The sequence below is a fragment of the Hemitrygon akajei genome, chromosome 7 (assembly GCF_048418815.1).
Source record: "Hemitrygon akajei chromosome 7, sHemAka1.3, whole genome shotgun sequence".
Taxonomy (NCBI): Eukaryota; Metazoa; Chordata; class Chondrichthyes; order Myliobatiformes; family Dasyatidae; genus Hemitrygon; species Hemitrygon akajei.
In genome coordinates, this window is record NC_133130.1 from 140170678 (window position 1) to 140237988 (window position 67311).

Genomic DNA, 67311 nt, shown 5'->3' on the forward strand with positions numbered 1-67311 from the left:
TCCCAAACCTGGCGGTGTGGGACCCAAGACTCCTGCACCTCCTCCCTGTGAGGAGTAGCGAGAGGAGAGGGAAACCAGTCAAATGCAGGCAGGTGGCGCTGAGCACCTGTTCGTTTTCCACTCGCGGCCTCAGTGAGTTTAATCTTGCTCGATACTTCAACTGGTGCGGAGTAATGCAGCCAAACACGGGTTTGTCTTCCACCGTCAGGTCTCGATGCAATGCCAGCCTAGCAATGGCTGCACCTCTATACCTACACTCTTGAGAGTCTAGTTCAGCGAATCCCCCAGGAGACTGCAAAAGCACCAGATTATTTAGTTGGTGTGAAAGAACATCCTTAAAAGGAAATTACAGGCTGCAGACTGCTGGAGTACGTCTATTAGAATACCTAGTATACTGGCTTTGGAGACGGTGCAGGGGAGGTTCACCAGGTTGATTCCAGAGGAGAGATTGAGTCACCTGAGACTGTACTCACTGGAATTCAGAAGAATGAGAGGATATCTTATAGAAACATATAAAATCATGAAAGGGATAGATAAGGTAGGAAAGTTGTTTCCACTGGTATGTGAGACTAAAAATAGGGGACATAGCCTCAAGATTTGGGGTAAGTAGATTTAGGATGGAGATGAGGAGGAACTTCTTTTCCCAAAGAGTGGCGAACCTGTGGAATTCTCTGCCCAATGAAGCAGTGGAGGCTACCTCAGTAAATATAGTTAAGACAAGGTTGGATAGATTTTTGCATAGTAGGGGAATTAAGGGTTATGGGGAAAAGGCAGGTAACTGGAGATGAGTCCATGGCCAGATCAGCTGTGATCTTAACTGATGGCAGAGCAGGCTCAACAGGCCAGATGCCTACTCCAGCTCCTATTTCTAATGCTCTTATACAGAGTAATTTTGTAATCTGTCTGCAAAAAGTCACCATTGGACGCTGGTGCCAACAAAAGATAAAAAAAACTGAGCAAATAGAAAAAGAAAAACATAATAATGATAATAAATAAGCAATAAACATCAAGAACATGGCACAAAGGATCTTTGAAAGTGAGTCCATTGGTTGTGGGAACAGTTCACTCTGGTTTAAGAGCCTGATGGTTGAGGGATAATAATTGTTCCTGAACCTGGTGGTTCTGAGGCTCCTGCAGTTCTTCATGTAAGAAAATATGTAATTCTATAAATCTACCTGACCATATTACAAATGCTAAAGTTGGTGATTATCACAATTGAAGCTATAGCTTTGTTTTGTAGAAGTATTAAAAACGTCGAGGGTAAGATCCTCTTGCACAAGCTCTATGTTGGAGGTTTGCAGTGTGAATAAAGACTTCTATATTTTCCAGGACAGGAGGAGGAGTATAGGAAACTGATACAGGACTTTGTGATATGGTGCAACTCAAACTACCTGCGTCTCAATATCACCAAGACCAAGGAGATGGTGGTGGACTTTAGGAGATCTAGGCCTCATATGGAGCCAGTGATCATTAATGGAGAATGTGTGGAGCAGGTTAAGACCTACAAGTATCTGGGAGTACAGTTAGACGAGAAGCTAGACTGGACTGCCAACACAGATGCCTTGTGCAGGAAGGCACAGAGTCGACTGTACTTCCTTAGAAGGTTGGCGTCATTCAATGTCTGTAGTGAGATGCTGAAGATGTTCTATAGGTCAGTTGTGGAGAGCGCCCTCTTCTTTGTGGTGGCTTGTTGGGGAGGAAGCATTAAGAAGAGGGACGCCTCACGTCTTAATAAGCTGGTAAGGAAGGCGGGCTCTGTCATGGGCAAAGTACTGGAGAGTTTAACATCGGTAGCTGAGCGAAGGGCGCTGAGTAGGCTACGGTCAATTATGGAAAACTCTGAACATCCTCTACATAGCACCATCCAGAGACAGAGAAGCAGTTTCAGCGACAGGTTACTATCGATGCAATGCTCCTCAGACAGGATGAAGAGGTCAATACTCCCCAATGCCATTAGGCTTTACAATTCAACCGCCAGGACTTAAGAACTTTTTAAAAGCTATTATTAATGCTTTTTGAGATAGTGATTTAGATGCATATCATATTTTTTACTGAGTTAAGTATTGTATGTAATTAGTTTTGCTACAACAAGTGTATGGGACATTGGAAAAAAAGTTGAATTTCCCCATGGGGATGAATAAAGTATCTATCTATCTATCAATTACTGCTTCCACATGAGCCACGTGGATTTACCGACAAGTGAGTTTTCCGATTGAAAGTCGTGTTTTTACGAACATGTAGTCAGGTTTACCAGTCGATGATCTGGTTAACCGATGGATGGTTAGGTTCCTTTGCTCCTGCAGGTGTACCTGGCCATGAGTTTGTCGAATAAAGGTCAGAATTACCGACTGATGCCCACTTTACTGACCAGATGAGGGAAATTACCGATGAGTGGTCCGGTTTACTGACTGGGTTTAACGATGGGTGATCTAGTTTGTCAATTGTACGTCAGGTAGTTGGGTTTACCATCTACTGGTGGGTGGTCTGGTCTGTCATTTATATGCCAGGTCGTCAGGTTTAAGGTCCGGTTTACCGACATGATTCCCGGGCCCGTTTCACCCAGAGCTACAGGGAAGCGGGGCCTGCCCCCACCGACAGGGAGCGGCTACCCGAGCCCCACCCGGCTGCAGGGCCGACTGCAGAGCGCCGTCCCAGCGGCCGCGGGGAGAGCTCTGCCCGGGCAGAGCCGCGACCAACGCGCCGTCCGCGCCCCCGCGTCCGCGCTCTCGCCAGGTACTCGCGCCCATGGCCGTGCGGCCCGGCAACAGGCGGCCGGTGAGGACCGTGGCCCGGGGCTCGGGCAAGTGGGGATTGGCGGCGACAAAGGGCCCGTCGTCTCGGAACTGCGGAGGGTATCAGTGACTGGGTCATGTCCGGGTCTGGACACGGGGAAAGTGACGGGGTACGGGCTGGGAGTGTCGGGCCTGGGACCTGGGGGAAGGCGTTGAGGATCGAGGGGGTAGGGGTGATAGGGCCCGGGACTCCGTGTGGATACGGAGGGGTTACAGAGCTCCGGGGCCGGAATGCGGATTACAGAACCCCGGAGCCGGGGGCAGGGCGTGGAGTAACGGGAACCCGGAACTGGGGGAAGGTGGGGATTTAAAAGGACTTCAGAGCTGAGGGGAAGGGGGGTAACAGGGACGGAGTGAGTGAAGGGGGTGTAACGGCTCTTGAGCCGGTGGAGGGGGGGGTGGGTAACAAGGCCCCAGAGCTGGTGGAAAGGGGAACTGGGCAACATGACCCTGGAGTGTGTGTGTGTGTGTGTGTGGGGGGGGGGGGGGGGTGGAATGGAACAACAGGTCACTGGAACTGAAACTGGGGTAATAGAACGTTGATACGGGGAAATGGGGGACATGACTGAAGTAGAAGTGGGGTAACAGGATGCTGGTGTGGGGCAAGGGTTGGGCAACAGGACTCTAGAGCTGGAATGGGGTAACAGGACACTGGTGTGGGGAAAGAGGGGGCAAGAAGATTCTGGAGCTAGGGAAAGGGAGGGGTATAACAGAACCCTGAAGCCAAGGGAAGAGGGATGTTACAGGGCCCCGTTCCCTGCAGCTGGGGGGGGGGGGGGGTGTTGACTGTGCTCTAGGAGGGGTGGTAGTGACAAATCACTCAATCAAATGATGTGATACTGCTTAATTTAAAAAAAATAGAAATGTGCTTTGGTCTGGAATGTATTGGGTAATTCTGTCATAACTTCTAGCACCACAGACAAAATTCTGGGGGAACTCAGCAGGTTAGGCAGCAGCTATGGAAATTGATGGACTATTCCATCAATGGACTATAGACTGTTGATGTTTCAGGCTGAGGCCCTTTATCAAGTCTGAAAAGGAAGGGAGAAGATGTTGGATTAAAAAGGTAGGAGAGGAAAAGACAAGGTTTTAGGTGAAACCAGGTGGGTGGGGAGGGGGGGATGAAGTTAAAAGCTGGGAGGTGATAAGTGTAAAAGGCAAAGTGCTGCAGAAGAATGAATCTGATAGGAGAGGAGAGTAGATCATGAGAGAAAGGGAAGGAGGAGGGGCACCAGGGGAGGTGATGGTGCTGCATAGAAAGTGTGAACATTTGGTGAGAGGATTGGTGCTGTCTGTTGTAAAATAATTAAAAGCACTTTCTCCTTGCTCTGTAACATGTGTACTTGTAGTGGCCTTGTGAATTCTCCTCTCCATCAATTTTAACCACCACTCTGGACATTTCAGCACTCGAAGTTTGCAGTTCCTTTGTAGAGTTAATTCTTAAACCTTCTTTGTTGGGCTGCTTGCTTGTGTTTCGAAAATTAACCCATAGCAATATTGTCCAGGACCTGAAAATTGTTCAGAGGAAGTCCTGAGATGCTTCATGTTTATCTTTCACTTGTATGTAGTCTCTCTCCTTACCGATGAAACCATGCTGTTTATTATCTTGTTTTCAGTGTACATGAGCTCAGAATGATACGATGGAAAACGGGGTCTACCCCCTGCTGCCGGATACCATTCTCCTTGAAGTGTTCCAGAACCTGGAACACCAGAATGTCCTTGCTGCTGGCAGCACGTGCAGGCAATGGTACGGAGTGTCCCGTGATGACTTTCTGTGGAGGGATCTCTTTTATCGCTATTACAATGTGAATCGGTCAATCCCTCGACATCCAGGTTGGTCTCCAAATACCTTTCTGGTTTTGATCATTCTGCAGCATAATCTGCGCCGATCCCATCTGTTTGTATTGCACGTGCAGGCCCTTATCCCTCCTTCCTATCTATGTACCTGTCCAAACTCTGTCAAATATTACAATTAATATGCTATTTTTCCAATACTTTTATTTACAATGTGATAAATTTGTTTTTATATTCCTCTATTGAATTTTTAATGTGTTTTTAGAAATTATACATAAGTACCTAATTATCACATTTGCACTAAACAATTTGTCAAGAGCAGCTGTCAGGTTAGATGGTTCTTTGTGGTAGGACTCCTCAAGATCTCAGTGAGATCAACTGCAGAAGGATGGAAGTAAAGGTTCAGTTAACCAGAGCCTTAGTCAGGTCCATACTAATACTGAGTTAATGTTAGGCTCGCATGTCTCGCCGAAGAAGGTCTATGTAAATTTATTATCAAAATACATATATGTCACCATATACAACCCTAGGATTCATTTTCTTGTGGGCATTCACAGTAAATACAAGGAACAATGGAATCAATGAAAGACTGCTCCTGACAGAATGGACAAACAACCAATGTGCAAACGACTCCAAACTGAGAAAATACAAAAAGAAAGAACATAAAAGAAATAATAATAAGTAAGCGATAAATATTGAGAACATGAGGTGAAGAGTCTTTAAAAGTGAGATGTGGGAACAGTTCACTGATGGGGCAAATGAAGTGAAGTTATCCTCTGGTTCAAGAGCCTGATGGATGAGGGGTAATAACTGTTCCTAAACCTGGTGGTGTGGGTCCTGAGGCTCTTGCGTCACCTTCCTGATGGCAGGAGTGAGAAAAGAGCTTGACCTGGATGGTGCGGGTCCTTAATGATGCTGCTTTCCTGTGAGAGCGTTCAGTGGTGGGGAGAGCTTTACTTATGATGGCTGGGCTGTAACCACTACTTTTGGTAGGCTTTTCCATTCAAGGGCATTGGTGTTTCCATACCAGGCTCTGAGTTTGTCAAAGCTTTAGATGACATGCTGAATCTTTGCAAACTTCTAGGAAAGTAGAGGCATTGCCATGCTTTCTGCACAATAGCACTTACGTGCTGGACCCGGGACAGATCCTCTGAAATGATAACACTGAGAAATTTAAAGTTGCTGACTCTATCCACCTCTGATCCCCTGATGAGGACTGGCTCATGAACCTCTGGTTTCCTCCTCCTGAAGTTAATAAGCAGCTTCTTGGCCTTGCTGACATTGAGCGAGAGGTTGTTATTGTTGTGGCCCCACTCAACCACTCATAGGAATGAATATGAAAGGAATAAAGGGAAACAGGCGTAATGAGGACAAATTGGATTAACGTAGGTAGGCTTCATGGTTGGCATTGACAAGATAGGCTGAAGGATATGTTTCTGTGCTGAGGGAGTCTATCAGGGAAGGCAGTTGGGAAAAGTTGAGAGGTCTCTTGCTCCTATGTTATAATGTCGATTGTGGATTTGATGACTAGTGTTTGAGCTGTCTTGAGTTATTTGTTCATTGGCACAGATAGTCTGATGAGTCCAATGATCAGGTTTCAGTAGTGGTCTGTATACTTGATGCCAAGCATTGACACAATTATGTGATAGGGAGGTGGATGTATTGAAATCAGAGGATTAGGGAATGAGTTCCAGATGAACCCAAATGTGTCACCTATGCATGCTGTGTCTTTGGAAGCTTCATCTGCTGCAGAACTTCCTGAAGAATAGATGCTTGTACCTTTGGAAAGAGCTTGAACTTTATTGACATAAGCTAGAGCAGCCCTATTTAAAGAATTTGAAGGTTCCTTTTTGTCACTTGTACATCCAAACGTGTGGTTTGTATCAAATGGTGGCATTTGTACTTCAAATCAACTCAAAAACAAGCTGAGAGACCGTTTAGGTGAATGTTATTTGGATATGTTAATGAGAATCAAAAGCTATCCATTAGATGGAAGTTCTATTGGTCTAGATAGAGTTTACAAAGAATGGGTAAATGCCAAAGGCAGGAGAGAGAAAAATAATTGAGTGACTTAAATATGTTGTTGTTCTGTGCAGTTTTATGTCAAATATTTTGTAAACCTACATAAACTGTACCATGTGTGCATTCAGTGCATACATACTTTTGTCACAGGAAAAAATTTGCACAAAAGATTTTTGCGCACACTATTAAAAATTAGAGGGAACATTGCCTGCCACCCCTTAAAGTTGGCAAATAGGTTAGTGTGTGTGAGTGGTTTTTAGTCAGATTGCCGAGGACAACACAGCACAAGCACTGTTGGGTCAAATATTAAAGAGCTGGTCTTGAGTTAATTGAGCATCAACAAAGAAAATGATCACCTCTATGAAATGAGCTGAATGACGGGTATGATTGGATGAGATTAGTGCGGTATGTAAGGAGTTTGATGACGAGGAATAGATAGCAGTTTCCTAACTTTCTCCTCAGCCCTTAGTGATACACCTTGGCCAGCACCCAATCAGTTACTGTGTTTAGGCTTTCTAGAATAAATATTTATTACTTGCTATGGAAAGTGGACAGAACTGGTAGCAACATGATACAGGATAAAATCAAGAATCAATTGATAGTGTTGTTGCACAGGGATCTGTTCTGAGACCCCTGCTCTTCCTGATTTTTTTTTTATATATAAAGAAATTGGATGAGAAAGTGGAAAGGTGGGTTAGTAAGTCTGTAGATGACGTAAATGTTAGTGGAATTGTGGGTGGTATAGAAGATTGTTGAAGGATATAACAAGATATTGATAGGATGCAGAGCTGGACTGAGAAGCGGCAGATGGAGTTCAACCTAGAAAATTGTGAAGTGACTCATTTTGGAAAGTTGAATTTAAAGGCAGAATATCGGGTTAGTGGCAGGATTATTGGCAATGTGGAGGAACAGGGGGATCTTGGGGTTCACATCCTTCAAATTTACCGTGCAAGTTGATTGGGTTGTTAAGAAGGTGTATGATTTATTCACCTTCATTAGTCGGATGATTAAATTTAAGAGCCACAAGGTAATGTTGTAGCTCTGTAAAACAGTGGTTAGATCACACTTGGAATATTGTATTCAGTTATGGTAGACTCAATATAGGAAGGATGAGGATAGGAAGGCTTCAGAGCAGGTGCAGAGGAAATTTACCTGGATGCTACCTGGATTAGAAAGTATGTCTTATGTGGATGGGTTGAACGAGCTAGGGCTTTTCTCTCTGGAGGGAAGGTGGATGCGAAGTGACTTGATAGAGGTGTGCAAGGTAAGAGGAATAGATAGTAGATAGGCAGAAACTTTTTTCCCAGGGCAGAAATGGCCGATACAAGGGGGATAATTTTAAGGTGATGGGAGGAAAATATAGGGAGAATGTCAGAGATAGTGTTCTTTTTAAACAGTGGTGGGTGCATGGAAATACTCTGCCACAGGTGGTGTTAGAAAGATATGTTAGGGGCACTTAAAAAAACTCTTAGATAGGCACACAGAAAAATGAAGGGCTATGTAGGAGGAGAGGGGCTAGATTGATCCTGGAGTAGGTTAAAGGTCAGCACAACATTGTGGGCTGAAGGGCTTGTACTGTGCTGTAATGCTGTATGTCCTCTGTTAAGTTCTTTGTGCCCATTTTGAAAATAGGAAGTGACACAGGACGTGTTCCACTGGTCAGGATGTACTGTGTCAAAGTGATGGACTGAAGACAGATGGAAATGAAAATTAAGCCAGCATCATTGGTAAAGAATAGGCAAAGGATAGACACAAAAGCCAGGGTGGAAAATCCAGGGGAAGAATAGACAGGAATTATCATTATAGTCAATCCATATTGAAATCTTCTTTCAATTGTAAAGAGTTCCTTAGGGATCTACTCCATTTGACGGTGCATTTTGGTGTTATGTATTTTGTGGCACATTTATAAACCAGATCAGTGGCAGGAAGGCACTCGGGTATTACCGCTGCCCCAGCATTGTTGCTATGACCTACTTCCTACAAATCAAAGTTGAGTTATTTCAGCGCTTTTCTTTTTCATCATTCACTGGACTGTTGCTATCTCTGATCTACCAAGTCGGTGCAAAATTTAAAAATTGTAACAAAGTTAAGGCCAGGGAACCAAATCATCATAAATGTTCCACTGATTGATACCTATCACGACCCTTTCCCTCCCACCTTGCACCTCTTTCCCTCCTCCCACTTTATTCTGACTTCGTCCCCCTTTCTTTTCAGTTCTGATGAAGGGTCTCAGCCCGAAATGTCGACTGTTAATTCCTCTCCATTGATGCTGCCTGACCTGCTGAGTTCTTCCAGCATTTTTTGTGTGATACTCTGGATTTCCAGCTTCTACAGAATTTCTTGTGTTTATGATTTGCAATGTCACATCCAGGATAACAAGTTTGTGCTAACATTTTGTCTTGCAGCTGCTACTTCATGGCTGGGTGAGTTCCGCAGGCTGTATGATACAATTCCCTGTGTGCAGGTGGCAACTCTGAAGGAACATCGAGACCAAGTCTTGCATGTCAGCTTTTCTCACAATGGCTACTTATTTGGCTCTTGCTCCAAGGACTGTTTTGTCAAGGTAGGAGTTCTTTTCCTGTAAAGGTCTTGACTCTCCCCTTTGGAGTCCCTTCCATCAGCTGGTCCTAGATCTCTTTTGCTTTTCCCACCTACTCCCTGTAACCAAGAGACCCAGCTTGCACTGTCTTGCACTCCCCCCCCCACCCCATCCCTCATGCAGGGTTTTGACCCAAAACATCGAAAATCCCTTTCCTCCCACAGTCGCTGCATGACCTGCTGAGTTTCTCCAGTAGATTGCTTGCTGCGCCAACTCTCTCTTGCTTCCTCTTCTGTTGGCCCTAGCTTTCTTTTGCTCACCCACCAAAGTACCCACTTCCTCTCCCAAAGTCGCCAGCTTGCTCATATGATCGTTGTCAGAACCCACTTTCTGATTACTTTGCCCATCACCAGAGATCTGTTGATCTAAAGAAATTTTTTTCCCAATAATATTCATCATCATTATGTACTGTGTCATAAAACGTGGGCGATCATGGTCTTTGACCATGATTGTTCTTGGTAAAATTTTCTACAGATGTGTTTTGCCATTGCCTTTTTCTAAGCAGTGTATTTACAAGACGTGTGACCCCTGCCATTATCAATACTCTTCAGAGGTTGTCTGCCTGGCATCTGTGGTTGCATAACCAGGACTTGTGATGTGCACCAGCTGCTCATGCGACCATCCACACCCACTCCCATGGCTTCACGTGACCCTGATCAGGAGGGGCTAAGCTGGTGCTACATTTTGTCCAAGGGTGACCTGCAGGCTAGCAGAGGGAAGGAGCGCCTTACACCTCCTTCGGTAGAGTCATATCTCCATCCCATCACCTATAACATTATCCTGTCTTAATTTAATTTCTAGCTAGTACCAAGAAAATTCCTTTGTACTATATTTTAGCCTGGTACTAATTTGTGTGATATACTAATGCCTGTAAATTGACACCTGCATTGGAGTTCTTTTATCAAGATGTATTTAGAAGCTTGTTAAAATCCAAGTTAACTGATTTTTCTCATTGATTTGTTCATGGGATGTGAGCGTCACTGGCTTGTTTTGTATTTATTGCTGCTAAATTGTTGAACTGTTTCAGTCAATAATGCTGCTGTGTCCCTTGACCATGTAGAAATTGTATATTGCATTCCCTGAATAATATTAGTGAACTTGGTGGGTTCACTGATTCTTTGTTGTTCCCTACTAATGATATCATCTATTAATTTACTTAATCAAATTTCCCAGAAAATTCAACATTAACTAACCACTATGCTGCCATGCCCCAAAGCTGTTTAAAGTGGTTCATAACACTACAGAATCATTTCCTGTTACCATGCGACTTCAAGGAAGTTGTTCACTGTTGTTTCAGGTATGGAACAATGACCTGGAGATATCGGTGTTACATAGTGCTAATATGCGCCCCTACAATTGGAGCTACACCCAATTCTCCCAATTCAATGCTGAAGACACCCTCCTCCTTGTCTCTGGAGTCTATATTGGGCCTCACAGTTCATCCTCTGGTGAAATTGCAGTCTTCAATCTAGGTACCTAATGTTTTACTTGCTTCCAGTTGGACTGTGATATGAATTAGCAGGATCTAAGACCATACATTAGTGGCGTTTGGGAAAAGTTGAGAGAAAATGAGCCCAAGAGAGCAGGAGTGGACAATATCAGAACACTTGGAGGCCATGAGCACTTAATCACCAAGTTTATGGGCCAAGTGTTGATAATCGATAGGTAGGTTGATGGTCAGTATGCACAGGTGGGCTGAAGGGCCTGTTTCTGTGTTGTATGATTCCTGACATTCAGCTCCTCAAATCTGTTCTCGTTCATGTTGATAGATGCACCTCAACTTCATTTACCTATCTTTATTCCAAACTACCCTGAGATGTTTTGATCCAGTAAAACCCTTTTATTCTCAGCCTTGAAAGTACCTGTTGACTCACAGCATCCACGACTTCCTGAAGGCAGAATTTCAATGTTCTGTGACCACTTCCAGATCTCACCCCTGAATGGCCAAGCTTAATTTTTAAGGTTTCTTTTCCCTTTTTCTGAATTCTGGCACCATCCTATATATTCATTATTCATTTTTTTTTAAAAAAAAGCAATTAAATTACCCTTTAAATCTCCTAAACTAAATGAATGCAAGCTAAATTTGTGGCATCAGTCCTCATGATATAACTGTCTTGGATCTGATTTTGAATCAAACCTGGGGTAAAACCAGATGGGGCAATGCATGAGAACAGAGCAGACTGCAGCAGGGTTTGAGAATGAGATACTAGCCTATCTACTGGTGGGACAGGACTGTTACTGAATTACACAGCTCTGGTGCTTGCAGGTAGAAGGCTATCACAGTATAACACGAGGAAATCTGCAGATGCTGGAAATTCAAACAACAACAACACAAAATGCTGGTGGAACACAGCAGGCGAGGCAGCACCTATAGGGAGAAGCGCTGTCGACGTTTCAGGCTGAGATTTCGTCAGGACTAACTGAAAGGAAAGATAGTAAGAGATTTGAAAGTAGTGGGAGGGGGAAATGTGAAATGATAGGAGAAGACTGGAGGGGGTGGGATGAAGCTAAGAGCTGGAAAGGTGATTGGCGAAAGTGATACAGCTATCTGGACTATTCCTCTTCCCACCCTGTCTCTTGCAAAAATGCTATCCCCTTCTCACAATTCCTCCGTCTCCGCTGCATCTGCTCTCAGGATGAGGCTTTTCATTTCAGGACGAAGGAAATGTCTTCCTTTTTTAAACAAAGGGGCTTCCCTTCGTCCACTATCAACTCTGCTCTCAAACACATCTCTCCCATTTCCCACACATCTGCCCTCACCCCATCCACCTGCCACCCCACTCGGGATAGGTTTCCCCTTGTCCTTACCTACCACCCCACTAGCCTCCAGGTCCAACGTATAATTCTCCGTAACTTCCGCCACCTCCAACGGGATCCCACTACCAAACACATTTTTCCCTCCCCCCCCCCCTCTGCTTTTCGCAGGGATCACTCCCTACGCGACTCCCTTGTCCACTCGTTCCCCCCCCCCCCCCCCCACCCAATCCCTTCCCACCGATCTCCCTCCTGGCACATATCCTTGTGAACGGAACAAGTGCTACACCTGCCTTTACACTTCCTCCCTCACCACCATTCAGGGCCCCAGACAGTTCTTCCAGGTGAGGTGACACTTCACCTGTGAGTCAGCTGGTGTGGTATACTGTGTCCGGTGCTCCTGGTGTGGCCTTTTATATATTGGTGAGACCGGACGCAGACTGGGAGACCGTTTCGCTGAACACCTACGCTCGGTCCACCAGAAAAAGCAGGATCTCCCAGTGGCCACACATTTTAATTCCACGTCCCATTCCCATTCTGATATGTCTATCCATGGCCTCCTCTACTGTGAAAATGAAGCCACACTCAGGTTGGAGGAACAACACCTTATATACTGGTTGGGTAGCCTCCAACCTAATGGCATGAACATTGACTTCTCTAACTTCTGTTAATACCCCTCCTCCCCTTCTTACCCCATCCCTGCCATATTTAGTTGTTTGCCTGTTCTCCATCTCCCTCTGGTGCTCCACCCCCCTTTCTTTCTCCTGAGGCCTCCCGTCCCATGATCCTTTCCCTTCTCCGGCTCTGTATCACTTTCACCAATCACCTTTCCAGCTCTTAGCTTCATCCCACCCCCTCCAGTCTTCTCCTATCATTTCGCATTTCCCCCTCCCCCCACTACTTTCAAATCTCTTACGGTTAGTCCTGACGAAGGGTCTCGGCCCGAAACGTCGACAGCGCTTCTCCCTATAGATGCTGCATGGCCTGCTGTGTTCCACCAGCATTTTGTGTGTGTCGTTATCACAGTATAACTGATTTGTGCTGCTGAGGGTGATTTTTTTAATATTCACAGTTGTAAGTAAATTTATTATCAAAGTACATATGCCACCATATACAACCCTGAGATTCATTCTCTTGTGGGCGTACTCAATAAGTCCATAATAGAATAGAAAATACAATAGAATCAATGAAAGACCAACTGGTTGAGTGTTCAACCAGTGTGCAAAGACAAACAATACAAACATAAAGATTTAATAATAAATAAGCAATAAATATCGAAAACATGAGATGATCAATCCTCAAAAGTGAGTCCATAGATTGTGGGAACATTTCAGTGATGGGGCAAGAGAAGTTGAGGCTGATGGTTGAGGGGGTAATAACTGTTTCTGAACCTGGTGGTGTGAGGCTTGAGGATTCTGTACTTTCCTGATGGCAATGAGAACAGAGCATATCCTGAGTGGTGGAGATCCCTGATGATGGTTGCTGCTTTCCTGCAACAACGCTTTGTGTAGATGTGCTCGGTGGTGGGGAGGGCTTTGACTGGGCTGTATCCACTACTTTTTGTAAGATTTTCTATTCGAGGGCATTGGTGTTTCCAATGCAGTCAGGCTGTAATGCAGTCAGTCAATATGCTGTCCACTAGACATTTATAGAAGTTTGTCAAAGTTATAGATGTCATGCCGAATCTTCACAAACTCTTAAGGAAATCGAAGTACTGACATGCTTTATTCATAATTGAACTTGTGCTCTGGGCCCAGGATAGGTCCTCCAAAATGATAACAACGAGGAATTTAAAGTTGCTGACCCTCTCCACCCCTGTCCTCCAATGGGGACGAGCTCATAGACTTGTTTCCTCTTCCTGAAGCCAATAGTCAGCTCCTTGGTCTTGTTGACATTGAGTAAGAGGTTGTTGTTGTGGAGCCACACAGCCAGATTTTCAATCTCCCTCCTGTACTGATTCATGACTACCTTTGATTCAGCCTACAATAGTGATGCCAGCAAACTTGCATATGGCACAGTGATAAGTGCAAAGCAAGTACAGCAGGGGCTAAGTACACAGCCTTGTGGCGCACCTGAGCTGGTGGTGATTGTGGAGGAGATGCTGCCAATCTGAGCTAGCTGGCATCTGCAAGTGAGGGGATCGAGGATCCAATTATACAAAGAGATGTTGAGGCCAAGGTCTCGAAGCTTATTGATTAGTTTAGAGGGGATGATATTGAATTCTGAGATGCAGATAACGAGAATCCTGATGTATGCATCTTTGCATACATAGATATTCTAGGGTTGAATGAAAAACCAATAAGATAACATCTACTGTGGACCTGGTTCTCTGTTAGGAACCAAGTCGCTTCTCAGGCAGGAGTTGATATATTTCATCACCAATTTCTCAAACAACTTCATTACTGTGGATGTAAGTGTTACTGGACAATGGTCACTGAAGCAGATTACTATGTTCTTCTTACCACTGGTATAAGTGAAGTCTGTCTGAAGCAGCTGGGTATGTTAGACTGCCAAAGCGAGAGGCTAAAGATCTCAGTGAACACTCCAGCTAGTTTATCAGTGCAGGTCTTTAGTACTTGGTCAGTTACCCCATCTAGTACGGATACTTTTCGTGGGTTAATCTTCCTAAGGGCTACTTGCATGTCAGCCTCAGAGACTGAAATCACAGGATTATCAGTGACTGCAGGAGTTTGCGATGGTTTCTCCATGTTTTGACAGTCAAAGCAAGCGTAGAAGGTATTGAGCTCATTTGGAAGTGAAGCTCTGGTGTCACCTAGGTGGCTTGATTTTACTTTATAAAGGGTGATAGTATTCAAGCCCTGTCACAACTTGTTCATTATGATGTTGTAAATTATACTAGGTTGCAATGCAGGTCTCTCACGTTGTTTTTGTTACTTAGAAATGGGTGGATTGCTGATAAAACCAGTATTTATTCTCTCTTCCTAAATCCCTTGAGCCCATATCTTGAAGAACTGCTGCTGACCTTTGAGTGAGAGTACTCTCACAGCTCTGTTAGTAGAGTGCCAGGATTTAAAGCTAGTAACAGTGGTGGAGCAGCAGGTGATGTACACCATCTTGACTTGGAACTATGATTGGAAAGAAACCTGCATCTTTGTGGTGTTCCTTTGTCTCTTCTCTACGTGTCCTTTGTTGTCGAGTTTGTGTCTGGGAGGAGCCTATGTGCTGGTGTGGAGGGACTGACTGTTCAGAAAACTGGAAGAGGTGTCAATCTGACAGCTCTTTTGTGCTGGATGGTATCATACTTCTTGGTAGTTGTTGGAGCTGCACTCATTCATGCAGTTGTAAAGTATTCTATCACATGCTGGCCTTGTGCCTTCATGGGGGAAGGGTCTACAGGTGTCAGGAGGCAAGTCACTTCTGTCGGATACCCTTTTGGCTGTTATAGAGTCTCAGAAAAGTACAGCACACAAACAGGCCCATCAGCCCATCTAGTTGGTGCCAAACCATTTCAAGTGCCTCCTCCCATCAATCTGCACCCACACCATAGCACTTCATGGCCCTGCCATCCATGTAACTGATCAAACATCTATTAAACATTGAAGTCAAGCTTGCATGCACCACTTGTGCTGGCAGCTCGTTCTACACTCTCATGACCCTCTGAATGAAGAAGTTTCCCCTCGTGTTCCTCTTAAACTTTCCCCTTTCACCCTTAACCCATGACCTCTTTTAGTCCCACCCAACCTTAGTGGGGGGGGGGGGGAAGCAGATGGTAGATCTACCTCTGGAACCTCTGTTTACATGTTTAGGAGTGGACTACCATGGACCTTTTGAAGTGAAGAGCAGGAGTACAGTAAAGAAGCACTCTTCACCTTTTTACCTCTTTAGCTCTAAAAGCTGTTCACATCAAAGTGGTATCTTCTTTAGACAGATTCCTTTGTTAATGCACTTTGCTTTGTAGCAAGATGAGGATAGGTTCGTGAACTGTACTCTGATACTGCAACAAACTTTATTGGAACTGATTGAGAGTTGTGAGAAGCCATTGAGAAGTGGAATTATTCACGGATCAAATAATGTCCGTCTTCAAAAAGCAGTTAAGTGGATTTTCAACGCCTGGCTGGTTCACATCATTGAGGAATGTGGAAAAGATTGATTAGGTCTCTACAAAAGGTCCTGAATTCCACCATGAACGGTACAGAATCTTGACAGAGGTTTTCCACACAGTACTTTGTGAAATAGAAGCCATTGTAATATTAATGTCAATTATCAATGGTCATCCAATTACTAAAGCATCATCCAATCCCAATGAATTGGAAGCACTAATACTCAACTATCTTTTGCATCTGTTAACCTCACCATCCCTATCACCAGGATAGTTCCAAAAGGAAGACATTTATGCTCATAGGTGAAAGCAGATCCAATCCATGTCTTGCTTGTTTTTGAAATGGTGCGTCAAGGTGTATTTACCACTTACAGGAACTTCAAAAGTGGTCAGGTATAAAATACAATTTCCTCCCAGAAGACATTGTGCATAGTTGATGACACAGTACCTCACAATTCATGGATTGTGGGAAGAGTCATTCAAGTCTTTCCAGACAGAAGAGGATTTGTGTGGCAGGTGCACATCAAGATCAAGACCAGCAGTCTGGACAGGCCTATAACCAAGATCTGTCTTCTAAAGGAGGCAAAGGTTTGAGGAGCTACAGCTCTGGAAGCTTCATGACTTCCACTTGACTTACAGACTTGACAGAGTTGTGGCAAAGATCACATGTACTGGGCTAAGTGCTGGTAACCAGCTTGATGAAGAAGAAAGAGGACATTTGTATAAATATTAAGATGTTAATCCTTGAAGATTTCATGTCTCTTATTTTAGGTTGTAGTTTTAATAATTGAGGCTGGGATGTAGGAGTCATGTGTCTATTTTTGGTCTCTGGAGCCATGTCTACTTCCTGTCTGTATTGTATTTTGTAGTGTATTTATTATGGTAAGCTCTCACTTGGATTGGGGTGTAATAGAAGCGAATGTGTATAGTTATGTATTCACGCTTTGGGTTAGTTAACTGTTAGTGTTAGGCAAAGGGTGAGCCATGGGGAATGATTTTTAATTTTTTTTTACCACAAAATGGAACATTATTAGACGTACAAAAAAGCTGGATGAACTCAGCAGGTCGGGCAGCATGCTGCCCGACCTGCTGAGTTCATCCAGCTTTTTTGTACGTCTTGATTTGACCACAGCATCGGTAGTGTACTTTGTGGGAACATTATTAGACTGCTTATTACATTCAAGTGCGCTAACTTTGCTAATTGGAACACTAATTTAGTTTGGCTGCGATATAATTAGTTATATCGCTAATTAGAATGCTTCGTTACGCTGATTTGAATGCTAAGATTGCTATATTGCTAATTTAGCTTAGTTTTTATTGTTGTAAGATCGCTCATCTTTGCAAGAATCATAATAAAGGATTGAACATAGGTTTTTTGGTTTGTAACATTGTTATTTGGAAGTGCATAATACACCGTTTACCCTGGCTTAGTCTCTCACCGGCTTTGGTTTGTTTGCAAGTAACCACCATAATTGGCTTGATATGCCCTACCATGCACAAAGCCATGCTGACTATCCCTAATCTATGTCTGTCTAAACACTTGTATATCTAGTCCCTTAGAATAGCTTTCAATAACTTTCACACTACTGACGTCAGGCTCACAGCCCTATAATTTCCTGGTTTATTTTTAGAGCCTTTCTTAAACAGCAGAACAACATTTGCTGTCCTCCGATCCTCCAGTACCTCACCTGACTCTAAGGAGGATTTAAATATCTCTGGTATGGCCCCTGCAATTTCAGCACTTGTCTTCCACAGGGTCCAAGGGTACACCTTGTCAGGCCCTGGGGATTTATCCACCCTAGTTTGCCTCAAGACAGCAAACACCTCCTCTGTAATCTGTGTACCTTGCTGCTGCTTTGCCTCACTTCCATAGACTCTGTGTCCATCTCCTGAGTAAATACAAATGCAAAAAAACCATTTAAGATCTCCACCATTCTTTTGACTCCATGCATAGATTACCATTCTGATCTTCCGGAAACCAAATTTGTCCCTTACAATCCTTTTGCTTGTCATCAAAATTAGCCTTTCTTCAATGTAGAATCTCAACCTGGCACCAGACCTATCTATTTGCATATTTACTTTAATGACATTATGATCACTAGATGCAAAATGTTCCTCTACACAAACCTCTGTCACCTGCCCTGTCTCATTCACTAATAGGAGATCATATCACACACTCTCATTGGGACTTCTATGTATGGATTAAGGAAACTTTCCTGAACACATTTACTAATCTCTATCCCATCTAGTCTTTTTACAGTATGGAAGTCCCAGTCAACATGTGGAAAGTTAAAATCATCTACTATAACAACCTTATGTTTCTTGCAACAGTCTGTGATCTATCTACAAATTTGCTTCTCTAAATCCCATGGACTGTTAGGTGGTCTATAATATAGCCCCACTAACATAGCCATACTTTTCTTATTCCTCAGTGCCACCCATAAAGCCTCACTAGGCAAGTCCTAACTGAGTACTGCTGTGATATTTTCCTTGATTAGTATCCCACCTCTCCCCCTTTAAACCCTCCCACTCTGTCACATTTAAAGCAATGGAACTCCAGAATATTGATCTGCCAGTCGTGCCCCTTTTGGAGCCATACCTCACTAATGGCTACAATATCGTATTTCAAGTGTTGATCCATGCCCTGAGCTCATCTGCCTTTCCTATGATGTGTATTGCATTGACATATATGCAGCTCAGGACATTAGTCACACCATGCTCAACGTTTTGATTCCTGACATTATCTGAGGACTTAACAACATCTGTCTCCACAACCTCTCCACTATTTATCTGTTCTGGAACTGTGCTTCCCATCCTCCTGCAACCCTAGTTTAAACTCCCCCAAAGACCACACTGCTTGCCCCTGCCTTATTTTAATTTGTTCTTTCAATCAATCTCGATCATTGAATAACTGCTTCTCAAAACACTAAACTGCCGCAAGTCGATATCTTATGTACTCAGTTGGCAAACTTGCCTGTTCCAAATAACTTTGTGGCCAGTGGTAACCCCAGGTTGTTACTGGTCAGAGAGCCAGTGATGGTAATACCTTTAAATGGCAGGGAATGTGGTGGCTTCTCTTGTTTCATTTTTTTTGTCTGGCAACAATATTAGATGCTACTTAGCCCATTACTAAATGTTGTTTTGACCATGCTGCTTCATTCTTGAGGAATTATGAATGAAATTAATCTGGATCAAATATTCCTACTGCTGACTTTATTATGGAAGAAAGATCATTGAGATCACAGAAGATGGTTGTGGCTGGAATATTGCCCTGAGGAACTTCTGCAGTTATGTCATAGGTTGGGATGTTTAACCTCCACCACTGCAACCATTTTTACTCTGTTAGTTAGAAATCCACCCAGTGGAAAATGTTTATCTTAAATCACTTTGTTTTCAATGTTATTGGTATTTTTTGATGATTGTTATGTACCCCGTAACGGGTTAAAAAGAACCAGCAGAAATGGACACACCTGGAGGCTGAGTCTTCTGTTACAAACTCTATTTTATTAGTAGCTACGTGAGTAAAGTAATATAAAACAAGATAAGGTAAACAGATTAGCAGAGTATATGCATATATAAGTGAATAAATAAATTTCCCAAGCTTCACAGCTCAGGTGGTTAGGTGAACAGTATTACGGTGGTATGGTAAGTAATCAGTTCAGTTCTGGAATTTGATTTGAGTAGAGTTAGAGAGAGCTGGTTTGTCTTCCTGATGCCGATCCTCCACGTCGTCCTCCTGCTCCCAAAACTTATTTAAAGTCACCAATTTGTGACCACAAAGGGGACCGTTTTCCATAGTAACGCTATCAACCCAGGCCAGGGCTAAACACACCGATAGCATTCCACTGGTCACTCCTTTGTCCACACTGCGAGCAAAAACCTCACCCTTGTCATGGGCACACAAAGCTCACCAATGTCCTCCTTGCCTCTGGCGTTGTGTGTCTGTAGTGTGTCTGATTTTAAAAAGTCAGCTGACCTTGCATATGTCTCCAGTGCAGAACATGAGCTGTCCATCATATAGCTCTGCCTTTCAGTTTCCAAGGCAACTCACAGACTCTCTCTCTGTGCTGCTGAATTAGCACACAAGCTGTTCGCTCCCTCTCTCTTGTTAAAGGAATAGGCCACTTTAGAATAATCCTTCAGATCTTGTCACACCTCTCTCCTTTTAAGAAAAATTTTGATGAAACAGCAAAATTTTTGTCTTAACTCTCAACTATACAGCTTAAAGCAATGCATGTGTAATTATCAGGTAACATAGCAAAGCATTACAAACAAACTTAACATCTAGACAAACAGTCTGCTATAATATTGTCAGTACCTTTCACATGTTTTATTTCCATGTCATACTCTTGCAAGATCAGATTCCAGTTAAGTTACCTTCTATTCTTATCTTTCATTTTACTCAGAAACACTAATGGATTATGGTTTGTGTAAACCACAAGTGGTTTCTGCGCAGGACATACGTAGACATCAAAATGTTGCAATGCTAAGATGCGTGCTAGCAGCTCTTTTTCAACGGTGGCGTAATTCTTCTGATGCACGTTAAATTTCTTTGCGAAATAAGCTACTGGATGTTCAATTTCATCATCCTTTTTGCAACAATACTGCCCCAGCAGCTTCATCACTAGCATCTACCGCGATTGAAAATGGTTTATTGAAATCAGGTGCTTTGAGCACAGGATGATAACACAGGATGGTTTTCAGGCAGTCAAATGCCTCTTGGCAAAGGTCAGTCCACACAAATCTTTCACTCTATCCTAGGAGTTTCGTTAGGGGGAGAGCGATGTCTGTGAAGTTCTTACAAAACTTCGGTAATACCCAACCATTCGGAAAAACCTTCTTAACGCTTTCTTGCTTGTCAATCTCAGCAATAGCCTGAACCTTGGCCTGCACAGGTGCCAGTTGGCCCTGGCCTACTACATAGCCAAGATACGTGACAGTGGTGTGGCCAAATTCACTTTTAGCAAGGTTTACAGTGAGATTTGCCCTGCACAGCCTTTCAAACAGTTTCTCTACTGCTGAGATATGCTCCTCCCAGGTGTCATTCCATACAACCAAATCATCAATATAAGCCCCTGTATTTTCTAAACCTTGAATCACAGAATTCATCATCCTTTGGAACGTCCCTGGAGCATTTTTCATCCCAAAGGGTAAAACATTGTACTCATACAATCCAGATGGTGTCACAAATGCAGATATTTCTTTAGCCCTTTCTGTTAAAGGAACACACCAGTAACCTTTCAACAGGTCAATCTTTGTAACGTGTTTAGCCTTCCTCATTCTATCAATACAGTCATTCGCTCTTGGGATGGGATAAGCATCTGTCTTAGTTACTGCATTAACTTTCCTGTAATCAGTGCAGAATCTCATACTCCCGTCTGGCTTAGGGACAATCACACACAGTGACGCCCAGTCTGAAGTGGATGGCCTAATTATGCCGGCTGTTAGCATGTATTCAAGTTCTTGTTCAACCATTTTATTTTTGGCTTGGTTCATTCTGTTGAATCTTTCCAAGATTTTTCAAAACATCAGCATTTCTGAGTCTTGTGGAAACTACATGAAGTTCATTAAAATGATGTGGTATTCCAGTACCAGACACCACAATCTCCTCCGTTGTCATAACGGTACTCACAGGTGCAGGTTTGGGGTCATGATAACGCTTGATCATATTTACATGGATGAGCTGTGCAGCCTTCTGCTGGTCAGGAGTTCTAATAACATAATTCAAAGAATCAATTTTCTTAATTATTTCATATGGTCCACTAAATCTTGCTTGAAGGGGATTGGTAGGGAGGGGGAACAGCTTCATCTTTATCTGAGAGTGCTGTAAATTCTGCTTCACAAGGTCACAAGCCTTGTTAAGTTGTTAAGTCTGCCTCTGAATTCCAAAACATAACTAAGCAGGCTCACACACACATTCTGATCTGACCATTGCTCTCTGAGTAGGGTCAAAGGTCTCCTAGCTTTATGACCAAAAACAAGTTCAAACAGACTGAACCCCAGGGACTCAGGGTGACATGCAGATGACACAATGTGCTTAGCTCTCAACTCTTTAACTATCCCCCAGAATGTTTTCAAAGTAAAGTTACTACCCTGGTCAGATTGGTAGACCTACCAGTGTGAAAAAATCACCTGATTAGGTTTTCCCACAACTTGACAGGTATGGCAAGTCTTCCAAAAGTTCACAACATCCTTTCTTAAATTAGGCCAGTAGAATTCCTTCATAATCCTGTTTAATGTCTTTCTCACTCCAAAATGTCCACCTAAAGGCATACTATGAGCCGTGTTTAAAATCTCAGCCCTGTAAACTTTTGGGACCACAAATTGATGTTCAATGGCCCAATCCTCACTTGCAGGCTCAGTAGGTGATCTCCACTTACTCATTAACACCCCATCCTTAATATCCTACTGACTCTCTCTGAACCTCCTCTTCTGTGAGAGCTGTTTCCTCTAACGCAGCAATTTCAGAATCTCGACTTTGTTCCGCTATAAATTCATCCCTGGACAAGGACAAATCCTCCTTACTACCCAAATCCTGATGAGGGGTTAAGTCAACTGACCTTGCATATATCTCCATTGCGGAACATGAGCTGTCCATCATATAGCTCTGCCTTTCAGTTTCCAAAGCAACTCACAGACACACTCTCTCTGCTGCTGAATTAGCACACAAGCTGTTCGCTTCCTCTCTCTCGTTAAAGGAACAGTCCACTTTAGAATAATCCTTCAGATCTCATCACATGATACACTCAGTTAATGTTGAATGAATATCAACATTAGTCACTGTCAACTCGTGGAAACTGCTTGGATAAGTCTGTAATGTGATATGGAGTCAAGTGGTCCTGTTTGCATGTTATTCGAGAGTGAGAGTCTATTACCCCTTTCAATGCTTTCCTGATGATTAAGACTATACTAATAAGATGTTAATTAATTGGATTGAATTTGTTCTGATTTTTGCAAGTGAAACATACCTTGGTACTTTTCCATATTGTTAGATAGATGCCAGTGTTAAAAATATATGGGAGGGGAATTTAAGGTAGTTCTAGAGCACAGGTTTCAGGACTGTGTGACACGCACAACGTGCTGGAGGAACTCAGCAGGTCGGGCAGCATCTGTGGAAAGGAACAGTCAACGTTTCAGGCCGAGACCCTTTGTCAGGACTGAAGAGTGAGGGGGCAGGGACCCTATAAAGAAGATGAGGGGAGGGTGGGAAGGAGAAGGCTGGTAGGTGCCAGGTGGAAAACCAGTAAGGGGAAAGATCAAGGGGATGGGGATAGGCAGGAAAGGTGAAGAAGGAATGTAAGAGGAAAGCACCATGGGTAGTAGAAGGAGGCAGAACCATGAGAGAGGTGATAGGCAGCTGGAGGAGGAGGCAGAGTGAAAAGGGTTGGGGAGGGAGGGAGTTACCGGAAGATGGAGAATTCGATGTTCATGCCAAGGGCTGGAGACTACCCAGACGGTATATGAGGTGTTGCTCCTCCAATGTCTGGGTGAGATGCTGAAGATGTTCTATAGGTCAGTTGTGGAGAGCGCCCTCTTCTTTGTGGTGGCGTGTTGGGGAGGAAGCATTAAGAAGAGGGACGCCTCACGTCTTAATAAGCTGGTAAGGAAGGCGGGCTCTGTCGTGGGCAAAGTACTGGAGAGTTTAACATCGGTAGCTGAGCGAAGGACGCTGAGTAGGCTACGGTCAATTATGGAAAACTCTGAACATCCTCTACATAGCACCATCCAGAGACAGAGAAGCAGTTTCAGCGACAGGTTACTATCGATGCAATGCTCCTCAGACAGGATGAAGAGGTCAATACTCCCCAATGCCATTAGGCTTTACAATTCAACCGCCAGGACTTAAGAACTTTTTAAAAGCTATTATTAATGCTTTTTGAGATAGTGATTTAGATGCATCTCATTTTTTTTTTACTGAGTTAAGTATTGTATGTAATTAGTTTTGCTACAACAAGTGTATGGGACATTGGAAAAAAAGTTGAATTTCCCCATGGGGATGAATAAAGTATCTATCTATCTATCTAACCTGAGTTTGGCCTCATCATGGCAGTAGAGGAGGCCATGTATGGACATATCCAAATGGGAATGTGAAGCAGAATTGAAGTGGGTGGCAACCGGGAGATCCTGTCTGTTGTGGCAGATGGAGCGGAGGTGCTCGACGAAGCGGTCCCCCAATCTGCGTCGGGTCTTGCTGATGTAGAGGAGGCCGCACTGGGAGCACCAGATGCAATAGATGACCCCAACAGCTCACAAATGAAGTGTTGCCTCACCTGAAAGGACTGCTTGGGTCCCTGAAATGTGGTTAAGAGAGGAGGTGTAGGGACAGGTGTAGCACTTACGCTTGCAGGGATAAGTGCCAGGTGGGAAATCTGTGGAGAGGGACGTGTAGACCAGGGAGTCGCAGAGGAAACGATCTCTGCGGAAAGTGGAGAGGGGTAGAGAGGGAAAGATGTGCTTAGTGGTGGGGTCCTGTTGAAGGTGATGGAAATTGCAGAGGATAATGTGCTGCATCTGGAGGCTGGTGGGGTGGTAGGTGAGGACAAGGGGAATTCGGTCCCTGTTGTGATGGGAGGATGGGGTGAGGGCTGAAGAGTAGGAAATGGAGGAGATTATTGATGGTGGCAGAAGGGAAACTATGATCCTTAAAGAAAGAGGACATTTGAGATGTCCTGGAATGGAAAGCTTCAACCTGAGAGCAGATGCAGCAGAGGCGGAGGAACTGGGAATAGGGAATAGCATTTTTGCATATGGCAGGGTGAGAAGAGGTACAGTCGAGGTAGGTATGAGAGTCGGTGGGAGTTAGAGGCAAAGTCAGTGAAATTGACGAGCTCAGCATGGGTGCAGGAAGCAGCACCGATGTAGTTGCACCTTAGAAGGTTGGCGTCATTCAATGTCTGTAGTGAGATGCTGAAGGTGGTCTATAGGTCAGTTGTGGAGAGCGCCCTCTTCTTTGTGGTGGCGTGTTGGGGAGGAAGCATTAAGAAGAGGGACGTCTCACGTCTTAATAAGCTGGTAAGGAAGGCGGGCTCTGTCGTGGGCAAAGTACTGGAGAGTTTAACATCGGTAGCTGAGCGAAGGGCGCTGAGTAGGCTACGGTCAATTATGGATAACTCTGAACATCCTCTACATAGCACCATCCAGAGACAGAGAAGCAGTTTCAGCGACAGGTTACTATCGATGCAATGCTCCTCAGACAGGATGAAGAGGTCAATACTCCCCAATGCCATTAGGCTTTACAATTCTACCGCCAGGACTTAAGAACTTTTTAAAAGCTATTATTAATGCTTTTTGAGATAGTGATTTAGATGCATCTCATTTTTTTTTTTACTGAGTTAAGTATTGTATGTAATTAGTTTTGCTACAACAAGTGTATGGGACATTGGAAAAAAGTTGAATTTCTCCATGGAGATGAATAAAGTATCTATCTATCTATCTATCTATCTAGTCATCAGTGTAGTGAAGGAAAAGTTGGGGGGCAGTATCAGTATGGGTTTGGAGCATAGACTATTCCACATAACCAGGCATGGCTGGGGTCCATGTGAGCCCCTTGGCATGAACATTGAATTCTCCAACTTCTGGTAATTCCCTCCCCCTCCCTTCCCCCATCCCAGTTTCACTCTGCCTCTTCCTCCAGCTGCCTATCACCTTCCTCATGGTTCCACCTTCTACTACTACCCATAGTGCTTTTCCCTTACATTCCTTCTTCACCTTTCCTGCCTATCCCCTCCCCACCCCTTACTGGTTTTTCACCTGGCACCTACCAGCCTTCTTCCCACTCTCCCCCCACCTTCTTTATAGGGCCCCTGCCCCATCCCTCTTCAGTCCTGATGAAGGGTCTTGGCCCGAAATGTTGACTGCTCGTTTCCATGGATGCTGCCCGACCTGCTGAGTTCCTCCAGTGTCGTGCGTGTTGCTTTGACCCCAGCATCCGCAGAGTTTTTTGGGTTTCAGGACTGTAACTGGGATGTTTACTGGCCTTTGCTATATCCCGTGCTTACAGCCACTTCCCGATTCCACGTGGAATGAACTGAATTGGCTGAAATCTGGTTTAATGATGGTGGGGTCCACAGAAGGTTAAGGCACATCTCTCTTGTGACTGTATGAAGATAGAAACACTCTTTGTTCCTGGTATTCTCCCAGACTGTTATGGGACATGTTATTTGAGTTGCTTTGTTTAGCTGTTACATTTGTTGCCACTATTCATGACTAGAAGTGTAGAACCTTGGTTTGATCCATTGGTTCTGGCATTGCTTGTCTCTGTAGTGTATGCTTTCTGTCTTCTGTAGTGCAGTGTCATGTATGATTTCACAAGATTGGTATCTTCTTGGGTACACTTGCTGCTGACAATGATACTCCCTCCTCCTCATGAGTTCCCAGACTTGATAAAGTGAGGGATATGCGAGGCTATGGAGTTAAAGATTAATTAAATATATACTGTATCCCCATTGTTCCACAGGGTCTCTTGTATAGCCAATACTTTCAAATGTTATGATGGAGTTTTTCGGTGTGAGGGTAGGACTTTGTATCCACAAGGATTAGTTAATCCTGTCATTACTATTGTGAACAGATGCAGCAGATGGATTGATAGGACTGTGGCGACCCACTTTCTGCACAAGCGAACTGGCTCACAAATAGCCAGCGCGCGGGGAGAGACTTTGGTAATGCACCTCTGACGTCATTTCCGCCCGGAGAGTGCGGGTGCTAGGGATTAAATGCCAGCGCCGCGAAGTTTGAATAAACTAGTCTCAAAATGGCTTACCGACTGCGTGTTGTCTCTAGCTCTGTATGTACTACATCGCTACATTGGTGACCCCGACGGTCCAAACGGAATTTGGACCAAAGATGACCGACTCTTCATCTGTTCACGCAGTTTCGCTAAAACTGCCGACTTTCTGGACGCTGCGACCACGCGTGTGGTTTAGCCAAGCAGAAGCCCAGTTCCAGATTCGGCAGATATCCTCTGATTCCACGCGTTACTATCATGTGGTGAGCGCCCTTGACCAGGAGACGGCCGCCCAGGTTGCGGATTTCATACAGTCGCCCCCGGAAGAAGGCAAATATGAAGCATTCAAAGCGCTGCTCATTGGGACCTTTGGCCTCTCACGGTGTGAGCAGGGTGCCCGCCTGCTTCACCTGGACGGTTTGGGAGACAGGCTGCCATCAGCATTGATGAACGAGATGCTGGCCCTGCCTGACGGACACAAGCCCTGCCTCATGTTCGAGCAAGCGTTCCTAGAGCGACTGCCTGAGGACATACATCTGCTGCTGGCCGACGCAGATTTCAGCAACCCCCGGTGGCCTGGGCAGACGTGCTGTGGAAAGCCAAGAGGGAGAGCATGGCGTCCGTCGGTCAGATTACTAGGCCACGCGCCCAACAGCAGACCAGACCAGGCCCGGCAGGGGGGCGCACACAACACAGAGGCAGGAGTGAGGAGGCCAGTGAACAGTGGTGTTTCTACCACCAGCAGTGGGGCACAAAAGCCCGCTGTTGTCGCTCGCCCTGCAAGGGCCAGCTGCCGCTAATGACTATGGCGGCTGGCTGCCAAGACAGCCTCTTGTATGTCTGGGACAAACAGTCGGGACGCCACTTCTTGGTCGACACTGGAACGGAAATCAGCGTCTTGCCCCTGACGGGGTACGACACCCGCAACAGGAAGCCAGGACCCACCCTGAGGGCCGCAAACGGCAGCACGATACGGACCTTCGGCACCCGCACAGTGCAGCTGCAATTCGGCGCCAGCTGGTTCACGTGGGACTTCACACTGGCTGCGGTGGCCCAACCACTCCTGGGGGCGGTCTTCTTGCAAGCTCACAGCCTGCTGGTCGACTTGCAAGGGAAAAGACTGGTACATGCTGAGACTTTCCAGACGTTCTCCCTGGGTGAAGCCAAGTTGCCGGCCCCACTCTTGGACTCCATCACGCTGTCGAACAATGAATTCACCAGAATCCTGGTGGACTTTCCATTGATCCTGGCACCGCAGTTCACGGCAGCCATGCCCAGACACGGGGTACAGCACCACATCCTAACCCAGGGACCACCCCTCCACGCCCGTGCATGAAGGCTCCTCCCAGAAAAGCTTCACCTGGCAAAGGAGGAGTTCAAGAGGATGGAGGAATTGGGGATCATACGGAGGTCCGACAGCCCATGGGCCTCCCCCCTGCACATGGTGCCCAAAGCAGCCGGGGGTTGGAGACCATGCGGCGACTACCACAGACTGAACGAAGCTACAACTCCAGACCGCTACCCCATGCCGCACATACAGGACTTTGCAGCACACCTGCACGGGGCAAGAATCTTTTCCAAAGTAGACCTTGTCCGGGGATACCATCAAATCCCGGTGCACCCTGAAGACATCCCCAAAACGGCACTCATCACCCCATTCGGCCTGTTCGAGTTCCTCCGAATGCCGTTCGGCCTGAAGAATGCCACACAGACGTTCCAGTGGCTAATGGATGTGGTGGGACGCGACCTGGACTTTGCATTCATCTATTTGGATGACATCCTTATAGCCAGCAGTAGTCACCAGGAGCATCTGTCCCACCTCCGCCAGCTCTACTCCTGCCTGAGTGATTTCGGCCTCACGATCAACCCGGCCAAATGCCAGTTCGGTTTCGATACCATCGACTTCCTGGGCCACAGGATTACCAAAGACGGGGCAACACCTCTTGCCCGGCCCAACACGGTCAAAGGCCTGCAGGAGTTCGTTGGTATGGTGAACTTCTACCACCGTTTCTTCCCCTCAGCAGCCCTTATCATGCGCCCTTTGTACACCCTGATGTCGGGTAAAGGCAAGGACATTACTTGGAACGAGGAGGCCGCGGCAGCTTTCGTTAAAGCCAAGGAAGCCTTGGCAGATGCCGCGATGCTGGTGCACCCCAGAACGGACGTTCTGACCGCCCTCACGGTGGACGCATCCGACACAGCAGACGGTGGGGTGCTGGAGCAGCTCATCGAGGGGCGCTGGCAACCCCTGGCGTTCTTCAGCAAGCACCTACGACCACCCGAACTCAAGTACAGTGCTTTCGACCGGGAGCTGTTGGCACTGTATCTGCCAATCCGGCATTTCAGGTACTTCTTAGAAGGCAGGCCTTTCACCACATTCACGGACCACAAACCATTGACCTTGGCTTTTACGATGGTGTCCGATCCCTGGTCGGCTCGCCAGCCCCGACATCTGTCCTACATCTCCGAGTACACGACAGACATCCAGCATGTCTCAGGAAAGGACAACGTCGTGGCGGATGCACTCTCCAGGCCAGCTGTCCAGGCCCTGTCCCTGGGGGTGGACTATGCAGCACTGGCGGAGGCGCAGCAGGCAGACAACGAGATGCCCAGCTACAGCACCGCAGTCTCGGGTTTGCATCTGCAGGACTTTCTCGTAGGTCGCCCCATCGTCCCGGCAGCCTGGAGGCAGCAAGTTTTCGACTCTATACACGGTTTGGCGCACCCATCTATCAGGACAACCGTCCGGCTGGTCTCCAGCAAGTTCGCGTGGCACAGACTTCGCAAGCAGGTCAGTGAATGGGCCAGAATGTGCACGCAGTGCCAAACAGCCAAGGTGCAGCGGCACACTAAAGCCCCGCCGCAGCAGTTCGAACCCACCCACTGGAGGTTCGACCACATTTATGTGGATATCGTGGGCCTCCTACCAGGGTCCCGAGGAGTGTGGTACCTCCTAACTATGGTAGACCGGTTCACGAGGTGGCCAGAGGCAGTCCTGCTCACCGACACATCTGCTGATTCCAGCGCCCGAGCACTGATTGCAACCTGGGTAGCACGTTTCGGGGTACCGGCCCACATTACCTCTGACAGAGGCGCCTAGTTCACCTCCAGCCTGTGGTCGGCTGTGGCCAGCCTGTTGGGAACACAGCTACACCACACTACTGCCTACCACCCACAGTCAAATGGACTAGTAGAGCGTTTCCACCGTCACTTGAAATCGGCTCTCATGGCCCGCCTGAGAGGACCTAACTGGGTGAACAAGCTTCCCTGGGTCCTGCTTGGAATTCGCAAAGAGGATCTGCACGCCTCGCCGGCCGAGTGGGTGTACGGCGCACCCCTGACCGTCTCAGGAGAGTTCATACCAGCCCCAAGGGGGCAAGAGGAAGAACCCACAACAGTCCTGCACAGACTACATGAGAGGCTCGGCAACCTGGCTCCCGTACTGACTTCACAGCACGGACGGACCCCGACCCATGTACCCAAAGACCTGCAGAACTGTAAGTTTGTGTTTGTACGAAGGGGCAGACACCGGGCACCGCTACAGCGGCCGTATGAGGGGCTGTTCAAGGTGATCAACAACAACGGGTCCACGTACGTTCTGGACATTTGGGGGAAAAGAGGAGGTTTTCACACTGGACCGACTCAAACTAGCCCATGTGAACTTGGCGCAGCCGGTCGAGGTTCAGGAGGTTCAGGCACCGCGGCGCAGAGGCAGACCTCCCAAACAGAGGCTGATCCAGACTGTGGACATTGGGGGGTGTATCGCCGGTTCTGGGGGGGGGGGTTATGTGGCGACCCACTTTCTGCGCAGGCGAACCGGCTCACAAATAGCCAGCACGCGGGGAGAGACTTTGGTAATGCACCTCTGACGTCATTTCTGTCCGGAGAGGGTGGGCGCTAGGGATTAAATGCCAGCGCCGCGAAGTTTGAATAAACTAGTCTCAAAATGGCTTACCGACTGCGTGTCGTCTCTAGCTCTGTATGTAGTACATCGCTACAGGACAACATTTATGTTGGCTGGTTTGTCTTGTTCTCCAGATTTAATCTGTAAGAATCTTTCATCTCTCAGCCAGCACAGTCGGTGGGCTTTACTGAACTACACTTTAAGTTCCCCACCACAATTCATGCTCTGCCTTTGCTTCTCTCAGTGTTTCCAAGTGGTATTGAATGTGAAGCAGCACTAGTTCATCAGCCAATGGAAGACAGAAGATGTTTCCCTTGTCCTTGTTTGGCCTGATAGAATAAAACTTGATGTTGAAGAGTTCCTTTCCTTTCCAGTTTGTAATCTTTTCATTGCTGCTGGTTGATCTGTTCTACCAGTGGGGCAGGGCATATCCAGAAATGCTGATGGAAGAGTGTCAGGCATTTGCTGGAAGCTCCACTTATGTAACAAACACCATATTAGGTCATTGTGGACTGGTTTGTGAGACAGCTCTCCCTTTTTAGGCATTGATCCTCAACTCTGGTACTTGGCTTCATGTTCTTTGGGTTGTTTACTATTAATGGTTCCAGAGGATATTGGTCTGTCATTACAAACACAAAGTACTCTGCAGATGCTGTGGTCAAAGCAACACGTACAAATAAGCTGGAGGAACTCAGCAGGTCGGACAGCATCCGTGGAAATGAGCAGTCAATGTTTTGGGCTGAGACCCTTCGTCAGGACTGAAAATGAAGGGGGCAGGGACCCTATAAAGAAGGTGGGGCGGGGGGTGGGAAGGAGAAGGCTGGTGGGTGTCAGGTTAAAAACCAATCAGAGGAAAGATCAAGGGGTGGGGGAGGGGATAGGCAGGAAAGGTGAAGAAGGAATGCAAGGTGAAAGCACTGTGTAGTAGAAGAAGGCATAATCATGAGAGAGGTGATAGGCAGCTGGAAAAGGAGGCACAGTGAAACTGGGATGGGGGAAGGGAGAGGGAGGGAATTACCGGAAGTTGGAGGATTCAATGTTCATGCCAAGGGGCTGGAGACTACCCAGACCCACCCTCCCCCCACCTTCTTTATAAGGCCCCTGCCCCCTCCCTCTTCAGTCCTGACAAAGGGTCTCGGCCCGAAACATTGACTGCTCGTTTCCATGGATGCTGTCCGACCTGCTGAGTTCCTCCAGCTTGTTTGTACGTGTTGATCTGTCATTGTATGGTACCAAGATATACTTGCAAGTATAGGTCTGCCTGCATAACATTGGTACAATACTGGTCTCTGTATAATATGATATAGCATACATCTGCTGGGTAATCCCTCACCGTGGCAGAGCTCAGTATAGAGTGTCAGCTTTGGGAGTTGTGTATTGGGTATGCAAGCAAAGTGGCATGCCTGATACCAGGCTTAGAAATACATTCCAATTCCAGAAGATGCAAAAGTCTGACAGCACTTGCTACTATACTCAAGGACAGCTTTTACCCCACTGTTAATAGACCATTTAATGGTTCTCAACTACAATATGACTCTTGGCCTTGCACTTGCAGTGCACTTTCTCTGTAGCTGTTACACTTCATTCTGCATTCTGCTACTGTTTTACCTTGCACTGTATTCTGAATTGATTTGTATGATCAGTATGCAAGACAAGTGTTTTTTTCCACTTCTTTCAATACATTTGACAATACTAAATCAGCTCCAATTCCAATAGATTATCAGTTCTGGGGATGATGGTCTGGGAACAAAAACATAAAAATTGCTTTTTTTTTCTTGTACTGAATTTGGAGGATTTTGCAGAGACTACTTGGAAGAGCTGGTACTTGGTGAAGGTGAAGAAGGTGTGCAGTCAGAATTGAGGAGTGGGAACACGGGCAAATTTAAGGCTGGAGCATTTTACATGGTATGGTAATGATGGCTGCCATACCACACAACAACTACAGAACATGTTGAGAATATTCAGGGGCCTGGCCTGAATATGTCCAATATTTTGTTTCTATTTCTGACCTCCATATTCTGCAATATTTTGTTGATTCATAGCAGTCTTCTACTGAGGTATAGAGCTGTTTGGTATATGAATAGACCAATAGAGGACAGAATAACCAGTGAGTATAGATCAGTCCTTCTGTAAACTGCAGCTTTGTACTGATGCCACTGTATAAAACTGAATAACATGTAGTTGGGGAAAGTCTGTATTAAATTCAGTGTCATTTGATGCAAATACAATAAATTGGTTCAGTTAATTGGTTTTGTTTCTTGTGCATTGTCATTTAAGACCTTCAATAATCAATGTTACAGAGTGAGCACATTATCTCAAAAGAAGAAAGGAAGGGCACCTGAATGATGAAATAGAGGTTAAGCTGAATTAAGAAAGAAATTGTTTGGAAACCAGTGGGACAGGAAGAGGATATATGATTAATTAATGACCTACATAAAAGAAGACCCTAAAATCATTGATAATCATGTCAATAGGGATCGAGTAGTCAAAGAGTAGAAGGTCCAGCCGAAGGGTTTAGGCCTGAAACATCGACTGTACTCTTTTCCTTGATGCTGTCTGGCATGCTGAGCTCCTCCAGCATTTTGTGTGTATTGCTCGGATTTCCAGCATCTGTAGATTCTCTCCTGTTTGTGAGTGGAAGGTCATAGTTATCTTTTGTGGGTGGAGAACATGGCTAAGGTATTAAGGATTTTGATTCCTTGGTAATAAATTAAAAGGATCTTAGTAACAAGAGGAAGTTGCAAAGAAATATAATCAAAGACTGCACCCGCTGTGGACACCCTCTTTTCGCCCGTCTCCCACTGGGCAGAAGATTCAAAAACCTGAAAACAGGTACCACCATTTCAAGGTCAGCTTCTATTCCATTGCTATCAGGACGCTTGAATGGATTTTCTGTACAACAAGGTAGATTTCTGGCATTGTAATCTACCTCATTTTGATCTTGTACTTTATCATTTATCTGCACTGCACTTTTTCAGTGGCTTTTACACTTTATTCTGCATTGTTATTGTTTTACCTTATTCTAGCTCAATGCACAGTGTAATGATTTGATCAGTATGCAAAATGAGCTTTTCTCTGAATCTTGGAACATTCGACGATAATAAACCAAGAACAATGTCAAATTATGTGCAATATTAGCATGAATGGGAGGCAGCGCTTGGAATGAATTAATCCTGGGATGTTGTGCAATGTAAAGGTAGAGGTTATGGAGGTCCTGACCAACACACGTTTACTTCATTTTGCTGGATTTGAACGCTTAATCTTCCCACTCAAAAGCAGTATGGGAATATCTTCACACAAAGACTGCAGCTATTCAAACTGATTCAGCATGACCCTGTCAAGGACAATGAAAGACATACAATAAATGCCAGCAATATCCACAACATATTTCAAAAGACGTCTTCTAATACTTTGATATGTTGGTGGATCCAGAGGATTGTTGGATTGTCAATTTTGCATTGATGTTCAAAAAGTGTTCGAGGGGAGGGATTGTTCAACATAGAAATAAAATGGATGATTAATCAGTTTGAATAATTAACATCTTTAGGATTGAAATTATTTTGTTATCTGCATTATATAATAAAATCAGCTGGAAATAAAGGCAAAGTAAAATGATATGTTAAGAAATCTGGATGAGTTAATTCTTTACGGAATGTTTTTGTGGTTTGGACTGCAATACATGAAAGAGCAATGGAAGCAGATTCAAAAATAACATTCAAATAAGACTGGATAAATGTCTGATAAAACTGGCGAAGAGCAGGGGAGTGCAATTGGACAACTCTTTGAACAGCCTCTGTTAGTGGAGTATAATTGTATACTTTAATGAATGCTGTGTTTTCCACACATTCCCATTATTCCTCCCTTTGTTCTCTACTTCCAGATGACTTCACGTTGCTGTCCCGAGTGAGGAATAAACCCTATGATGTCTTTGGTTGTTGGTTAAATGAAACACATTTAATCTCTGGGAACCTGCACTGGATTGGGAACATGACATCTTGTTCGGTGCTCTGGTTAAACAAAGCCTATCAGGTGAAGACACAGTAGATCTTGCCCACCTTTAACAACTAAAACCTTTTTTTGAGCTAAAATATGGATAGATTGGGACATGTTATATTTTGTGTTTCTGATGCTGAATGTAGGAATCTGTAGATGATGAAAGTGAGTGAGACAGGGCCTCATATAAAGGAGGATAGTAAAAGCTTCTTTAGGTATGTGAATAGCAAAAAAATAGTTAAGACCAAAACTGAGCCATTGAAGACAGAAACAGGTGAAGTTATTATGGGGAACAAGAAAATGGCAGACGAGTTGAACAGGTACTTTGGATCTGTCTTCACTAGGGAAGACACAAATAATCTCTCAGATGTAATAGTGGCCAAAGGAACTAGGGTAAAGGATAAACTGAAGGAAATTTATATTAGGCAAGAAATGGTGTTGGATAGACTGTTGGGTCTGAAGGCTGATAAGTCCCTGGGACCTGATGGTCTGCATCCCAGGGTACTTAAAGAGGTGGCTCTAGAAATCGTGGATGCATTGGTAATCATTTTCCAATGTTCTATAGATTCAGGAACAGTTCCTGCTGATTGGAGGGTGGCTAATGTTGTCCCACTTTTCAGGAAAGGAGGGAGAGAGAAAACAGGGAATTATAGACCGGTTAGCCTGACGTCAGTGGTGGGAAAGATGCTGGAGTCAATTATAAAAGAGGAAATTACAACACATTTGGATAGCAGTAGAAGGATCAGTCCGAGTCAGCATGGATTTATGAAGGGAAAATCATGCTTGACTAATCTTCTGGAGTTTTTTGAGGATGTAACTATGAAAATGGACAAGGGAGATCCAGTGGATGTAGTGTACCTGGACTTCCAGAAAGCTTTTGATAAAGTCCCACATAGGAGATTAGTGGGCAAAATTAGGATACATGGTATTGGGGGCAAAGTACTGACATGGATTGAAAATTGGCTGGCTGACAGGAAACAAAGAGTAGCGATTAACGGGTCCCTTTCGGAATGGCAGGCTGTGACCAGTGGGGTACCGCAAGGTTCGGTGCTGGGACCGCAGCTGTTTACAATATACATTAATGATTTAGATGAAGGGATTAAAAGTAACATTAGCAAATTTGCTGATGACACAAAGCTGAGTGGCAGTGTGAAATGTCAGGAGGATGTTATGAGAATGCAGGGTGACTTGGACAGGTTGGGTGAGTGGGCAAATGTATGGCAGATGCAGTTTAATGTGGATAAACGTGAGGTTATCCACTTTGGTGGCAAGAACAGGAAGGCAGATTACTATCTAAATGGAGTCAAGTTAGGAAAAGGGGAAGTACAACGAGATCTAGGTGTTCCTGTACATCAGTCAATGAAAGCAAGCAAGCATGCAGGTACAGCAGGCAGTGAAGAAAGCTAATGGCATGCTGGCCTTTATAACAAGAGGAATTGAGTATAGGAGTAAAGAGGTCCTTCTGCAGCTGTACAGGGCCCTGGTGAGACCCCACCTGGAGTATTGTGTGCAGTTTTGGTCTCCAAATTTGAGGAAGGACATTCTTGCTATTGAGGGAGTGCTGCGTAGGTTCACAGGGTTAATTCCCAGAATGGCGGGACTGTCATATGCTGAAAGATTGGAGCGACTGGGCTTGTATACACTGGAATTTAGAAGGATGAGAGGGGATCTGATTGAAACATATAAGATTATTAAGGGATTGGACACGCTGGGGGCAGGAAGCATGTTCCTGCTGATGGGTGAGTCCAGAACTAGAGGCCACAGTTTAAGAATAAGGGGTAGGCCATTTAGAACAGAGATGCTGAAAAACTTTTTCACCCAGAGAGTGGTGGATATGTGGAATGCTCTGCCCCAGAAGGCAGTGGAGACCAAGTCTCTGGATGCATTCAAGAGAGAGTTAGATAGAGCTCTTGTAGATAGCAAGGTCAAGGGATATGGGGAGAGGGCAGGAACAGGGTACTGATTGTGTATGATCAGCCATGATCACAGTGAATGGTGATGCTTGCTAGAAGGGCTGAATAGCCTACTCCTGCACCTACTGTCTATTGTCTATTATCACAAAGGCAAGTCATAGAGCAGTGATTCTCAACCTAAGGTATGTGACTCTCTCAGGGAGTATGGGGTGGGAGATGCATTGTCAAAGATTATTACAACTCCATTAGATTTTCATAATGTTAAGGTAATTTAGCTTGAAAATTTGCAAATATTCCTGATAAGACCTAGAAGCAGGAGTGGGCTGTTTAGCCCATTGAGTGTGCTCCATCGTGGCTGATTTATTATCTTTCTCAACCCCATTCTCCTGCTTTCTCCCCATAACTTTTGAGGCCCTAATTCATTGAAAAGCTATCAACCTCACAATTAAATATACCTAATAACTTGACCAGCACAGATTCAGATTCAGATTCAGTTTATTGTCATTTATAAACCACAAATACAATGCAGTTAAAAAATGAGACAACTTTCTCCGGAATGATATCACGAAAAAGCACAAATCAGACCACACAAGAAAAACCACATAACATTTGGTAATCCCCAGTACAGAGTCCAGAGAGGGTGCTGCGTATCGATATCGTGCTACCGTCTTAGCACGTTCCCCGGAAAGGAGCTACAAACCCGTCAGACAAACCTAAAGCTACAAGACATACACAAAACCACATAGCTACATATAGTTATAGTTAACATATAGTTTCAACAGTGCAGACAATACCATAATTGATAAAAGACTAACTGACAAAGACCACATAATTATAACATAGTTTCAACAGTGCAAATCAATACTGTAATCTGATAAAGAGCAGTCCATGGCACGGTTTAAAAGAAAGTCTCAAAGGCCCAACAGCCCATCATCTCATGCAGACGGTAGAAGGATGAAAAACTCTTCCTGCCACGAACCTCCAGCGCTGCAGCTTGCCGATACAGCACTTTGGGAACTCCGACCACTGCCAACTCCGAGTCCGTCTGAAAACTTCGAGCCTCCGACCAGCCCTCCGACACCGAGCACTATCTCTGCCAAGCGTTTCGACTCCGGCCCCGGCCACCAAGCAACAGGCAAAGCCGAGGATTCGGGGCCTTCCTCCCGGAGATTTCTCCGATCACACAGTAACAGCGGCAGCGAAACAGGCATTTCAAAAGTTACACCAGATGTTCCTCTGTGCTTCACACGTCCGTCTCCATCAAATCAAGATTGTACACGGCCCCTACTTACAAATAACAGATATTCATTCCCGGAGTGGCTGCTGTGCGCTGCATCACGCTGCCATCAGCACAGCCATCTGTGCCAAAGAATTCCCCAGATTCACCACCCTCTGACTAAATAAATGTTCCTCATCTTTGTTCTAAATGGACATCCCTCAATTCTGAGGCTGTCCCTTCTGGTCCTAGACTCCCCCATTATACGAAACATCTGGTCCATGTCCACTTCATCCAGACCTTTCAATTCAATAGGTTTCAATGATATATCCCCGCATTCTTCTAAACTCCCGCAAGTTCAGGCCCAGAGCCATCAAACAGTCTTCATTTGTTAACCCTTTCATTCCTAGGATCAGTCTCCTGAACCTCCTCTGGACTCTTTCCAATACCAGCACATCTTTTCTTAGATAAGGGGCCCAAAACTGCTCACAATACACCAAGTGCAGTCTGATCGATGTCTTGTAAAGCCTCAGCATTGCATTCTTGCTTTTATATTCTAGTCATCTCAAAATTAATGCAAATATTGCATTTGTCTTCCTTACCATTGACTCAACCTGCAATTTAACCTTTAGGGTATCCTGCATATGGACTGCCAAGTCCCTTTGTACCTCCTGATTTTTGAATTTTTTCCCCATTTACAAAGTAGTCCACACCTTTATTCCTTCTGCCAAAGTTCATGGCTATGCACTTCCCTATATTATATTCCATCTGCCATTTGTTTGCCCATTCCCATCTAACTCTTTGACCTACATAGAGTGCAGAGGAGATTTACAAGGATGTTGCCTGAATTGGAGGGTGTACCTTATGAGAATAGGTTGAGCCTACTTGGCCTTCTCTCCTTGGAGTGACGAAGGATGAGAGGTGACCTGATAGAGGTGTATATAATGATGAGGGGCATTGATCATGTGGATAGCCAGAGGCTTTTTCCCAGGGCTGAAATGGCTAACATGAGGGGACATAGTTTTAAGGTGCTTGGAAATGGGTACCAAGGGGATGTCAGGGTTAAGTTTTTCACATAAAGAGTGGTGGGTGCATGGAATGCACTGCCGGCCACAGTGGTGAAGTGGAGCCTCTTGGATAGGTACATGGAGTTCAGAAAAATAGAGGGCTATGCACTAGGGAAATTCTAGGCAGTTTCTAGAGTAGGTTACATGGTCGACACAACATTGTGGGCCAAAGGTCCTGTGATGTGTTGTAAATTTTTATGTTCTATGTTCTGTATATTCTATACAAGTTGAAAAGAAGAGGTCCCAACACCGACCCCTGCGGCACACCACTAGTCACCGGCTACCAACCAGAAAAGGCCCTTTTTATTCCCACTTTTTACCTCCTGCCAATCAGCCAATCTTCTATCCATTCTACTACTTTTCCTGTAGTACCGTGGGCTCTTGAATTTGTGAAATAGACTCATTCTAGTTTTCATAATCATTCATTGCTTTGTCTGTCAATATCTTTGTAATCTTTCACAGCCATTATTGGTGGCAGCACCTGAAGCAGCTTAAACTAAGATCAAGAGTTCACTTGCTAAAGCACATTATCCCCCCTCCTTCAAGACACTTCTGTATCATTGGTCTCAGAGTCATAAATTGGAATGGCATGTATTGCAGTGGTTAGCACAATGCTTTACAGTACCAGTGATGTGGGTTCAATTCCTGCTGCTGCCTGTAAGGAAGTTGTACGTTCTCCCAGTGACCGCATAGGGTATGTCTGGATGGTTTGGTTTCCTCACACAGACGTACTGATTGGTAGATTAGTTGGTCATTGTAAATTGTCCTGTGATTAGGCTAGGATTATACTGAGACATTTGTGGGCAGCATGGCTCGAAGGGCCTATTCTGCACTGTATCTCAATAAATAAATAGCATTATACAATACAGAAATAGGTTCTTAGTCCCAACTGATCTCAACTGACCAACCAAGATTCTAATCTAAGCTAATCCTATTTGGCTGTATTTGGCCCGTCTCCCTCAAAACATTTTCTATCTGTCATATGTCCTAAGTGTCTTTTAATTGTTGTTAATGTACCTGCCTCAACTATTTCCTCTGGCAGTTCATTCCACACTCTGGGTGCAAAGATATTCCTCCTGTTTCAATTAAAATTTTCCCCTCCCGCCTTAAACTTGTGTCCCCTAGTTCTTGATTTTCCTAACTCTCAGAAAAAGACTGAGTTCATTCACTCTTATTTATGTCTCTCATGGTTTTATATAGTTCTATAAGATCACCCATCTTTTCCAATGCTCCAATGAAAACACACCTGATGAACCCCTCTCCATTACTCAGGACCTTGAGCCCCATTCTCATAAATCTCCTCTGCCTTCTTTCCAGCTTAGTTGCATTTTTCCGGAGTGACCAAACCTGAACAGACTATTGCAACCTCAGCAGCGTCTTGTCCTGGAGTAATTTAAACTATAGAAAGTGACAGGTTCCTGGTTAAATACTAAGTAAGTAACAGGAACTGGTTTGCAGAGGCAAGTGTGAATTGAGGATTTGTTAGAAAGTAGAGAGTAAAAATATGCAGGACATTTTTGGTTTAAATGATGAGAGATGTCTCAGGAATCAGTTCTGGAGCTCAGCTGCTCACAATCTATGTCTTCGTGTTTGTTGAAATCCTGAATTTTGGCTTGGTGTAGAAGATTAAAGGCACACGGGATTCACAATGGGTTGGTAAGTTGGATATAAAATTGGCTTGGTCATTGAAGATATAGGGTGGTGGTGGAGAGGTGTTATCAGTGATGGTCTACAAGAATTAGTGCCATGACCTCTGTGAACATATAAATGATTTGGATAGCAAGTTTACAGATGACACGGAAGTTGGGGACAGTGAAGAGGGCTGTCAAAGAATATAGCAGTATATAAATCATTCGGAAATTTGGACAAAGAAATGGTAAATTGAGTAAATCTGTACATGAGATGTTGCATTTGGAAGTTCAGATGCAAATAGAAAATTCATAAGAGCATTGATTTACAGAGGGATCATGGGGTGCATAGCTTCCTGAAAGTGGGAACATTGAAAGTGAGTGGGGGGAAGAGGTTGATATTTCTCTTTGAACAGGTGCCATGGTTTTCTTTGTTTTGTGGCTGTCTGTGGGGAAGATGATCTCAGGGTTGTGTACTGCATATATACTTTGATAATAAGTGTACTTTGAATCTTTGTAGTAGATGGGCTGATAGAACATACAACATGCTTGCCTTCATCAGTCAGTACACTGAGTACTAATGTCAAGGAGTCTCATTGCAGGTGCATAGAACTTTATTTAGGCCATATTTAGAGAATTGTACACACTTGTGGTCCCACACCAGAACTTCAGGACTGACGAAGGGTCTCGGCTCAACTGTGCTTCTTCCTATTGATGCTTCCCGGCCTGCTGCGTTCCACCAGCATTTTGTGTGTGTTTCATGAAGATGTTGCCTGGATTGGAGAGTGTTAGTATGAGGAGAGAGTAGCCAAACTTAGATGGCTTTCTCTAGAGCATCGGAAGTTGAGGGGCAACCCAATAGAAATTTAGAAAATTCTAAGTCATAGATAGGGCAGACAGTCAGAGTCTTTCACAGGATGGAAATGCTAAATATTAGAACGGTCTAGATTTAAGATGAGGGGGGAATGTTAAAAGAAGTTTTGTGAGGTTTTTTTTTAACAGTGTTACAGGTACCAGGAACATATTGTCAAGAAAAATGTTAGAAGTTGATATGATCAAGACGGACACAAAAAGCAGACAGGAAATAGATCAATACAGACCACATGCAGGCAGTTGGGATGAATTAGATTGGCATCATGGTCAGTGTTGACATGGTGGGTTTAAGGATCCGTCCCTGTGCTGTACTATTATGTATTCTACCATTTAGATGAAACAGTCAATTAAAATACATCTAGATCTACAAAACTGAGAATGTGATAGAGAAGCTACGGGGGATATAAAGAAGCTAAATGAATGAGTAAGGATGTGATGATATAGAATGTAGAAAAATATTAGGTCATTTCTGGAAAAAACTTGGAGTATTTGAAAGCTGTTGGCATTTAGAAGGCCCAGGGTGACCTTGACGTAAGTCACACAGTTACTTGTAGCTACAGCAAGCACTTCAGAAGGCTTTTATATGCGTTTAATTATGTAAAGCTCTGTTAAGAGTGCATCTGGAATATTGCATACTGCTCTCTGTCCTTTTTTTTGTGCAAGAGTCGGAGGAGTACAGTTAAAGTTAATCCCCTGCCTGGGATAGGAGGGGAGAAGGTTTATATAAATTACACAGCCTGTCTTTAAAAGAATGATGGATAAGCCCTTTGGATTTGTCAGGGTAAATACCGCAATGATGATTCACCTTGTTGGAGTCAAGACCTGGGTTGGTCATTTAAGGAAGGAGATGAAAAGAAATGTGGAGTGTGATGAGTCTTTGGAATTTGCTTGTGTGTTTGAATCAGAGGGTGAAAGATTTTTAGGTACTGAGGGAATATAACACTGAGGTAAAAGATTGGAGACAATTTATTGAATAATAGACAAATGCAAAATGCCCAATGGCTGCCTACTTCTGCTTAGTTGTTCACCTCCTTCTGTTTCTCTTCCCGTGCTCAGCCTCTGCATGTCCATCATTCACCGTGACAACCTACAGCCCTCTGCTTCTGTCTCACAGAGAAGCCCAACAGATCCTTACCCAGTACAACCCTCCTCTATCACTTAGAACTTCATCCTCCTTTTCCACACTCATAAACTATTAAATTTCTTTTAGTATCCTGCTCTGATGAAAGGTCATTGATATTACACTAAAACAGAGACGCTCTCTCTAGCTCATTTTCCCAGCTCCCCTTCCCTCCCCCGTCCACTGGCTATCAAGCTGTCTAGTTTACACAACAGTAGCAATGCAGTGCCTAATGATGCCCTCTCTCTCCCTTCCCTCACACTAGGATATTGAATCGGAAAATATAAACGTGGTGAAGAGACTGTTTCAGCTGCAGAACCGGAACGCCAGCACCATTCGCACAGTGATGGTGGCAGACTGCAGCAGACATAACAGTCCGGATCTTCTGCTGGGCTTCGAGGAGCAGGGACTCAGTTCATCACCTCGGGTGTTTTACCTGGGTAGCGACAGCGAGGACGAATGTTACAACAAGCCGAAGTACAGCAACGAGAGTGCAAGTGAGCTGGAGGCTGGTGTGCAGGATAGTGCAGAGATAGAGGCAAACATGGACACTTTAGGGCTCCAGCCTCTGTTAGATGAGAAGCAGTTGGAGGCACGAGTGGCAGATCTTTTTCTACAGGCCAAGACAAAGTCTACAGACATGGATATCCTGTCAGAGTGTCAGGAAACTCAAAACAAGAAGTACTTGATCTTCACCACAGGAAGCCTTACCTACACTCCCCACCAGATAGGTAGGTTCCAGGTGCCACACCTGTACCAAGGTGAGGCCTGTCCTATCACAATGTATTCGGCAAGGTAACTTTTGCATGTGTATAACAGGTTTAAAGAAATGATTTGTTTCGAAGCAACTGATGAGGTTCGGGGAGGGTCCATATAAAATGACAATGAGTGACATAGGACCTGTTAAGAGTGAAAAACAATAGTTTGTGAAAAAGGAAATTGTTAAGCAGTGCATTAAAGGAGGTTAGACTTGGAGAGGTAATTCCAGAGTTAGTATGTTGGTGGCGTAAGGTACCATTACCAGTGGTAGAGCAGTTAAATTAGTGGTTGTGCAAGAGGGAAGAAATGGATGAGGGTCCTGACAATTTTCTGTCGTCCATATGATTCCTTTAAGTTACATAAAGTTACTGTACATAACCCCAGCTCTCCACCTACTCGCAACAAAAGTAATAACGTAATCATGGAGAAAATTTATCTGCAGAGAGCCTGGGTAAAGTAAATTTGCATCATTATTGAGGATCTTGTTCTTGGAATGCATTGATAATTATTCTAGAATACCCTTTTGAAGAACTGCACTTTTAGATCTAGTGTTGTGCAAAGAGACGGCATTAATATAACATATAGTTGAAAGTCAAGGAAGAACTCTTAATTTGACAGTGAGTTTGAAAATGACTTAAGCAATTCAAAATTTGGTTCTTAAATCAGAATAAATTGTATTGGTATAAGGAGGATAGTTACAGAGGCGGAATGGCAAAACTGGGTTAAAAAGATCAGAATGGTGATCTGAGGAGCCTGTTTCTGTCCTATATGACTCTGACTCCATGGATCTATCAAGGTAAATAAGGACTGGCATATGTTGGAAGATATGAGCCAAGTTATACTAAGGACTCAAATCTTCAGTGGGAAAAGTGGTCCAATTGTAGCTAACAAGTTAAAATAACATTAGATTTGGTTAGAGGCTTATAAATGTCACTGTCAGTATTTAGGTTGAGTATTGGGAGCACTTCAGAATTCAGTAAAAGATGAGAAAGGTAATTGAAGGAGATAAATCAGAGTATGAAAGTAAACTTGAATGGACATAAAAATGAAGGTGAAAGCTTCCGTAATGTTGGGGGGAAATTGACAAGGCCAGTATTTAATGCCCATCACCAAGCCGCTCCTCTAAAACCTATGCCTTCTAGTTTTTAATACCTTTGCTATGGGGAAACATTTCCTATTACCCTATTCATGTTGCTCATAATTTCGTATACCTCTAGCAGATCTTCTCTCAGCCTCCTCCACTCCAAGGAAACTAAACATACAGTACCTTACCCAGTAACCCCTCCTTACTGAAATGCACCATCCCAGGCAATACCCTGGTAATCTTCCATTCCTTCTCCAGTGCTATCACACCCTTCCTGTAGTATGATGACTAGAACTGCATGCAGTACTCCAGCTGTGGCTTTCAAAGTTTTATAAAGTGTTACACTACTTATCTGTTCTTATACATAGTGCCCTGCCTTTTTCACCCCATTTATCCATGCTGCCACTTTCGGGGATCCTTGGTTTTGAACACCAAGGTTCCTCCATTCCTCATGTTCACTAGGCTGTACCATTTATTGTGTATGTCCTATCCTTGTAGACCTTCTTAGCATCAGCTCATACTTACCTGAACTAAATTCAGTCCATTTTACCAAGTGATCCACCCCATTCTATAGCCTAACTCTTTGATTTTTGTTGTTGTCTGCAAACTTCTTTCATTCATAACCAAATTGTTAATGCATACTACAAATAATAAGGGTCCCAGCACAAATCCCTGTGGTACTTCACTGGTAACAGGCTTTTGATCACAATTACAACCCTCCTCTGCTGCCTCCTGTTGGGAGTTCAAATAAGGTTGGACATGGACAGTAAATGGTAGGGCAATAAGGAATGATGAACAGAGCGAGGAAAACAAAATGCTGGGGGAGTTCAGTTGTCAGGTCATATCTATGGAGAGGGTCAACATTTCAGGCTGTGACCATTTATCAGGATTGGAAAAGGAAGGAGGAAGAAGCCAGAGTAAGGAGGTGGGAGGAGGGGAAGGAGTACAAGCTAGAAGTTGATTGGTGAATAGGGGGAAGTTAGGGGTGTACAGTGAGAAGCTGGGAGATGAGGAGTGGAAGTAAAGGGCTGAAGAGGAAGGAATGGTATAGGAGAAAGGGGAGGATGAGCGGCACCAGAGGAAGGTGATAGGCAAGTGAGGAGAAGACAAGGAATAAGAGGGGAACCAGAATGGGGATTGGAAAAGCAGAAGGTGGAGGGAGGGATAAATTACTGGAAGTTGGAGAAATCTTTGTTCATGCTGTCAAGTTGGAGGCTACCCAGGCAGAATATGAGTTGTTGCTCCTTCAACTTCAGAGTGGCTCATCATGGCAGTAGAGGAGGCCGTGGAATGACATGTCATATTGAAATGGGGAGTGGAATTAAAATGATTGGGCACTTGGAAATTCTCCCTGTTGTAGTCTGACTGAAGATGCTTGACAAAGTGGTCCTCCTGGTTTACTTCAGGTCTCATCGAGGCAGAGGAGGCTGCACCAGGAACATCGGATACAGTTGATGGTTCTGACAGACTTACAGGTGAAGTGTTGACTCACCTGGGAGGACTATTTGGGGCTCTGAATAGGAGTGTGGAAGGAAGTGAATAGGCAGGTTGGCACTTGTGCTGCTGCAGAGATGAGTGCCAGGAAGAACAGCTGGGAGGGACAAATGGACAAAGGAATCACTGAGAGAACGATCCCTGCAGAAAGCAGAGAGTGGGGGTGAGTAAGATGTGTTTTGTGGTAGGATCCTGTTGAATAGGTTAGAAGTTGCAGTGACTGATGTGCTGGATGTGGAGGCTCATGGGGTGGTGGGTAAGGACAAGAGGAAGTCTATGCGAGGGTAGATGTCAGAATCATAGACTCATAGAAATCTACAGCACAGTACAAGCTCTTCAGCCCACAATGTTGTGCCGACCATGTAACCTACTCTAGAAACTGCTTAGAAATACCCTACCGCACAGCCCTCTGTTTTTCTAAGCTCCGTGTACCTAAGAATCTCTTAAAAGACCCTATTGTATCTGCCTCTATCCGCAGTACACACACACCCACCACTCTCTGTAATAAAAAAAACTTACCTCTGACATCCCCCTTGTACCTACTTCTAAGCACCTTAAAACTATGCCCCTTGTGTTGGCCATTTCAGCCCTGAGAAAAGACCTCTAGCTATCCACATGATCAGTGCCTCTCATCATCTTATACGCCTCTACCAGGTCACCACTCAACCTATTCTCATATGGCATGCTCTCCAATCCAGGTGACATTCTTGTAAATCTTGTCTTCACTCTGTCTATAGTATCCACATCTTTCGTGTAGTGAGGTGACCAGAACTGAACACAGTACTCCAAGTGGGGTCTAACTGAGGTCTTGTATAGCTTTAACATTACCTCATGGCTCTTGAACTCAATCCCATGGTTGTCACACCATATGTTGCCTTAACAACACAGTCAACCTGTGCAACATCTTTGAGTGTCCTATGGACACAGACCCCAAGATCTCGTTGATCCTCCACACTGCCAAGATTCTTACTATTAATGATATTTTGTCTTCAAATTTGACCTATCAAAATGAACCACCTCACACTTATCTGCCACTTCTCAGCCCAGTTTTGCATCTTATCGATGTCCCACTGTAACCTCTGACAGCCCTCCACACTATCCATAACACCCCCAACTTTTGTGTCATCATCAAACTTACCAACCCATCCCTTCTACTTCCTCATCCAGGTCATTTATAAAAATCACTAAGAGGAATGGTCCCAGAATAGAAACCTGAGGCACACCACTGGCTACCGACCTCCATGCAGAATACAATCCATCTACAACCACCCTTTGCCTTCTGTGATCCAATTGTTGATCCACAAAGCAAGGTCTCCTTGGATCCCATGCCTTATTACTTTCTGAATGAGCCTATCAAATGCCTTACTGAAATCCATATTCACTACGTCTACGGCTCTACCTTCATCAACGTGTTTTGTTACCTCCTAAAAAATTCAGTTGGGCTTGTAAGGCACAACCTGCCCTTGACAAAGCCATGCTGACTATCCCTAATTAGATTATGTCTGTCCAAATGAGAAAAGGAAGGAAATACGAGTGAGGGCAGCATCAGTGGTGGAGGAAGGGAATCCCCATTTGTTGGAGGATGAGGATATTTCAGATTTTCAGGAAAGGAAATCGTCCTTGAGAACAGATGTGGCGGAGACAGAGGAACTGAGAAAAGAGAATGGCATTTTTACAAGTGACAAGATGGGAAGAGGTAGTAGGTTTATAAAGTATATCAGTAGAGAAACTGTTGTGTGTGAAGACTAGTTCTAGATGGAGAAGGATGTTGGGGAGGGGAACTAGTTAGGTCTGTTGTCTACAAAGAAGTGGAGAACTTTAAGGCCTTCTTGATGGGGGATAGAAATGTATAGGGACTGGATATTCATGGTGAAAATGAGGCATTCAGGTGCAGGAAACTGAAAGGTGTTAAAGAGATCAGGAAATTATGAATTGTCATGGATGTAAGTAGTAAGGGCATGAACCAAGGTGGATAAAATGGAGTCTCTAGCTATCCATTCACTTAATCTATGCATCTTATCATCATGTACACCTCCATTAAGTCACCTCTCATCCCCCTTTGCTCCAAAGAGGAAAAACCCTAGCTCAGTCAATATATCCCATAATACAAACTCTCCAAACCAGGCAGCACCCTGGTAAATCTGCTCCACACCTTCTCTAAAGCTTCCACATCCTTCCTATAATGAGGTGACAAGAGCTGAACACACTATTCTAAGAGTGGTCTAACCAGGGTTTTGTAGAAACCTGTATCTGGGAGTACAGTTAGACGAGAAGCTAGACTGGACTGCCAACACAGATGCCTTGTGCAGGAAGGCACAGAGTCGACTGTACTTCCTAAGAAGGTTGGCGTCATTCAATGTCTGTAGTGAGATGCTGAAGATGTTCTATAGGTCAGTTGTGGAGAGCGCCCTCTTCTTTGTGGTGGCGTGTTGGGGAGGAAGCATTAAGAAGAGGGACGCCTCACGTCTTAATAAGCTGGTAAGGAAGGCGGGCTCTGTCGTGGGCAAAGTACTGGAGAGTTTAACATCGGTAGCTGAGCGAAGGGCGCTGAGTAGGCTACGGTCAATTATGGATAACTCTGAACATCCTCTACATAGCACCATCCAGAGACAGAGAAGCAGTTTCAGCGACAGGTTACTATCGATGCAATGCTCCTCAGACAGGATGAAGAGGTCAATACTCCCCAATGCCATTAGGCTTTACAATTCTACCGCCAGGACTTAAGAACTTTTTAAAAGCTATTATTAATGCTTTTTGAGATAGTGATTTAGATGCATATCATATTTTTTACTGAGTTAAGTATTGTATGTAATTAGTTTTGCTACAACAAGTGTATGGGACATTGGAAAAAAAAGTTGAATTTCCCCATGGGGATGAATAAAGTATCTATCTATCTATCTATCTATCTATCTATCTATCTATCTAGAACTGCAACATTACCTCTTGGCTCTTAAACTCAATCCCACGTCTAATGAAGCCCAACACTTCACAACCCTATCAACTTGCGTGGCAACTTTGATGGATCTATGGAAGTGGACCCTATGATCCCTCTGTTCCTTCACACTTCCAAGTCTCCTGTCATTAGCCCTGTTGTCGGTCTTCAAATTCAACTTTCCAAAGTGAATCAATTCACTGTTTTCCAGGCTGAACACCATTTGCTACTTCTCAGCTCGGAACTACATTCTGTCAACGTCCAGATGAAACCTATGACAACCTTTTACACTATCCACAACTCTATCAACCTTCGAGTCATCTTCAAACTTACTAACCCATTCTTCCTCTTCCTCATCCAAGTAATTTATAAAAATCATAGAGTATGGGTCCCAGAGCAGATCTCCAGGCAGAGTATTCTCCATCTATATCTACCCTCTGCCTTCTTGGGCAACCCAATTCTGAATTCACACAGTCAGATTTCCCTGGATCCCTTTCCTCCTGTCTTTTCTGAATGAGCCTACCATGGGGAACCTTATCGATTCCTCTACTGAGATCCATATACCCCACATCCACAGCAGTACCTTCATCAATATGCTTAGTAACATCCTCAAAGAATTCAAGCAGGCTCATGAGGCATGACCTGCCCCTCTCAAAGCCATGCTGATTATCCATAATCAGGCTATGTGTCTTCAAATGCTTGTACATGTTGTTTCTAAGAATCTTTGCCAATAGTTTGCCCACCACTGAAGTAAGACTCACTGGTCTGTTATTCCCATGGCTAACCCTACTCTCTATTTTGATAAAAGGAATACATTCCTACTCAATTTTTCCATAAATCTTTATCTCCTTGCTTATCACTGGTGCACTGAAAATAAACCCAGTACATCAAGGATCATCTCATCCATTCATGCATCCTAATTTTACGCTTTACTCCATTTCAGTGTTATTTCATGTTGCTCTGTGATAAACCAGTGCAGACAGACCCTGGGATACTAAGGGTTCTGTTCCTGAGAACTCTCCCTGTTTAATTTTTTATTTTCCTAAATCCAGAAAGTTATTTCAGTGTAAGTTATTAACATGAACAATTATCTGTTGTCTTCCCCTGTGTAGTTACAATGGTACAGAATTAGTGTTCTACGTCTAAGGGTTGGTTTTGATGGCCTTACAGTATCAATAGATGTTACTTTGTTTTCTAGTGTTTTAGAAGCATCAATAGAAGAGATTGCTTTTTTATACTTATTTCAATCTATTCCAATTTTTATTCCTAAATCTTTTTTTGATTCCTTAGACTCTATTATTTTGTCATATCTGTGGCAGAATTAGCGCTCTAGAATTAATAAAATCCACCTCCAAAAATCTAAAAAAGAGGGTGGCATGGCTTTACCTAACTTTCGCTTATATTACTGGGCAGCTAATATACGTTGTGCTGCCTTCTGGTCTTTCTTCCACGGTCAACCCGAGTGCCCTAACTGGGTGGCAATGGAGTTGATCTCCACTAAAGAATTATCTATATCTGCACTTCTTGGCTCTGCACTCCCTAGCAGTCTGCCCAGATCAATAGCTAATCCTCTTGTTAGACACACTTTGCGTATATGGGCTCAGTTCAGGAAATGCTATGGTTTTCAGGGGTTTTCGGTTTCTAGCCCTGTCGCACATAATCACCTTTTTTTACCTTCTACGTATGATTCAGCATTCCATGTTTGGTACAGGAAAGGCATTAGACATTTTGAAGATCTCTTCATTGATAATCGCTTCGCTTCTTTTCAGCAGCTCTCTGTTAAGTTCAACCTGCCTAACGCTCACTTTTTCAGATATCTCCAAATCCGACACTTTACTGCTCCTTTAATGCCTAACTTTCCTGAAATGCCTGTGAAAAATGCTATGGACCTATTTCTTTCCATTAATCCACTAGGTAAAGGTTTAATATCAATTATCCGAGATAAACTAGCAGCCTTATGACGGGCCCCTGTGGATAAAATTAAAATGGCCTGGGAGCAGGATTTAGATATCTTCTTATCCGAGGAGAGCTGGGACTCCGTTCTCAAATCGGTTAACTCAACCTCCCTTTGTGCTCACCATTGCCTTTTACAGTTTAAGATTGTTCATAGAGCCCATATGTCTAAATCTAAACTATCTCGATTCTACCCTGGCATTAGTCCGCTCTGTGATTAAATGCAAGAGGGGCGTGGCCTCTCTCATCCATATGTACTGGTTCTGTCCTAGCTTGGAGAAATTCTGGAAAGATGTCTTCACTACACTATCGGGTATTCTGAATCAGCACCTAGAACCTAACCCCTTAATTGCTCTGTTCGGTTTTTGGGGCGAGACAGATTTATGTCTGGGTCCGACCAAATGCCGAATACTATCCTTTGCCTCTCTCCTGGCGAGACGCTTGATCCTCCTTAGATGGAGAGATGTTGCCCCGCCCACTCATGTGCAATGGCTTAACGACATTATGGCCTGCTTGGACCTCGAAAAAATTCATTATTCAGTTCTTAATTCGGATCTAAAGTTCCATCAGGTCTGGGGACCTTTTATCGAGTACTTTCATAACCTTCCTCTTGACTAGGGTTTTTTTTTCTTTTTTTTCTTCTTTTCGGTCCCTTGCTTTCAGCTCCCTTTTTTTTTCTGGTAGTAGGCATTATTATCCTCTGTTGCTAAGTGTATTCACAGTCTGGGAGTTTGACTGTCCTGACTTATACTCTCTAAATTGTGTGGTGGTCGGTCTGGAGTTGTTTTTTTCTTGTGTTGTGGGGCTTGGGGAGGACACTAAGCTTACTTGTCTTTAATTTAGGTGCTTTTTTGTTAAATTCTCTTCCTTTGTAGCATATTGTTATTGTATGCTTAATTTTGCACTGTATTAATGCTCCTCATTGGGATTTGGGTTTTTTAATTTTGTAAAATGTTTTGAAAAACTAATAAAAAAATTTATTTAAAAAAAAAAGAGATTGCTTTATCAATTTCCAAAATAAATCTCTTTAACTGGCCTTCTGCAGTGAACCAGCAAATCTATTCTTAAAGATCAAAGATTACTGCAGGGGTATCTTTAAACAGTTATATACACAAAATGCTGGAGGAACTCAGCAGGTCAGGCAGCATCCATGGAAATGAACAGTTAACATTTTTGGCTGAGAACCTTCTTCAGGACTGAAAGGTAAGGGGCAAGATACCAAAATAAGGGAGGAGAAGGATAGCTAGAAGGTGATAAGTGAAGCCAGGAGGGTGGGAACTGTAAAGGGCTGGAGATGCAGGAATGTGATAGGTGAGGAGAGTGGACCATAGGAAAAAGGGAAGATTGAGAGGCACCAAAGGGAGGTGATAGGCAGGTGAGAAGTGTTAAGAGACCAGGGTGAGGAATAGAAGAAGAGGGAAGGGGGGGGAATTTTTTTTACCAGCAGAAGAAATTGATATTCATACCATCAGATTTCTTGTGTGTAAGCTTTAAACAGTTTTCTGTTGGGAAGACTGGTTGACTTTTGAATGAACTAATGACCCCTGTTTCTTCTGAAGACATTTGCACTTCTGTAACTGATTTTCCTATGTTTGAAAAAAAATCATTTAAAAGTATTGGAAGAATTTCTGTAAGTCCATAGCCTGTGGAACCCCTGTAATGATAAATTTTCAATCCTCATTAAGATCAGTGTTTATGGATGAGAATGAAATGTGTAATTGGAAACCCACTGTGTTGAAGGGAATTCCTACGAGTGGCCTTGTCCAATATGACAGATAAATAAGACACACTTTGTTCTCATATCATGTCTTATTTTTGTTTAACAAGTTCAAGCTTTCACATTATTTCCTCCATAAAAATGATTGGAGTTCTTTTGTTTCTTCTCGAAGTTTTTGTTTTGTTTCAATGTTCAGACAAATATGTGAAGAGACACTATTTAGCCATTCGGCTTTACAATTCAACCGCCAGGAGTAAGATATGTTAAAGTGCCGGGGTTAGGACTCAATGTATTTAAGTAAACTACTTAAGAACTTTTTAAAAGCTATTATTAATGCTTTTTGAGAGGGTGATTTTAGATGCATATCATATTTTTACTGAGTTAAGTATTATATGTAATTAGTTTTGCTACAATAAGTGTATGGGACATTGGAAAAAATGTTGAATTTCCCCATGGGGATGAATAAAGTATCTATCTATCTATATGTATGGATCCTGCAATATTGTAACAGGAAGGGAGAAATGATGTTGGAGAACAAAACATCTGGAAAAGCTGGAAATTGACAGCCACTTAAAGCAGATGGAGGTTTTTGTGGATGTGTAAAGAGATGTGAATTTTACTTTTTGATATTTCAGGTATTAAACAAATATTGCCTCATCACATGACAACAACAGGTCCAGTACTGGGAGAAGAACGGAGTTCTAGCGAATTCTTTGATCCTTTGGACCACACAATTGATGTCCATGGTCACATCATTGGAATGGGTCTGTCTCCAGACCACAGGTAAGTCCTTCAGCCAGTCTCCAAACCACAGTCCAGTCCTGTTATACACTAGGCAATGAGCACAGCTATTCTACTATTCATTGACTTTGACCAGGGTATACCCACACACAACATCTAAGCATTCATTGACATGTATAATACTTGAAATAAATGTTTGGTGGGTTAATTAAGAAGGGCAGCTAAAGACAGACAGTGTAGTAGGTTGGCTGTTTAGGATTAATGTGAGGAGGATTTTTAAAATTAGATTAGTTTTCTTTGAAATTCTCAATGCCAGGAACGTTTTTTCAAAAAAAATCAATTGGAAATGTGGTATTGAGATATGATGGCAGCCCATTCCTTAGTGTTGTTTCTACGCCAAGCCACAAGAGTCCTGGCTGAGTGTGTGTCCAGGTTCTTTGTGTCATGGACTCTGTGCTGGATTTGATGTTGCACTGTGCTACCTTTCAGGTATTTATATGTGAACAGTCGTGCCTGGCCCAAAGGCTGTGTCATCAGTGATCCCATGAACCCTCCGCCCATTGCTGAAGAAATTGATATACACGTATTTGACTTGAAGACAATGCAGGAAGTAACACAGACCCTGCGGGCACATACTGCTTACACTCCCAATGACGAATGCTTCTTCATCTTCTTGGATGTCAGCAGGGATTATGTTGCCAGGTAAACTTATTGGTTCCTTTCAATCCACGTCGCCTGAGTGTTCTGCAGTTCCTGCCTTGAAAGTATATTCCTGATATTATCCAGCCCACTTACTGGCCACTACCTCTGGTCCATGACCATATAGTCAGGTGATAACAACTGCAAAGTGAATTGTTGCCAGACGGGGCAACTTGTATCCAAAAAGAAACTGCTACTAAATTTTCAGAGATCAATAACACATCAAGGAGATGCACTAAACAAAATGAAAGTGTCTTAAAGTAGTGTTAACATTTTTCGAAGTGTGCGGTTCATGATAAATTGGACTTGGATAGAAATTGTGCATCTGGAGAAGGCAATTCATACTAGATTACCCTCCGTTAGGGCAAGGTCCCTGATACATGGGGACATGCATGCACTCCAAATGATTATTGGTTACCACTGTAGTGTAGTAGTTAGTGCGATGTAATTACAGCTTGGGACGTTCTGAAGTTCAGAATTCAATTCCAGCGCCGTTCTGTGTCCTCTCCGTGGAATGCATGGATTTTCCTCGGGTGTAATGGTTTCCTCCCACAGTCCAAAGACATACCAGATAGGCTAATTATTCATTGTAAGTTGTCTGGTGATTAGGTTAGGGTTAATAATCAGTGTTGTGGGATTGCTGAGGCAGTGTGGCTTAAATGGCCTATTCTGTGCTATGTCTCTAAAATAAATACAATTTATGACCAACAATAGCTTTGCCCAGTATTAGATGTAGCATTTGAAATCACTCCCTTAACATAAAGGCTAATCTAGCAGCCTCTGGAGGAAAATGTATGACAGTCTGTGCTGTGCATTGATTGAAGTCCTGTTAGATTGAGTTTAGGATTAGGGAGATGGTGATGATGAGGGGAGGGTGAGCCATCCATGACTGATTGAAGTCTGTATTAGGGAAGGGTTTGTACTAGATCACAATCAGCACTTTTTAGTTTCTCTTTGTGGGATGTGGCTGTCGATGGCAAGACTTTAATTTAGTTGTTATTCAAGGTCAATGCCTGTAATTCTCTGCGCTGCACCCCTGCTCTCTACCACTGCACTGTCAACTCTGGTGATCTGTTCTCATGTGACAGTGTGCTATGGCATCATGGTAGAGAGGTCTGAAGAATCAGCTGAAAAATATGGTTCTGTGAGTACAACTGCATTAGACTTTTGCTAGACAAGCCTTGAAAAAGCTCTTCCAATATAGGAACAAGCTCCAGCTGTTTATGATGTTTATGACTTCATTTGTGAAAGCAATCTGTGATAAATTAGTCTCTGTGTTGCAGATTGGAGCATGTTGGTTCGATTGTGAGGTGTATCAGAACTTGGTCTTATATGGGGATGGGATGGGTTGTAATATGTCTGTGTTGGGGCTGGTCTGTCAGAGCTTGGAGTTATTCTGTGCAAGTGGAAAGACCAACGATTGTACAGTAAGTATAATCATGGCAGATGGAGTTCTTTGTGTATGGATGTATTCTGGGAGCTGAACATGGAAAGACATGTCACTTGTTTTTCAAATTCATGACCTTGGCACCCATGTGCACAGATCCACAACACGTATTATTGTTTTCCCTTGAACTACCTCAATGTACTGATGAAATTCTTTGGATGGCATGTAAAACAGTTTTTCATTGTACCTTGGTACATGTGACTAGAATAATCAGCCAATCAACCTATTAAAAAGGACATTGGTTACCCAAGTTAATAAACAGAGGAACAACCTGTAGGTTTATCATGATAGGGTTATAAATCAAGAGTTGTTTGTAAGCAGAGGGCATGGATTCAAAATTAATGGATAAATATGCAGAGGAGGCACGTTTTCCAGTCACAATCACAGGCCTTTTCTGTGACACAGAAACATGGGATGGAAACAGGCCCTTTGTCCCATTGAGTCTAAGCTGACCATCAACAACATTTTAAACTAACATTAACTCCACTATTTGAAATCTCACATTTTCACACACTCTCCAGAGATTCTCTATCCACTTACACTGGGGTAATCTTCAATGGCCAATGTCTCTGGGATGTGTGAAGAAACCATATCAAACAGGGGAAAACCTACACAGTCATGGGAGAATGTGCGGTCTCCACACAGACACCACCAGAGGTCAGGATTGAACCAAAATCTCTGGAGCTGAAGTAAAAATGTTAACTCGTGTGGCAGCTGTTTACTTTCTCCATGTTTTCTGTCTCACTCTAGTGGTGCTGAGGACAGACATGGCTACATCTGGGACAGGCACTACAACATCTGCTTGGCAAAACTACAGCATGAGGATGTGGTGAATTCTGTGGCCTTCAGCCCAGTGGACCAAGAAATGTTGATCACGGCCAGTGATGACTGCACGTTGAAGGTTTGGCGTTCACCACGCATTATGCGTATCATCAGCACCAAGCCCACCCACAAGAAATTCTCCTTCTTCTGGCTCAATAAGAAGTGACTGAGCCATGGGCCAGGAAAATGGGTTGAGAGGTTGATGGCTAAAGGAGGGAGGAGAGGTTACTCTGGGTACCTGTAGCTAATACTACTGTACTCGTCCAGATGACGTCAAACTTTCAGGACAGTGGTTACAGAGGAGAGAATATCAAAATTCATTTGAACTTTCTGAATTGTGCTCCAGGTCCCTCAGACATGCAGTCAGTCCATGTTGAATGAATCTGAAGATAAATGCTTCTAACCAACTACAGCTGGATATTGACTTAATTTGCATGTCTTCTCAGATCAGCAAATAGTGCTTGCCAGCTGTTCTTCCCAAACTGGTGCCACGTAGCTCAACAGTTCAGTTCAACTAAGGTTCCTACTCCCACTGCAGCCTTACAAGTGGAGCCTACAGATAAGTTAACTTGGAAAGGTGTAAAGAATAACTGAAAACACTTGACTCTCTGGGTTGAAACTCTGTATTTAAAACTGGGCTTGCTTTCTGGGTATTGTAATTCTATTCTAAAATGTACAGCTGTTGGTTCATTCTAATTTCAGAATGTTCTGTAGACAATAAATGGATTCACGAAGTTTCACTGTTCAGTGCAATAGTTCACAATGGGTAAGGTGTTGTTCTGCTGTCAGAGGTAGTCCTGCAACAGTACACACTAAGCACTGCAGCACATACAAAATACTGGAAGAACTCAACAAGTTGGGTATCACCTGTTGAGCAGAATACTAACTTGTCCATTACCTCCCTCTGGTTCCCTTTCTTCCTTTGGGCTAATGTCCCCTATTAGATTATCTCCTCTGCCTATCTCCCCTCCCCCACCTCCTTATTCTGGCTTCTGCTCCCTTTTCCAGGTCTTGGACTGAAATATCAACTGTTTATTCCCATCCATGGATGCTGCCTGACTTGCTGAATACCTCCAGTATTTTGTGTGGAGCTCGGGATTTCTAGCATCTGCAGAATCTCTTCTTTAAAATATGCCTCACTGAGCTAGTTAAAGCTCAGATAGTGAGATGTAGTTTGACCACTTAAGTTATTTCAAATATGGAAATAAATAAAACTTGGTATCATGAAAAATTGGTATTAATGTGCATGGATATAAAATCCCAGATGGGAGGAAAGCTGGCAGCCTTCCCTCTCTAGTCTCCTATAAACTTCACTCCCACAATGAGGTTGATTCTCACTTGCCCTGGCAAACTGGTCAATTGTCTCAAATATGGAAATAGTAGATAAAACCTATTACTAATATGGACAACTGAAGCAAGGTACCCATATCCCCAGAAAACATTTCAAATACTCTGACAGTATATTCTGGATCAGAATTGAAAACTGCTTCCCTTGCTCAGGGATGTAACTGAAATGAATACTTGTATAATGTGAAAACAGGTGCTTTGGTCTACCTACTGTCAGACACACACACACTAAATCCACTTTGATATCCACCCATTTAACCCCTCCCCCCATTGTACCCATTTACAAGGGCTAATTAACCAATCATCTGCATATGGTGGAGGAAATTCAAAGAGAACAAGCAAACTCTCTACCAACAGCAACAGAGGTCAGGACTGAACCCTTTACTTCCTGTGCCGCTATACTGTCGCCATGCTCTTTGAATACACTTAAATCTGCACTAAGTCATTCTTATTTTTAAATGCAAGTTATCTCCTCAATAGTTTTTTTTCCAGAATCAGTGCTTTACTGGCAAAGTGGCAGTTATTGCCCATATCTAACTACCCTTGAGAAGATTGTGTTGAACCATCTTGAAGTGGATCAGTGAATCAGTCATCATTGTGCCAAACTTGTAAGATGTTCAAGTGAAAGTGCATAAAGGATTGGTTAAAAAAAAGCAGAACTATACGTCAATCAATATGTCACTTAAACTGAAACTTCACCTTCTAGCGTAGAGCATGAAATATGAAGAACAGTGAAAAATAAGCACAAAATCCCATTGCACACAAGGGCGGAAGAAGTTAGTCATTTCTTTCACTACTAGTGATGATACACGGAAAGTTAAAACATTTGTCATGGGAAGTTCACAACTACAGGTGCGCTGGGCTGTGTTCACACCACTCTCTACAGCGTCCTGTGATTAAGGGAGGTACAGTTCCTATACAGGTAGTGATACAGTCAATCAAGTTGCTCTCAATTGTGCCCCTATAGAAAGTTAGAATTGGGGGCCCAAACCAAACTTAAACCGTCTGAGGTGAAAGAGGCACTGTTGTGCCGTTTTCACCACACAGCTGGTATGTACAGACCACATGAAGTCCTTGGTGATGTGGATGCCGAGGAACTTGAAGCTGTTTACCCTCTCAACCCCAGGTACATTGATGTCAATAGGGATTAGCTCGTCTCCATTCCTCCTGTAATCCACAACCTGCTCCTTTGTTTTTGCGACATTGAGGGAGAGGTTTTTTTTCTTGACACCGTTGTGTCAGAGAGCTGACTTACTCCCTGTAGGCCACCTCATTATTGTTTGAGATAAGGTCAATCAATGTTGTGTCGTCGGCAAATTTAATTAGATTATATCCAATTACTGCCTCCACAGCCATCTGTCTCACAGACTCACCACCTTCTGACTAAAGACATTTCTCAGTTCTATTCTAAAGGAACATCCTTCTATTCTGAGACTGTCTCCTCTGGTACTAGACTCTCCCACTACTGTAACAACCTCTCCAGATCCACTCTTATCTAGGCTTTCAATGTTAAGTGGGTTTCAATGAGGTTCCTCTTCTCTTCTCCACCCCACCCATCTATCTAAACTCCAATGAGTGAATATAGATCCTGTACCATTAAATACTCATATATTAATTCTTTATCCCTGGGATCATTTTCGGCTCCATTTTTAACCTCCCCTACACCCTCTCTAAATGACAAAGAGAAATGGAAATAGGCAGAGCAGAGAACCCCTGTGGCCATCCCCCTCAAAAACAAGTATACCGCTTTGGATACTTTTGTGGCGGAATGACCTCCCAGGAGAATGCTACAGTGACCAGGTTACAAGCACTGAGGATGGGTCTGTGGTGCAGAAGTAAGAGAGAGAGAAAGGAGCAGTAGTGATAGGGGACTCGATAGTGAGGGGAACAGACAGGAGATTCTGTGGACATGAACGGGACACCCAGATGAAATGTTGCCTCACAGGTGCCAGGGTCAGGAATATCTCAGACTGCATCCACAACATTTTGGAGAGGGAGGGGGAGCAGCCAGATGTCTTGGTACATATTGGTACCAATGACAGGAAGGAAAAGCAATGAAGTCTTGAAAAGAGAATTTAGCTGGGTAGAAAGCTGAGAAGCAGGACCTCCTGGGTAGTAATTTCTGGATTGCTGCCTGTGCCACATGCCAATGAGGGTAGAAACTGGATGATATGGCAGATGTGCCTGGCTGAGAAGCTGGTGCAGGGGACAAGGATCTCTTCTGGGGGAGGTATGACCTGTTCTAAAGTGACTGGCTGCACCTGAAGCCGAGAGGTCCAATATTCTTGTGGGCAGGTTTGTTAGAGCTGTTGGGAAGGGTTTAAACTAACTTGGTAGGGGGTTGGGAACCGGAGTGAAGGGACTCAGGATAGGACAGATGGTAAAAAAAAGTAACGATGGTGTGCAGTCAGATTGTCAGGAAGGACAGGCAGGTGATGGCACTTAGTTGCAGCCAACAGGCTTAGTATCAAATCATTAGGGATGCAGAAGCAGGAAGGATAGCAAATACAGTACTCAAGCTGTTGTATCAAAATGGAAACAGGTAGGATGCAGGAGGACTTAATGGGTAAGAAAATGAAAAATGAAATACAAAGTTGGAAAATGCATGGTTATGCACTTTGGTAGTAGAAATAAATGTATGGACTATTTTCTAATTGGGGAGAAAATCCAGGAATCTGAGATGCAGAGGGACATGGGAGTTCTTGTGCAGAACACCTGAAGGTTAACTTGCAGGTTGAGTTGGTGGTGAGGAAGGCAAATACCATGTTAGCATTCATTTCAAAAGGTCTAGAATACAAGTACAAGGATGTGATGCTGAGGCTTTATAAGGCACTGGTGAGGCCTCACCTTAAGTATTGTGAACAGTTTTGGGCCTGTCATCTTAGAAAAGATGTGCTAACATTGGAGAGGGTCCAGAGGAAGTTCATCAGGATGATTCCAGGAACAAAAGGGTCATCATATGAGGAATGTTTGATTTCTCTGGGTCTGTACTCGCTGGAATTCAGAAGGTTGAGGGGGGATCTCATTTGAAACCTTTTGAATGTTGAAAGGCCTAGACAGAGTAGAGGTGGAAAGGATGTTTCCCATGGTGGGAAGAGTCTAGGACAAGAGGGCACGGCCTCAGGATAGAGGGGCGTCCTTTCAAAACAGAGATGCAGAGAAATTTCTTTAGCCAAAGGGTGTTGAATTTGAGGAATTTGTTGCCACATGCAGCTGTGGAGGCCAGGTCATGGGGTGTATTTAAGGCAGAGATTGATAAGTTCTTGATTGGAAATGACATCAAAGGTTATGGAGAGAAGGCCGGGAACTAGGGTTGAGGAGGAGATTAGAAAAAATCAGCCATGATTGAATGGCGGAGCAGACTTGATGGGCCAGATAGCCTAATTCTGCTCCTAAGTCTTACGGTCTCTCTAATGCCAGCATATCCTTCCTTAGATAAAGGGCCCTGAACCATGTAGTGTGATCAAAGCCTCAGCATTACCTCTGTGCTTTTATATTCTAGTCCTCGGCAAATAAATGCTAACACTGCACGTCTTCCTTACAACTGACTCGAGCTGCAAGTTAATCTTTAGGAACTGCTGCACTTTTCTGAATTCTCTCACCATTTAGAAAATAGTTTATTTCTTCTGCCAAAGTGTATGACAATACACTTATGTACATTGTATCCCAACTGCTTCTTTGACTAATCTCCCAACCTATCCAAGTCTTGCAGACTCCCTGCTTCCTCAACACTACCTGCCCCTTCACCTATCCTTGTACCATCTGCAAACCTGCCTACAAAGTTTACTTTATCATGCACTTCCAAGTACCCCAAGCCCTAACCTAAAATGTTACCAATCACTGAATTCAGGATAGCTGGCCTATAATTTCCTGTCTTCTGCCTCCCTCCCTTCTTAAAGAGTGGAGTGACATTTGCAATTATTCAGTCTTCTAGAACTATTCCTGACTAGTAGTTCTTGAAAGATCATTTACCACTTTCAGAACCCCGAGTCCACCCAGTCCAGGTGACCTTCAGACCTTTCAGCTTCCCCAGTACCTCCTCCTTAGTAATAAGAAACCAGCTCAAACATGCAACACAAAGTGTTTGAGATGTAAAACAAATATTTATACACTGCTTGGGTTAATTCACTGGTAACTGACTTTTAATGGCTTATACCCTAAGACAAGATACAGTGAGGTTATTGAAGCATTTAACAGTACATGCATCTGCAACATGCTATAGTTTCTACAAATTGACATATGGTCCAGTGAAATTGGAGGCCACATATGGTTCTGCTCCCTCCATTTATTTTTCCAGTTACTAGACAGTGAAGATCACATAAAGGTGGAAACAGTGATTTGTAGGGTAACTCTGTGGCCATTTGGTGATGGCTGGGGAGGACTCTGCACTTTTTCTGCAGCAGTTAGCAGGGAAACCCCTCCAGTTGGAATCTCTGAAGTTTTCGCTTTATGGATTTTGACTGAGGTTCCACACCAAATATAGAGCTTCAGCATTGATATTCTGGAACCTTTTATAGTTGATATATGGCCTTTTCAGCTTTTTGTCTATTATTCAGCAGGAATAACTTAACAGAGTGTTTTAGAATAGGTTAACGATTTAAGAATACAGAATGTAGAACAGGAACTGGCCCTTTGCCCACTATGTTCAAGCTCAACATGATGCCAAATTAAACTAATCCCTCCATTTTTCATGTCCCTATTGAAAAGCCTTTTGACGGCTGAATCTTTATAGTGGAATAAATAGGTTAGAAAGAAAGGATCCCAGTTATGTTTAAGTCCAAACTACACCACAAATATAGTAGAAATGTGTTTTCTCAGAGTTCATATGAAAGTTGTTAACACAGTGGGTGTGCCATGAGTACAGCACAGGTGCTTTTGAAGAGGTGAATCAACAGATGAACAGAATGAGATAAGTGGTTAGAAACACAATGAACTTGTGGCAGGCGGTACAAAACATTACACAGAAACCAACTGTCAGGATTTTTTAGCTGAATCGTTTATTCAAATAGGCTTCCCCCACCTCTGCACGTCTTAAACTGTAAAAGAAAACAAAAGTTTCAGGATGTTGGCTAAATAGCGAAATCCAGTAAATTATTCAATTCCAGATGGACGCACTTTTAGAGTCAAAGAGAAGTATAGCACAGAAGCAGGCCCTTTAGCCCATCTAGTTCATGCCAAAACCATTTAAGCTGCTTACTCCTATCAATCTGCACCGGGACCATTGAGCTCCATACCTCTACCATCCATGTACCGATCCAAACTTCTCTTAAATGTTGAAATCAAGCTCACACGCACCATGTGCCGGCTGCTAATTCTACACTCTCAACCCTCTGTGTGAAGAAATTTCCCATCATATTCCCCTTAAACTTCTCATCTTTCACCCTTAACTCATGACCTCTGGTGGTAGTCCCATCCAACCTCAATGGAAAAAACCTAAATTGACCCTATCTATACTCCTCATAATTTTGTATACCTCTATCAAATCCCCTCTCAATCTTCTACATTCTAAACTTTTCAATCATTCCTTTTAACTCAAGGCCTCCAGACCCGGCAACATCTTTGTAAATTTTCTCTGTACTCTTTCTGTCAGTAGGTGACCAAAACTGCACACCAAAACTCCAAAATAGGTCTCACCAACATGTACAATGTCAATATAACATCCTATCATATTTTATATAGTTGCTCTCAGACAGACAGACAAACAACAGCTGCATCTGAATATCCAGCCACCAAGATAATACAGGTACTTAAATGTCTATAATCATTTCTACATCTATTGAAGTAGGTCTAGCAAATGATTTTGAAGACTCGCCATATTGGAGTTTATTTTTTACTGCAGTGCATTTGGCCAGAGGCAAGTAAGATTCTATTGATGCTGATAGGAGTATGGAGTAGATACTTTCATTGGGACTTGGATTAAGTCCTGGACATACTGCTTTTTAAATTTTATTTACCTTTTATAAGGCCAGTCATTGAGATAAATGTCTAACCATTAATCCTGTACATCTTCTAACCTAAGCTTGGAGAACTCAATCTGCTGGAGGAACTCAGTGGGTCAAACAGCATCTGTGGAAGGAAAGGAATCATTGAGTTTTCAGTTGAAAACCCTGCATTGAGACTGAGATTGGAGAGGCAAGAAGGCCAGGATAAAGAGAAGGGGAGTGGTAAGAAAGGAGTATTACATGGTTGGTGGACCAAGATGGGGTGTACAATGACAGGCAGAGGAAGTGCGTGGGGCTGAGTTGTGAAACTGAATGATAGATGGAGGCAAAGAAATGGAAAAAAATTGGAGAAGTAGATGGAGCACATTGGGGGAGGGGAGTGTGAAGATGTCACATCTGCTGGTGGGAGATAAGCAGGAACACAAAATGATACCAAAATTGGATTCAGATAAGGAGGTGAGAATGGTAACTACTGGGAGAAAGGCGAATAACATTTGGAACCAGATTGGGTAAGGTGGGGGAGGGGTTGAAACCTTTAGGGTGAACCAGGAAGGGGAGATGGACAAAGATGGGTGATGTGGGTGGGCATTGGGGAGGGAAGATCAAAGGAAGGAGATCAAAAATAGGAAGAAAAATGGATGGGAGGAACTTCCTGACTGGCTGTAATCAACAATCTCGGCAGAGGCCAATAAAAAAAAAGCAAGGTGTAAGCGGAGCATCGATTGTGTGAGTGAGGCTGTGTTAGAATGACAAGAGAAACTCTGCAGATGCTGGAAGAACTCAGCAGGCCAGGCAGCATCTATGGAAAAGAGTACAGTCGACGTTTCAGATCGAGACTCTCATCTTTTTTTCCTCCAGTCCTGATGAAGGGTCTCAGCCTGAAACATTGAATGTACTCTTTTCCATAGATGCTGTCAGGCCTCCTGAGTTCCGCCGGTATTTTGTGTGTGTTGCAGTGTTAGAATGAACAGGCTTTGGCTCAACAGGCTTATGAGATAACAGGTGGAGATTAGAACTGAAGTTTGAGAAGCCAGAGATATAACAAATGTAGACAGGATGGTAATTCAGGCAGTAGAATGCTCCTCCCATGAGATGTGGGATTTCAGGGAACCTAACAGTCTCCCTGATGCCTACATCACAAGGAAGTGCTCCTGACTGACAAGGTCAAAGAACTGGAGCTGGAGCTGAATGTACTCTGGATCATCCGGAGGCTGAAAACCTCAGATGAGACTTTTACTAAGCTGGTCATACCTAGAGTGCAAGTATCAGCTAGTAGATAACTGGTAAGTTGGCAGCACATTCGGACATAGTGGTCTCTCAAGGGCCAACCAAAGGTGTTCTTGTTTTAAATGTCTTTTTTACAATCGCAAGACAATGATGGATGTACAGTAGGGATACCACATCAGCGAGCTACTCGTTGGTAGAGGAACTGGACTTGGTGCTGACTGTGTTACTGCCTGCTACAGCAAGCCATTGGAATCCTTGTATGGTGTGCAGTCTTAACAGTGAATGTCTGTCTAGGACATTTCTCCTGTGATTGCAAGACCCTGTTTGACATTGGTACTGTTAAATGCTGCAAGTCCGTTTCCCGTATTTATTGGCAAGAGACGGCAGGGGAGCTGAGTGGCCTTGGTTGTAGCAAGGACTAGTCTCAAGCTGTGGGCTGGTCTGTTGCAGCAGTCCAGGAGAGATGCCAGAGGCATGTAGTGCAGCGTCTCTGCCAGGTGCTGCCATCCATTGTTCACTCAGTGGAAGGTCAGCTGGATTGCATGCGTACATTCATCTGCAGACTGCTGAGAACTGCTTGTTCTTGTCGATAACACTCCATGGACCAGCAATTTACAAGACATGTCACCCAAGGACTTAGATAGATAGATAGATAGATACTTTATTCATCCCCATGGGGAAATTCAACTTGGGCTATATATATTTTTTGTGACTGTATGATTACTTGATATATGTACTATATGTGCCTTGTGATGTATGTTTTGCACCTTGGCCCCAGAGTAATGCTGTTTTATTTGCCTGTATCATGAATAGTCATGTATGGTTGAAAAATAATTGAACTTGAACTATATGGGCGGCTACCAGGAGAAATAAAGGGAGTAAGCAGTCAGTGCTTACTCTGAAGCTCAGCAGGGAAAAGTAAAGTAAGGCAGAATGATAGTGATAGGAGACAATACTTAGGTCAATGGGCGGGAGAGTCTGTGTCAGTGAAAGAGATGCTAGGATGGTGTGCTGCCTCCCAGGTACTAGGGTCTAGGATGTCTCAGAGAAGTTGCAGAACATCCTCAAGAGGGAGGGTGTGCAGCCAGAGATTGTGATGCACACTGGCACCAATGTCATGGGTAGAAAAAGGGAAGAGTTCCTACGCAGTGAGTATGGGGAGTTGTGGAGGAGGAGGAGGCTGAAGAAAAGGACCTCCAAAGTAGGAATCTCTTGATTATTCCCAGTATCACGTGCAACTCAGTGCAGCAACAGGATGATAGTATAGATGAATGAGTGCAGGAAGGCAGGCTGGACGGCATCTCCAGATTCCTGATGGAAGCGGTCAAAATAGTCAAGCTATGCGATGTCTTCAGTACTCCTACCGGTGGAGCTTGGCCACAATTGGATGGCTCAGCCCACTCGCGGATTGACTTCCTGTTTGTCAGAACGCATCACAGACAGATCCACCATCGTCACTCCAGCGTTCTTCTCTGACCACTGCTTCCTCCAAGCCTCCTGTCGCCTACGACAGGACCAGAAAGCAAGCAGGGGTCATGGAAGCTAAACATTAAACTGCTGACCTCAGAGGAGGGAATATGCAAGTTGGAACAACCTTGAAATCCCATCTCTGATTCCCCTGTTCACTTGTGGGATGCCACCAAAGAGAACATCAAGAGGCTCTTCATCCACAGAGGGGTTTAGAAAGCAAGGCAGGGTTAGATGGAATTGTTTAAACTCCAGAGTTGCAGCAACTTCTCGTGCAAGTGAAGTGGGTGTATGTGAGGAAGGGGTTACTAGAGGTGAAATGCTGGCATGTCCAGCACTTCACTGCAAAATCCTCGAAATTGATCTTCCACTTCAGGGTCTGCACTGTGGAATGATGAGACATGCTTACATTTTCTTCTTCCAAAAGGTTCACGGGGGAGCTCTGTGATCCACAGCCTTAAGGAAGAGGACAACTCAGTAGCATCCTTGCAGATGGACATGTTGAGGCCACAGACACTACAGCCTCCCAGAATTTCCTGTCACGGAGGTGTTAGACAACATCAAGTGGTAGAGTAGACCATCCATTCCTTCGACTCGATTAAAACTACTGACAGTGATGGCTTACCAGCCGAGTTGTACTCAGCTCTGTGGGCTGGAGTACATAGGAAACGTCCTCTCCACATCCACTCTATCCTTTCATCATTCAATAGATTTCAATGAGGTCACCCCTCATTCTTCGGAATTCCAGTGAATACAGGCCCAGAGACATCAAATGCTCTTCATATGACAAGCCATTCAAGCCTGGAATCATTTTTGTAAATCTCATTTGAACCCGTTCCAGTTTCAGCACACCCTTTCTAAAATAAGGGACCCAAAATTGCTCACAATACTCCCAAGTGAGGCCTCACCAGTGCTTTATAAAGTCTCAACATTACATCCTTACATTTATACTATATTCCTTTTGAAATGAATGCTACATTACATTTATCTTACTCACCACAGACTCAACCTGCAAATTAACCCTTAGGAAATCCAGCACAAGGACTCCAAAGTCCCTTTGCATCTCAGTTTTTTTTGTATTTTCTCTCCATTTAGAAAATAATCAACCCTCTAATTTCTTCTACCGAAGTGCATGACCGTACACTTCCCGACACTGTCTTCCATCTGCTATTTCTCTGCATTTTCCAAATCTAAGTCCTTATGTAAACTCTCCACTTCCCCA

General features: G+C 43.8%; 1 protein-coding gene across 6 annotated transcripts; it reads left to right on the forward strand.

Annotated features, from left to right (window-relative positions):
* Positions 1-2313: 2313 nt before the first annotated feature.
* fbxw5 (F-box and WD repeat domain containing 5) lies at positions 2314-56840 on the forward strand. Of its 6 annotated transcripts, none has more exons than XM_073052108.1 (9): positions 2314-2334; positions 4409-4625; positions 9014-9171; positions 10505-10679; positions 34529-34677; positions 42724-43189; positions 53033-53180; positions 53628-53840; positions 56035-56840. In XM_073052108.1, exons 2-9 carry the CDS (start codon positions 4433-4435, stop codon positions 56270-56272), a joined length of 1740 nt encoding a protein of 579 aa, XP_072908209.1. In that variant the 5' UTR covers positions 2314-2334; positions 4409-4432; the 3' UTR covers positions 56273-56840. The 6 variants fall into 6 exon arrangements, with proteins under 6 accessions (XP_072908209.1, XP_072908208.1, XP_072908206.1 ...); XM_073052107.1 differs by lacking the exon at positions 2314-2334 and adding an exon at positions 2617-2733; XM_073052105.1 differs by lacking the exon at positions 2314-2334 and adding an exon at positions 2621-2775.
* The last annotated feature ends 10471 nt before the right edge of the window (positions 56841-67311 follow it).

Coding starts and splice junctions, on each gene's coding strand:
- fbxw5 (XM_073052108.1), top strand. CDS start 4,433: ATGGAAAACGGGGTCTACCCCCTGCTGCCGGATACCATTCTCCTTGAA. Junction 34,678..42,723: donor GGTTAAACAAAGCCTATCAG/GTGAAGACACAG, acceptor CCCTCACACTAG/GATATTGAATCGGAAAATAT. Junction 53,841..56,034: donor AGCAGGGATTATGTTGCCAG/GTAAACTTATTG, acceptor GTCTCACTCTAG/TGGTGCTGAGGACAGACATG.